This window comes from Humulus lupulus, chromosome 3 (genome assembly GCF_963169125.1).
Source record: "Humulus lupulus chromosome 3, drHumLupu1.1, whole genome shotgun sequence".
NCBI lineage: Eukaryota > Viridiplantae > Streptophyta > Magnoliopsida > Rosales > Cannabaceae > Humulus > Humulus lupulus.
The window spans coordinates 266,250,614-266,322,008 of NC_084795.1; the positions used below are offsets into that span (position 1 = coordinate 266,250,614).

General features: G+C 39.8%; 7 protein-coding genes and 5 non-coding genes across 18 annotated transcripts in view; 6 read left to right on the forward strand and 6 right to left on the reverse strand.

Moving 5' to 3' along the window:
• Positions 1-19,030: 19,030 nt before the first annotated feature.
• Positions 19,031-20,158, reverse strand: LOC133825651 (uncharacterized). Its single transcript, XM_062258566.1, has one exon. The coding sequence runs from the start codon at positions 20,156-20,158 to the stop codon at positions 19,031-19,033; it is 1,128 nt and encodes a 375-aa protein (XP_062114550.1).
• Positions 20,159-20,174: 16 nt separating this feature from the next.
• On the forward strand, positions 20,175-20,280 carry LOC133828195 (small nucleolar RNA R71). The gene has a single exon (XR_009890830.1). It is a non-coding gene; the product is annotated as a small nucleolar RNA R71 (small nucleolar RNA).
• Positions 20,281-26,385: 6,105 nt separating this feature from the next.
• On the reverse strand, positions 26,386-27,513 carry LOC133825652 (uncharacterized). The gene has a single exon (XM_062258567.1). It carries the CDS (start codon positions 27,511-27,513, stop codon positions 26,386-26,388), a length of 1,128 nt encoding a protein of 375 aa, XP_062114551.1.
• A 16-nt stretch (positions 27,514-27,529) lies between these two features.
• On the forward strand, positions 27,530-27,635 carry LOC133828196 (small nucleolar RNA R71). The gene has a single exon (XR_009890831.1). It is a non-coding gene; the product is annotated as a small nucleolar RNA R71 (small nucleolar RNA).
• Positions 27,636-33,740: 6,105 nt separating this feature from the next.
• LOC133825653 (uncharacterized) lies at positions 33,741-34,868 on the reverse strand. Its single transcript, XM_062258568.1, has one exon. It carries the CDS (start codon positions 34,866-34,868, stop codon positions 33,741-33,743), a length of 1,128 nt encoding a protein of 375 aa, XP_062114552.1.
• A 16-nt stretch (positions 34,869-34,884) lies between these two features.
• Positions 34,885-34,990, forward strand: LOC133828198 (small nucleolar RNA R71). Its single transcript, XR_009890832.1, has one exon. It is a non-coding gene; the product is annotated as a small nucleolar RNA R71 (small nucleolar RNA).
• A 5,479-nt stretch (positions 34,991-40,469) lies between these two features.
• Positions 40,470-41,058, reverse strand: LOC133825654 (uncharacterized). Its single transcript, XM_062258569.1, has 2 exons — positions 40,594-41,058; positions 40,470-40,517 (listed from the first exon to the last, which is right to left on the reverse strand). The coding sequence occupies exons 1-2, from the start codon at positions 41,056-41,058 to the stop codon at positions 40,470-40,472; spliced, it is 513 nt and encodes a 170-aa protein (XP_062114553.1).
• Positions 41,059-41,095: 37 nt separating this feature from the next.
• Positions 41,096-42,223, reverse strand: LOC133825655 (uncharacterized). Its single transcript, XM_062258570.1, has one exon. The coding sequence runs from the start codon at positions 42,221-42,223 to the stop codon at positions 41,096-41,098; it is 1,128 nt and encodes a 375-aa protein (XP_062114554.1).
• A 16-nt stretch (positions 42,224-42,239) lies between these two features.
• LOC133828199 (small nucleolar RNA R71) lies at positions 42,240-42,345 on the forward strand. Its single transcript, XR_009890833.1, has one exon. It is a non-coding gene; the product is annotated as a small nucleolar RNA R71 (small nucleolar RNA).
• Positions 42,346-48,450: 6,105 nt separating this feature from the next.
• On the reverse strand, positions 48,451-49,578 carry LOC133825656 (uncharacterized). Its single transcript, XM_062258571.1, has one exon. It carries the CDS (start codon positions 49,576-49,578, stop codon positions 48,451-48,453), a length of 1,128 nt encoding a protein of 375 aa, XP_062114555.1.
• A 16-nt stretch (positions 49,579-49,594) lies between these two features.
• LOC133828200 (small nucleolar RNA R71) lies at positions 49,595-49,700 on the forward strand. Its single transcript, XR_009890834.1, has one exon. It is a non-coding gene; the product is annotated as a small nucleolar RNA R71 (small nucleolar RNA).
• A 21,610-nt stretch (positions 49,701-71,310) lies between these two features.
• The window catches only part of LOC133824071 (L10-interacting MYB domain-containing protein-like), a 4,270-nt gene continuing 4,185 nt past the window's right edge, over positions 71,311-71,395 (forward strand). For 4 of the 7 annotated variants that reach the window (XM_062256936.1, XM_062256932.1, XM_062256938.1 and 1 more), the window contains exon 1: positions 71,311-71,387. The gene's annotated coding sequence lies outside the window, so the exon portion shown is untranslated. The remainder of the gene's footprint in view (positions 71,388-71,395) is intronic. The other 3 variants (XM_062256934.1, XM_062256935.1, XM_062256939.1) reach the window with 1 other exon arrangement.

Consider the following 71,395-nt stretch of genomic DNA (forward strand, 5'->3'; position numbering starts at 1 on the left):
ATTAAAATAAAATAAAAATTGCCTTGATCTCCATCGAGCTTCTTCACTTTACTTTCGGTCGGATATGTGTCGTTGGTCCAGAATAATAATAAGAAAATAATTTTCTAATTAACTTGATTAATTAAAACAAAACGTTTAAATAATCATAATTTTATTTTCCACTAATTAAAACAACTTTTATTTAAAAACAAAATTAAATTTAATTAAAATCTGTTCTTTTGAAAAATAAATTTTTAAACAAGATATTCAAAAAAAAATTGTTAGGATAACAAAAATATCTCATTATTTAATTATCAAATTTCTAACAAATAGGATATTTAACATTTTAAAATTTTAAAAAAAATAACAGATTAATTTCAGAAAAATAAAAAAAAAATCTGGACCAGTAAGACAGGGATACGTGGCATTGAAAAGTGTTGTCGGGGCCCACTGTACGGATCCATACGGACGAGTCTGTATGGTCCGTTCGAACGTTCGTACAACGTCCCTGGCAATGGCTCAGAGGATGGCCTCGAAGGAACGATGGCTGAATTTTGAATCCTGGGCTCCGTTTTGACTTTGTGTGATCGGAATTACACTTTTATGTGTTGACGCGGTTCTTCGCCAACAGGTAATTAAGAAAATAAGAGAAAGGGATTAGTGCTAAATAATGAACCGAAATAGATGAATGATCTTAAGATGAACGGATGACACGAATACGTTTTTAGGTGGTTCAAAGGTTAAAATCCTTCTACTCCACCAGCCAATATTATTGCTATGTTTCTGGTATTCTTTTACAGGGTATTTCGTTACACAATAAAATCCAACCCTTTGCAACTCCCAGGGTCTCCATATTTATAGGAGAGAGCACCTAGGAGTTGGTAAGGGGAGTCATCCCGTGACCTTTTTACCCATCATGTCATTTCTGTGACATTCATGATTAATTCCTAAAACCTGACAAATGAAGTGTGGTCCAATCAACAGGTAAGAGGGATAATGGGTCGTGTGATGTGGGTGCCTGAATACGCACGTTCATGCTGTGTGTCCAAGAATTCAGGAATATATCAGACACGTGATGTCTGATATATGCATGTTTACATTGCGTGATTGACTTTATAAGGAGTCACGGCTTCCCACTCCAGCTCGTACCTCGAGCTGGATGCCTTCTTGGCTTGCGGTCCTCATATCCCTGTCTCGGCCCTTAAATAATCTTGATAAACCTTTGGCTACCTCGAGCTAAAGAGGTAGGACCTGACGACAGCAGCTCCGGCCACGTGGTATCCACGTGGCTGATATGATTATGCCCGTGGAAAATTAGGGCGTACATTTGCCCCCTAAGCCTCTGCTCGTGGCACACGACGCCATCTGGGGCCACAATGGGGGCTTTTAGGCTTCTCCATGGACTCTCCATATTCCACCTATTACGCAGGCGCCGAATACGTGGAGCATCGTGGTTGGTGATGGTACGTCTTCCGAGAACCGCATTAAATGGCCTAGCCTATACCTAGCCGTCGTTTCGCCTTTCGAGTGGAGAGCCTCGGATCCCACATCAGGGCAATCCAACGGCCCTCCTCACATGGCCTTTCACGTATATAAAAGGGGTGGCCACCTTACGCATGGGGCACCCGTTTATTTGAAAATTTTCTAAATTTCCCATCTTCTTCTCTCTTCTCACCCTCAAAAAACCCTCTTTTTCTCCCGGTTACCGTTCCCAGCACTCCAGAAGATCAGGTGCAAGGAATCCTTTGAGGTCTTGGAACCAGTCATTCTGGCAAGGCCCCAACTCAGACGACCCCTTCATCTTCCCCACAGCAAAACACTTCGTAAGTTCTCTGACTGTGCATGCTTTAAATTTTCTTTTCACTGTAGCCTAGGTAAATAGTTCTTGTATCTGCATGCAATATTCTGTTGGTTTTTTGTGGGTATGAAGGGTGTAGGTTTTTATTTTAGGGCATCGATTGTAGAAGAAAACCATTTAGGAGCATGGTTCATAGGGTGCGTTTTCTGGGGAAATCTTCTGGGTAGGATTTTTGGTATGCTTGTTTAAAATATCCAGCACTTTGGGTGCAAAACCGGGTAGCTTAGGGGACATGCTTCACAGACGGTTTTGCACCCCTTGCCTACTGAAACTTTCCTTCCAAGGCAAACTTTTACCCTGACCCTCCTGACACACGAATTCCGAGTAATCTGGGATCTGTTGGGAGCACAGGCGCGTGTTCATAGAACCGCGCGGTCTCACTCTCCACAGGCTGAGATTACCTCAGCCCGTGCAAAGGAAACACTTCTCTTTAGATTCTCCCTTATGCTTAGGTCGCCCTTTATAAAATTACTTCTTTTGTTCGCTAGGCGACCAGATGGGACCCAAGAAGAACGCTCCTAAGAGGATCGCAGGCAGCTCGTCCTCCCAACAATCCAAAGGAAATGAGGTGATGACAGACTCCCCAATCCCCGTCTTCGGGCCGGCCGTGGAGCAGGAGCTCGAGGTGGCACCCGATGCTTTCTTCGAGGCCGAGAGGATCGTCTCGAAGATCACTGACCAAGGGAAAGTGAATAAAATATTCCTTTCCCACAACATCGAGCTGGGGAGGGGCACCTTGATCGCCCGACCTCCCGCAGAAGGTGAGCGAAGCTGCGCGCCGCTCGACAAGGAGTATGCGACTTGGAGTGACGAGCACTTCAAGGTTGGGGCCTTCCTCCCACTAAACCAATACTTCGCCGACTTCCTCAATTACGTGAAGTTGGCTCCTTTCCAGCTCCCCCCCAACTCCTACCGTTTGTTGGCGGGGTTGAGATATCTGTTCCTGAAACAGGAATGGGAGGTCCCCACTCTGGCGGATATCTTGTATTTTTTCTGCCTCAAGGCCAGCCCGGAGCAGCAGGGGCGAGGCGACGGGTTCTACTACTTGACCCACTTTCAAAACACGGATGCGGTCATCGAGCTGCCCAGAAACCCCAATGACTTCAAAGACCAGTTCTTTATGTCCAAGGGGTTTCGCAACTGCGAACTTCATTACGTCAACCGTCCTCGTAAGTGCCTTTTACTCTTAGCTCATAAGTTTAGTATTGATTAGCTCCCATTTATCAGTTTCTGACTTAGAACAATTCTGCAGCCATTTTCGCGAAGACAGACAAGTCTGTGATCCTTAAGAGCCAGTACGAGACACTGGCGAGTCTGCCCCCAGTGAGAAGGACTATCGCCAGCTCGTGACAGACGAGACGATGTTGGCATGCAAACTGATCTCTCCAGGCCAGACTTTGGCCCTGAGGAGACCCCGGGGGCTTCCCCTAGCTCGTGAGATGAGGCCCATCCCCGAGGAGGAGGCCGCGGGGGAAGGAGAGGATGAGGACGAGGAGGACGAGGTGCCCCTCATAAGGAGGAAGCGGGCGCTGGAGGTCGCCCAAAGAACAGACGAGGAGAGGATCCAGTCCGGAGCAGCTGTAGGTCACTCTCGGCAAGGTAATCCTTACATGTTCAAGGGCTTAGATAGGGCCACCGCCGATCCTCGGTTAGCTAGGTTTACGCCCAATCAGCTCGTCCAACGCCATCGAAACGACCCAGACCTCGACATAACCCTACTCCAGTGCGTCGACAGGCTCGTGCTGGATTACGAGAGTAGCCGCCCTAGGGGTACTGTAGTCGTAGACAACACCTTAGCCTTTAGGTCGGCCTTTTTTGAGGAGTATGGGACTAATCTCTGGTCATGGCCCTCTCTTCGGGAGGGTACTGTAGCTCCGGGTCTTAGGCAGTATGTAGAAGAGTCTAGCCCCGAGCCAGATTCGGACCCAGACCTGTTCCAGCTCGCGAGGTTATTGTCTTAGATTCCCCCGCAAGAGCTCCGGGGCCGATGGTCGTGACCATAGATTCCTCTTCTAGCTCGGGGGGTAGGATCCCTTTCAATATATATGCTTGAGTTCCGCTTTTTCCCTCTTATTTGTGTTCTTGCATAAATTCTTACTTGTATACTAATGTTGTTTTTGTTTTTTCAGAGGAGATGTCTCAGCTCGGGAACAAAGACCTGCGAGCTATGTTCACCGAAGGGAACTCTTCTGCTGGGGCCTCGGGGCCCAAAATGAAGAAGCTCCGGGTGGCGAAGAAGGCTGCTGGGACACCATCCAAGTCCCCTGCAAAGGGGAAAGACCAGACCCAAGCTGCCCAGGCCAAGGTACCTCCACCTCCTGCCACAGTGGAGAAGATGCCCCCGCCCCCTCCACGAGTTCCCGCCTTTGTTCGGGATATGGAAGCGGAGCCCGGGGTTTTGGTAGCCGCAGTCCCCGAGGTACGCATTCCAGTGGACCCCCAGGCCTTGGAGAAAAATCTGGACGTCTTTCGGGGGACGATGTATGAGATGGCGACCTACACCATCGACCACTACTACGGCGCCACCGAAAGGGACCTGCGGGCGATCGAAACAAGGAGCCCGGAAAGCGTGATGGAGTCTTCACTGGGAATGGCTCTAACGGTAAGCTGGCTTTACATTTTGTACCCTTCGGTTACCATGTATCGTACGTTCTTTCTTTCTTTTTTCTAAGGCAATTGCCTCTTTGCTTTGCAGGGTGCCTTGGCTCTTCACCGGAGCATATCCAGGTCCAAGGCTCGCCTCGAGAACATGAGGGGCGAGCATCAGGCTGTTTTCGCCACCCAGCAGACTACTTTGGCCGCCCTGAAGACTGCCCAAAAGTAGGAACAGGAGGCCAAGGATGCCTTGGTGGCCGCGCGGGCTGAGCTGGACGCGTCCCGCCCCAAGCTGGAAGAGGCCGAGGCTAACAAGGCCGCTGTAACAGTCGAACTCGAGGAGGCCAGGACTACCCGGGCCGCGCTGGACTCTGCAAAAATCGAGGCCGAGGAGGCTAAGGCCGCCTTGGAAAAGGAGAAGGCGGCTTCCAGCTCTGCCATGGAGGACATGCTATATCACTGCTGGGTCTTCAACCCGGACAGCGACTTTTCCTTCCTAGGAGCGGAAGTCTGGGAGCCCTTCCTGGAGGGGTTTAAAGCTCGTCTTCAGTAAGAGGCGCCCTCTGAGACCGGGGAGACCTCCACAACGGCCGAGCAGGAGGGCGAGACGGCGACCTCAACGGAGCAGCCCGGTGGAGCCTAGGGCCTTTCTTTTTCTTTTTTGAACACATTATTATTTTTTTTTGTAACTTTTGTATGAGGTTTTTTCACCTCGAGACAATTGGCTTTATCAATTTTTGCTTTTAATTGGTTTATATATTTTTGCCTCTATGCACTCCGATAATAGTCTTAGTTTGTTTTTTCTTTTTGTTGGTGCCATGATTCATTCTTTTATACTTTTCTAGGAAAATTTTGACCCAACTTCTAAGATAAGTCCTGGTTGCATCCCAGACATTGCATTAAAAACTTAGTTCGCGTTAACTTCTCATTGATATCTCATGCTTTTTAAGAAAAACAACAATCAATCAATTTGAATTAACTTCATAGTTTTATGACCTGGTTTCATCCAGGGCATTTATTTGAAAACTTAGTTCGTGTTAATTCTTGACTAATATCTTGTGTTTTTTAAGAAAAACATTGATTAATCAATTTGAATAAACTTCTAAGTTTTGAGACCTGGTTATGTCCAGGACATTAGTTTGAAAACTTAGTTCGTGTTAATTCTTGACTAATATCTTGTGCTTTTTAAGAAAAACACCGATTAATCAATTTGAATCAACTTCTAAGTTTTGAGACCTGGTTATGTCCAGGACATTAGTTTGAAAACTTAGTTCGTGTTAATTCTTGACTAATATCTTGTGCTTTTTAAGAAAAACACCGATTAATCAATTTGAATCAACTTCTAAGTTTTGAGCCGACCTGGTTATATCCAGGATAGGACTTAGTTCGCGTTAATCCTTTATCAATATCTCGTGTTTTTTAAGAAAAACATCGATCAATCGATTTGAATCAACTTCTAAGCCTTTAAGGCGACCTGGTTATATCCAGGCACCATATGCCCCCCAAGTAACTAGGAAAGGGTCTTTCGTGGTTACTTGAGATTACACCCACAAATATACACAATAATAAACAAAGATTTAATTCTCATTGCTTAAAAAAAAAGTGGCCTTTAAGCCTTACAAGGGTGCTACTGATAATATTTCTTCAAATGGATGGTGTTCCAAGTTCGTGGGACTGCCCCTCCATTAAGCCGAGCTATTTTATAAGTTCCTTCCTTAATGACCTCGATGATTTGATATGGCCCTTCCCAGTTCGGTCCCAATACTCCATCTTTGGGATCCTTATCGGCCAAGAAGACTCTTCTGAGGACCAGGTCGCTAATGCTAAAGGCGCATTTTGACCTTTGAGTTGAAATAACGAGTGATTTTTTGCTGGTAATGCGCGAGCTGAAGCTGTGAATCTTCTTGCCTTTCATCAATCAGGTCGAGGGAGGTGCAAAGTAGTTCGTGGTTGCGGTCTTGGTCATATGCCTAGACTCGATGCGAAGATACCTTAACCTCGACAGGGAGGATTGCCTCACTCCCAAAAGTCAGAGAGAAAGGAGTATGACCCGTAGGAGTCCGATGCGAGGTCCGGTATGCCAACAGAACCTGGGGGAGCTGTTCTGGCCAGACCCCCTTGGCCTCGTCTAGTCTCTTCTTAAGGCTCGCCTTTAGCGTCTTATTGACAGCCTTGACCTGGCCATTTTCCTGGGGATAGGCTACGAATGAGAAGCTTTTCACAATTCCGTACCTTTCACAAAATTCGGTGAAGAGGTCGCTGTCGAACTGAGTCCCATTGTCGGATACAATTTTCTTCGGCAGCCCAAACCGGTAGATAATGCTCTTGACCACGAAGTCGAGGACTTTCTTGGAAGTGATTGTTGCCAAAGGTTCTGCCTCAGCCCAATTCGTGAAGTAGTCAATAGCCACCATAGCGTAGCGGACCCCGCCCTTTCCAGTAGGGAGGGCGCCAACCAAGTCGATTCCCCAGACCGCAAATGGCCAGGGGGACGAGATCATCTTCAGCTCGACTGGGGGAGCTCGGGTAACTGTGGCGTATCGCTGACACTTGTCACATCTCTTGACATACGAGATCGAGTCCTTTGATAGAGTGGGCCAGTAATACCCTGCCTTAAGACTTTTAGGGCCAGACTTTGCCCCCCAGTGTGATCCCCGCAAAAACCTTCGTGCACTTCCTACAAGATGGCCTTTACCTCGCCTGGCAGAACACATCGTAAGAGGGGTAGGGAATGCCCACGTCGGTACAGCACCCCATCTACCATCATATACCTTGGAGCCTGGTACAGTACCCGCCGTGCATCATTACGCCCCTCGGGTAACTTTCCTTCGGTGAGGTACTCGAGGATGGGAGTCATCCAGGTCGGTTTGGCGTCGATCATCTTGACCTCCACCCCGACCTCTTCTATACTTGGTTTCTCCAGGAACTCTACCAGTAGTAACCCCAAAGCCTTTGTCTCCCCGGAGGTAGAGAGCATGGCGAGAGCGTCTGCGTTAGCGTTCTGCTTCCGAGGTATCTGCTCGATTGAGCCTCGCTCAAACGCGGACAGTTTGACTTTTACCTTGGCCAGGTAAGCAGCCATCTTGGCTCCTCGTGCTTGATATTCACCTAGCACCTGATTTACCATGAGCTGGGAGTCGCTGAAGCACTGAACGGAGCTCGCCTTCAGCTCCTGGGCTACTCTTAGCCCGGCCAGCAAAGCTTCGTATTCGGCCTCATTGTTGGAGGCCTTGAATCCAAATCTCAGCACCGAGTGGAATCTATGTCCCTCTGGGGATATCAAAATGATTCCAGCCCCTGAGCCATTCTCATTGGATGAGCCGTCCATGAAGATCTTCCAAGATGTCTAGGCCGAGGTGACCTGGGGTGAATCTTCCACAAGATCCTCCCTAAATCCTGTGCACTCTGCCACAAAATCGGCTAGGGCCTGACTTTTTATAGCAGTTCGTGGGGTGTACAAAATCTCGAACTGACTGAGCTCGATAGCCCATTTCAACAAGCGTCCCGATGCCTCAGGATTTTGCAAAACCTGCCTTAAAGGTTGATCGGTCATGACGTGTATTGAGTGGGACCGGAAATATGGCATGAGCTTTCGGGAGGCCGTAATAAGACAGAATGCCAATTTTTCCATCAACGGGTATCGGGACTCGGCCCTGAGAAGTCTCTTGCTGATGTAATAAACTGGTTTTTGAAACCGGTCTTCTTCACAGACCAATACCGCACTAGCTGCATCTTCTGTGACAACTAGGTAAAGGAAAATAGGCTCTCCTGCCTTTGGTTTGGACAATATGGGTGGCTCGGCCAGATGTGCCTTCAGGTCGAGGAACGCACGCTCGCATTCCTCTGTCCATTCGAACTTCTTATTTCCTCGGAGCAGGTTGTAGAATGGCAGGCACTTGTCGGTGGATTTTGAAATAAACCGATTAAGGGCTGCCACCCTTCCTGTCAGGCCTTGAACGTCCTTACGTGACCTAGGTCAGGGAAGTTCGAGCAATGACCTGATCTTATCAGGGTTCGCCTCAATTCCTCTAGTGTTGACAATGAAACCCAGGAATTTTCCAGACGCGACCCCGAAAGTGCACTTCTGCGGGTTAAGCCTCATGCAGTATTCTCTTAGTATCTTGAAGCATTCTTCCAGGTCGGAGACATGGTTATCGGCGGTCTTTGACTTGACCAGCATGTCATCAACGTACACTTCCATGTTCTTCCCGATCTGGTTGGCAAACATTCTATTCACTAATCTCTGGTATGTAGCACCGGCGTTCTTCAGTCCAAACGGCATGACCTTGTAACAATAAACGTTAGTTGGGGTCATGAAGCTGGTGTGCTCCTGGTCCGCCGGGTTCATGGCGATCTGATTATAGCCTGAATATGCGTCCATAAAGGACATGAGCTCGTGCCCCACCATGGCGTCCACCAATTGGTCGATCCTTGGCAAGGGAAAACAATCTTTGGGGCAAGCTTTATTCAGATCGAAGAAGTCGATGCAGGTCCGCCATTTCCCGTTAGGCTTCGGGACCAGCATAGGATTGGCGACCCAAACCGGAAACTTGGCTTCACGGATAAAGCCGCATTTCTTGAGCCGGGCTACTTCTTCTTCTAAGGCCTCAGCCCGAGTTGTTCCCAGGCGCCTCTGTTTCTGGGACTTTGCAGGAACGCTCTTATCCAAATGAAGGGTGTGCATGATGACATTTGGATTGATTCCCACCATGTCCTCGTGTGACCATGCGAACACATCCAGGTTATCCTGCAGAAATTTGATCAGCTCCGCCTTCCTCTAGCCACAGAGGTTTTTCCCGAGCTTAACCACCCGAGAGGGATTTTGCGGATCAATATTTACTTCCTCGAGCTCTTCAATAGCCTGGAGCTCGGACTTGTCCTCGCCTATTCGGGGGTCAATATCCTCACTCAGGACGATATTTTCCCCCTCAGCACTCTGAGGTTTTTCAATCTCAGGATTAGGCAAAGGCTCCTAAGATTCCTCTTTTCCACCTTGGATGGCCATTGCTAACTGCCCGGGTTTCAATTTTCCCTTCATGGAAATGTTGTAGCATTCCCTGGCAGCAAGCTGATCGCCACGGACCGTGCATATCCCCGTGGAAGAAGGGAATTTCAATGCGAGGTGGCGGACGGAGGTGATGGCTTCAAATGCTATAAGCGTAGGTCGACCCAAAATGGCATTGTATGCAGCGCGGAAGTCGATGACCACAAACTCAAGGAGTTTTGAGACTGTTCGAGGTCCCTCTCCTAAGGTGATCACCAGCTCGATCGTCCCTATAGCCGCCAATCCTTCTCCCGAGAAACCATACAGCATCATGGAGGTCGCCTTCAGCTCGGCGACAGTCAAAACCATCTTCTCCAGCGTGGACTAGAATAGAAGGTTTACCGAGCTCCCATTATCGATCAGCACTCTCCTAACCCTCTGATTAGTGAGCTGTACTGATATGACCAGAGGGTCGTTATGAGGGAACTGAGCGTGGCTAGCATCTTCTTCAGTAAAAATGATTGGTTGCCTTTCCAATTGTTGCTGCTTTGGCAGATGCTGCTCGGGGACGAACTCTACTCCATTATGAGCCTTGAGTTCATTGACGTACCTCTTTTGGGCACCCCTGCTCATGCCAACCAGATGAGGACCTCCAGAGATGGTGGATATCTCTCCTCCTATCACTGGAGGAGGGACGTCTTGATCTACTCGAGACCCGGGCTGACTGACCGGGACTTTCGGAGCAGGTCGGCTTGTTGGAACCTTGTTCAGCGCATACTGAGCCAAGGGGCCGGCTCTGATGAGAGTCTCGATCTCATCTTTCAGGTGTCTACAATCATCGGTATTGTGGCCAACGTCGTTGTGGAAACGGCAAAACTTGGAGGGGTCTCACTTCCTTCTGGTGCTTTAACGGCTCCGGCTTCTTCCAGGGGAGGCGAGCAGAGTTTTCTAGGAAGATGTTCTCCCTAGAGTGGGTGAACTCCGTATAAGTCGCGTAGACCGGCTTAAATTTTTCTACGGACTTATTCTTTTTTGTGCCATGATGGTTGCCTTCTCCGTTCCCCTTTCTCTTGCCTCCACAGAACTGGTTATTCTGTGTAACGTTCTGGGTCGCTGTAACGACCTCCGTTCCCACTCCAGCGGGCTGCTCGGGGACCTGGCTAGTTCCTGCAACTGAGGCTTGGGCCTCCTCCAAGTTGATCCACCCCTGGGCCCTATTTAGGAATTCTTTTACTGAGCTGACTCCCTTCCTTTGTATTTCATTCCAGAGTCCTCCTCCAACGAGGATTCCAGTCCTCAAAGCCATGAGCTTAGAGCTGTCATCTGCGTCTCTAGCTCGAGCAGCGACATTCGCGAACCTGCTCAGGTAAGCCTTCAGAGGCTCATCGGGTTGTTGCCTCATGTTAGCCAGGGAGTCAGCCTTGACGTGGGCAGCCTGGGAGGCTCGGAATGCTCTTTTGAAGTCAACAGAGAAAGTTTTCCAGGAGCTGATTGACTGCTTCTTGTTTTGTTGGAACCACTGTCTGGCCGGCCCAGTCAGTGTGGAGGGAAATATCAGACACCTCAGCTTGGGGCCAATGTTGTGGGCCATCATCAGGGTATTGAACATACCCAAATGATCTGACGGATCTCCGTCTCTGTTGAACTTGGACAGGTGCAGCATACAGAAACCGGGCGGGTATGCCGTTGCTGCTATGCTGGGGGCGAAGAGCTCAAGCTTGTCCCCCGAATCATATTCGTCTTTTTCTTTCTCCGACAGGAGCTTCCTCATCAGCTCCTCCATCTGAGCCAAGCGCTCAAGGGTTTTGTCCTGATCTACTTGGTTATTCCGGGGCTATTCAATAGCTCCAGATCCATTGTATACGTTTGGTGGGTTATTGCCCCTCCTATCTTGAGATAGGTTATTTGGGACATTCCTGCCGTTACGTACCTCGGATAGGTCTCCCCTTGAGCGAACATGGCTGCCACTTCCTACCGGGTCCCCCCTATGAGAGTTAAGGCGATCTCGTAGGTCACCCCTCGGGGTGGCTTGAGGACTTTGCGCCGATCTTAGGCGCTGGCTTAGGTCTCCGCCATAAAGGTCACTTCGGCGACTTCCAGTCTAGTATCTCCCGTTAGAGAAGCTTGGAGCCCGCCTCTGGGGTGAGGATCCAGGCTTCCTCTGGGCGCCCGCCACGATGGGAAGGTCTTGCGGATGGCGGGTTTCTCCTGCTGGTCCCATAAGCTGGAATATCTCGGATAGGCCGAGGAGGAGACGGATATCTTATTGGTGAAGGAGGATGTCTGACCGGGGATGCAATCCTGGTTCTGTCAGGGCGGATTAGGTTAGGTAGGGGCCTTTCGGCCCTGCCAACTTGCGGGCCTTGCGCCTGGCAATCTGGACGAGGCACAGGACGGGCTGTCACTGTGAGCCCTCCCTGGATCTCCTTCTAGAATTCCCTCGAGCCATCCTGGGCGCGCTCGAGGCTGGCTGGGAGCTGGGAGTTAAAGTTCGAACTGAGCGGCTATACTGTTGTTCGGTCCTGGGTAGTTCTTCAAAGTTTGCCTCTCGGCAGTGCGATGAGGGAGTAGAGTTGGGTGTCGGAGGTCTGATCGAGCGGCTAGGCCTGGACCGATTACCCCGGCGGGACTTATGAGTCTCACCTTGCCTCTTTCCGACGTTAGCGTCGGTTGTAAGAGGGGGTAGTCGGGCCAACACCTCCTTGATTTGTTGATTAGCTTTCGCCAGCTGACTCCTTAGCTGAGCATTCTCCATCTCTACCGCTTCCAGTGTCATCCTGGCCTATTGGTTGCTTGCCTGGCTACTGCTGAACTTCAAGGTTTTGCTCACCAAAGATGGCGGCATGATGGGCCTCCTGCCATCATGTTGTTCCGCCTCGTTACCGTGTCTTGATCGAGTGGTCACCATAGTTGGATATTTGCGATAGCACCAATCTAACAAGCTCTCAACGAAAGCACCAATCTAACAAGCTCTCAACGAAAGCACCAAACTATTGACGCGGTTCTTCGCCAATAGGTAATTAAGAAAATAAGAGAAAGGGATTAGTGCTGAATAATGAACCGAAACAGATGAATAATCTTAAAATGAACTGATGACAGGACTACGTTTTTAGGTGGTTCAAAGGTTAAAATCCTTCTACTCCACCAGCCAATATTATTGGTGTATTTCTGGTATTCTTTTACAGGGTATTTCGTTACACAATAGAATCCAACCCTTTGCAACTCCCATGGTCTCCATATTTATAGGAGAAGGCACCTGGGAGTTTGGTAAAGGGGGTCATCCTGTGACCTTCTTACCCATCATGTCACTTCTGTGACATTCATGATTAATTCCTAAAACCTGACAAATGAAGTGTGGTCTAATCAATAAGTAAGGGGGATAATGGGCCGCACGGCCCAACCCAGTCGTGGGTGCCTGAATACGCACGTTCATGCTGCGTGTCCGAGAATTCAAGGATATATCAGACACGTGATGTCTGATATATGCACGTTTACATTGTGTGATTGACTTTATAAGGAGTCACGGCTTCCCACTCCAGCTCGTACCTCGAGCTGGATGACTTCTTGGCTTGCGGTCTTCATATCCCTGTCTCGGCCCTTAAATAATCTTGATAAACCTTTGGCTACCTCGAGCTAAAGAGGTAGGACCTAACGACAGCAGCTCTGGCCACGTGGTATCCACATGGCTGATATGATTATGCCCGTGGAAAATTAGGGCGTACATTATGATTTCAAAAACCAAATAAAATTACATAAATCCTATGCCCCTTAATGGCTTACACAATGATCTAATCATAAACAAATCCTAACCCAAAAACATCATACAATTAACGATTCAACATTCCCATGCATTCAATCATATTAAGCCATCCATTCATTCATCATAAATAAATGCATAAACTAAACCCATACAAATTCAATATATATATATGTGAAGATGGCTTTGGTACCATTTGTTGGTTTTTATTGATCAAATCAGAGATTATACGCAGTGGAACAACAATAAAAATTGTTAATTTAACCCCACAAGATTTCTAGATCTACTTCTTCACATACATATATATATTGAATCAAATAGATGAATAGAAAATTACCTCAAGTCATTCCTTGTTGTTATCTTTTTGTACGGCAAAATCCTTGATATCTCACACCAAGATCTTCCAAAAATGTTCTTGGTGTGAAAATTAATATACGCAAGTATACGCAGTCACACAAGTAATACAATGATAAGTAAGATCGTCTCCACAGGGATTGCAAACAAAATACAATGTAAAATCAACTAATTACAACTTAAAATAAATGGAAAATATGAGAATGATTGAGTAATGAAGCTAAATTTAAATGACTGTAAATAAACTTGCTTAAAATGTAGCTACTATTGCTGGAAAAATAATTGCTAGAGAAGTTGTATATGTGAAAATGGACTTGAATAATTAATCCCCCCTATGCTGAATCTGCCCAGTTGATACAGCATTTCGCTCAGCAAAATTACACAGTGTTAACAGAATTCATAATATGCTCGTGAGGTTTTTCCAAAACTCACCAATTCAGTTCTACCACTTAATTCAATACATTCCTATATTAAATCAGGTTGTAAAACATCAGTTAAACACCAATTCTCAAGTTATGCAAGGTATTAAAATATTCCTATCTTGCTTACTAAGAACAACCTACACATGGTAATTCACTTGCATCATCCAAGTTAATTCCATTAGATTTAACCTTTCCAGAATCAGATCTAGCTTAGTAAAATTGTTATTCATGGCCGGTTCATAACAATTAACAACAGTGAGCTCACTTGAATGAACAAAGGTAAAATTGCTAAAATCATGCATTCAATTTAATTAATCAAAGTCATAGGGGTTCATAGCTATCCAAGCCTCAAAGAAGCTTAGCTCATGTTCAAAACAGAAAATACAATGGAAAATAAAATCTGTCTTGCCATGGAAGTTGTTTGTCTTTTACAAAATATTGAAATCCAAGTTAAAAAGAAGACAAAAGAATAGAAGAAGAATAGAAATAACAAAATTCGAGCTAGGCAGCTCGTGTTCTTCTTCTTCTCGGAATTCCACTCCTTTTTGCTTGGTTTTTTGGTGTTCTTCACGTTCTGCAACTCTCCTTTCCTTTAATGGCAGCTCCTTTCTGTTGTAATCCAAAAAAATGATGGTGGCTGGTACTTGTTTTTTTTTTCCTTAGGGTACACTTCATTTACCCTGATTAGAAAGCCCAACAACATTCTCCTTTGGCCCACGGGTTGGTCTCCTTTCTTCACAACAGCCAGCTGGCATGTTTTTAAGTGATTGCCACCTGTGCGCTGACTTGGATGAAGAAAAGCCTGCTGGTATTTTGTCCACGTCATTTCCCAGTACCCAAAAATGCTATAGCATTTTGTTCTCCAGCAATTCAGCAGCATTTCCAGCTTAGTGTTCACTTCGGCCTCGGATTCCTTTCTTTCCCTTAGCGATTCAAAAATTCCTTTCGTAAACAACAAAACAAACAGAATTAATTAATTAATTACATTTAATACTAACAACTTAAAAGACTCCTAAATTAGTACACTAACTAGAAAAGAAAGATAAAACTAATCAAACTTACAAACAACATCACATTCATTACTCTTTTCACTAAAAATCATGTTCAAAGTTAATAAAAATAACTCTATACCATAGAGTTATCACACCCCAAACTTAGTGTATTGCTCGTCCTTGAGTAATGAAAAACAAAACTAACAAGACAGTAAAAACAAACAAGACAGCAACAACACAACACTTGCAACAGAGAGGATACTACTCATTCAGACTTAGTTTAGCGAAGAAAATGCTCTCGGAATTATATGGAATGGAAATTGCACTGATGGTAGTGAATATGCCTTGAACCTATGTGTTTCAATCAAGTTTTGCATGCTATTTTTGTCCTTAATGCTTACCAAGAGTAACTCAATCACTAGAGTGTGCAAATGCTTCCCACCAACACCTTGAATTCCTATAATAACTACCCTCGATCCTCGAGTTTAAAAAGTTTGCTTCCATAAGTTGAATTAGTGCAACCCTCTCCACTAATGCAGTCTAGCTTTACACCCTAGATCAAAAGGACTTTAATAAGCTTGTAATGTGAGGCTTCGGCTAGGGTAGGATGAAAAGTAATATCTCTAAGGCTTACATCCTAACCACCTCAATTTATCAAGGACTTTTCTTTCTCTCTCAAGCTCTCACCCAAGATTTCACTCTTAACCCACAATAATGAAGTTGATACAGCTCAATTCTCTTGCTATTTTCATTTCCAAAACTGACTAGATAATGAGAAAGAAGGCCAATCTATTTTCTTGTATAGGGGGTGGTACACCCCAAACTTAGGTTCAAAACCGCCTCTTTCTCTCCTTTTTTTGTTTTTTTTTTTGTTTTTTTTTTTTTTTTTGAACAAAATATTGTAACAGTAAAGAGATATGTATATATAGCAAGAGAAATATGAATGTTTTTATGTGAGCTCATTCCCACACACCCCAAACTTAAATCCCATCATTGTCCCCAATGTGGCTAAACAAATAAAACTAGGAATAGCTCACCACATTGTTGCTAATTATACCCTCACTTTCCTAACCAATAAATTGATTTGTCCTTGATAAATTTCAGCAATTAAGTTCGGGTAATGAAGAATGAAAATTATGGGTATGGGGGTATATTAAACATTAATGGGTGTTAAGAAAAATTAGACAAATCGGCTCAAATAGGGGTGACTAAAGACAATTAATATTTATCAGGTTAGCTTGAAAGGCTCAATCGTCCAAGGATGGCCTAGATCATTTCTAAGTTGTAAAGCTAGCTAGGATTTCGCCTCAAGGGTTACACTAACCAATTCTAGAAGCTTAAACTCTCTCAAGGTGTTAGTCATTCTAAAAATTCAAAATACTGTGGGATAGCAAAAGCACACTTCTAGTGAAAGAATTACTCCTAGACTAGCATTTGGACAATAATAGCACTTAGACTCGCAATTTTAACACACAAATTCAGGGCATATCACATATGGATGAGAATGGATGCTTTCATCATTGAGCACTATGCTAAACTAGCCTAAACAAAATAATACCTCTCAGTTACAAAACAAACACAAACTTAGGTCACACAACTACAAGTAACATGTCCTAAACACACAACTAACAACACAGAATTAAACAAACACAAACAGCCACAAACAAAATTAAAATAAAATAAAACAAAACTAAGGAAAGAAAACCCCCTCTTTACTCAGACTCCTCGCCATGGGAATCCTCTGCTTCTACAATAACGTCATTCCAAGGCTCCAAAATGTGCTCCGGGAAAGTTGGGAATTGAGGACTAGATTTGGGCAGCGCCTTTTGCAGAACATTCTTCATTGCAGCATCCCGCTGTTGCTCATAACTCCAATGAGCCTGCAGTCGCTCACACATCTGTGACTGCCGCTGAAACATTTTATGTTGCATAGCTTCTTGCTTGGCCAGCCTCTCCATAAATGGGTCACTCGAAGTGGAAGCGGCTGCGGTGGTGCTTTTCGGGGCGCGAGCAGGCCCGAAGCTAATGAGGCCTTTTAATGGGACCATGCCCTCTTCTGGCCAAATGGGTACACCGGCACCTCAACACAGAGATGTGATTAAAGAAGGGAAGAAGAATTTCCCTTTTTCTCGGTGTGCACAGTCACAAATTTCTTGGGCTATTACTCTTCCAACGTCTATCTTCATTCCCTTCATGATGCAATAAAGCATCCACATTCTTTCTCTGCTCACCGTTGAGTCATGAGACGTTGGCAACAGACTGGTTTGGACGAAGCTGTAGAGACATTTAATGTCGTGTTGCAGTTTGGTCCTTTTGAAATGAAAAGCTCCATTTTCCTCTATACTCCATTCAGCCTCTGGTTTTGCAAGCTCGGGTATGATATCCATCATTAGCTCATCACTCAGATTTTCGCGAACCTTCGAAAACTCGCAGGGCACTTCTTCCAGCAAAAAGATGTCGTTTATTTCCTCGGCAGAGAATGGAACTTCCACTTCACGCACTATGAGTTCAGTTGAATATTCTTTGTCTAAGAAATTGGAATAGAATTCTTTTACCAGTTCAGGGACTGGCGGTTCAGGTGGTAAGCACAGATATTTCCACTTCCTCTTGTTGATGGTGTCGATCAGCCATTGTGGCATATCTCCAAACTCAGTTTCTTTTGCCATCATACACCTTTGGAAGGTGGCGGGAGCATTGCATAAGCCAAATGGCATCCTTCTAAAGGCAAAGTTGCCGTAGGGACAAGTGAATGTTGTCTTTTCTTGGTCTTCCGGCGCAATAGAGATTTGATTATAACCTGAATATCCGTCAAGAAAACAGTAAAATTCTTTTCCCGCCAACCGATCCAACATTTGGTCAATAAATGGCAGCGGAAAATGGTCCTTCCAAGTGGCATTATTCAACTTCCTATAGTCCATGCAAACTCGCCAACCAGTCACCGTTCGTGTGGGAATCAATTCATTATTGTCATTAGTCACCACTGTAACTCCTCCCTTTTTAGGGACACATTGAACCGGGCTGACCCATGAGCTGTCTGAAATCGGGTACACAATGCCATAATCCAACCACTTAATCACTTCTTTCCGAACTACTTCCTTCATGATGGGATTCAACCGTCGCTGCTGCTCAATAGAGTTATTACAGCCAGCTTCCATCAGTATTTTGTGCATACAAAATGTTGGGCTAATGCCTTTTATGTCAGCCATAGTCCAACCAATTGCTTTCTTATGCTCTTTCAACACCTCTAGCAACAAACTTTCAGCTTCAGCTCCCAACAATGCTGAAATAATGACTGGCAGCGTCTCATTGTCCCCCAAGTAAGCATATTTTAAGTGGCTCGGCAAAGGTTTCAACTCTAGCTTTGGTGGTTCTTGAATGGAAGGCTTTGGAGGCTTGAAATTCCCTTCCGATAGGTTTAGAGACTCATAAGGTTTGCTGAATTTCATGGCTGGTTTGCTAGACTCTACCCATGTGACTTGGGACTCCTCCTCTTTGCTAAATTCTTCATCATCTTCAAAGATATTCACCTCCAAATCAGCCTTGCGAATTTCCGTATGAAAAGTTTCAGCCACAAGTGTCTCAATTACACTCAATCTAGAGCATTCTTCGATGTCATCCGGAAACTTCATGGCTTTGAAAACACTAAAGGTCACTTGTTGATCATTCACCCTCATGGTAAGTTCTCCATTTTGCACATCAATCAAAGTCCTCCGGGTAGCAAGAAACGGCCTCCCCAAAATGATTGGTACATCTCTATCCGCTTCATAATCAAGAATAATGAAGTCGGCCAGAAAGATGAACTTGTCAACTTGCACTAGAACATCTTCAATTTTTCCTTCCGGATGAGCCATAGAACGGTCCGCCAATTGCAAAGTAACTGTGGTTGGTCGAGCTTCCCCAATGCCTAGCTTTTTGAAAATTGACATAGGCATTAGAATAATACTAGCACCTAAGTCACATAGAGCTCTTCCCACATCTCTTCCACCAATTGAACATGGAATTGTAAAGCTGCCCGGATCTTTCAATTTAGGAGGAATCTTGCTTTTTAACATTGCACTACAACCCTCCGTCAAAGCAACTGTTTCAAACTCACCAAGCCTCCTCTTTCTTGTCAAAATGTCTTTCAAAAACTTTACATAATTGGGCATTTGCTCCAAAGCTTCCACCAAGGGAATGTTGATATGGAGCTGCTTCAAAACATCCAAAAACTTCCTGAATTGGCCATCTTGCTGCTGTTTTTTTGAATCGTTGAGGAAATGGCGGAGGTGGCTTGTGTAAAGTCTTTTCTATAGTAGAATGCTGACCCGATGCTGTTTCAATTGGGGAGAATTCAACAGCTGCACTTGCTGGTTTTTTACTCGTTTCCCCTTCGGTTTGGATTGAAGTAGGCTCCTTGCTGCCCTTTGTTTTCTCCTCATTCACTTCCATATTTTTCCCACTTCGTAGATTGATTGCCTTGCATTGTTCTTTGCCATCCCTCCTTGGATTCTCGGTGTCACTTGGCAAAGAACCTTGGGGTCGATTTTTCAAGTCATTAGCTAAATGCCCCAATTGAATTTCCAAATTCCGAAGAGAAGCTGCCTGGCTTTGAATTACTACGTCATTCTTGGCCATATAATCTCTCATTAAATTCTCCAAAGAACTTGTTTGAGAGCCTTGAGGTGAGTGTGGTTGTTGAGGTCTTGGTTGTTGAGAAAATCCCGGTGGATATGACTGTTTTCCTTGTGTTGGTGCTCCACTTGAACTTGCTCCTTGACCCCCCCATGACAGATTTGGATGATGCCTCCATGATGGATTGTAAGTGTTCGAATATGGGTTGTTGTTGCGATTGGAGTTTTGATTACCCACATAGAAGACCGAAGCTAGATTTGAAGGGCAATTCTCAAAAGTATGCCCGTCCCCACAATACACACATGATACTTCTGCACTTTGAATGGCAGCAGCTGGCTGTACATTTCCTCCCATACTCATGTTCTTTAAAATGTTGGTCATTGAGGCCATTTGAGCGATTAGAGCGGTTAGAGCATCTACTTCAAGAACACCCGCTACTTTTCGGCATGTAGGAGCTCTAGTATTTGACCATTGGTAGTTGTTGCTTGCTATTCTTTCCAAAATCTCAAATGCTTCGTTATAAGTCTTGGAAAGAATGGCTCCATTGGCTGAAGCATCCAATACCATTCGAGAGGCTGCATTGAGACCATTGTAAAATGTCTCCATTTGTATGCAATGTGGGATACCATGGTGAGGACACTTTCTCAATACCACTTGAATCTTTCCCAAGCATCACTAGTAGACTCATCTTCCATTTGTTGAAAAGACATAATCTCACTTCGAAACCTTGCATTTCTAGTGGGAGGGAAGTACTTTCTTAAGAATTTTTCAGCCAAGTCGTTCCAATTTGTCACCGAATCGGGAGGAAGGGTGTTGAGCCATGATCTAGCTCGGTTCCTTAAAGAGAACGGGAATAACTTCAGTCTTAGCGCCTCTTCACTTACTCCTTGTAACTTGAAAGAATCGCTCACCTCCAAAAATGAGCGAAGATGGAGATGAGGGTCTTCCGTGGGCATCCCACTAAACTGCCCAACTGTTTGGAGCATTTGAAACATGACGGGTTTGAGCTTAAACTGAGGTGCTTGAATTTCGGGCCTCACAATGCCCGGATTGAGCTCGTTGAACATAGGGGCAGCATATTCTCTTATTACTCTAGCTCTATCATCCGCCAAGACAATAGGATTAGTCATGTTTTGCGCACCCTCTTCTTCTTCTCCAACATTTTCAGCCATGTTGCAGCGGCTTTTAGCCTTTTGTGCCTTTCTCCTTTTTCTGAAAGTACGTTCAATTTCGGGGTCAATAGGAGCAAGTTCAGATTTGTCTTGTTCGTTCATGCACTAGATTAAACCTAAGAAACGCACAACCCAAACAAGCAGAATTAGAAACAAACAGAAATAAATTGCAAAATAGTTGATAATACATAATTTTAATTTTCAATCCCCGGCAACGGCGCCAAAATCTTAGTGTGAAAATTAATATACGCAGTCACACAAGTAATACAATGATAAGTAAGATCGTCTCCACAGGGATTGCAAACAAAATACAATGTAAAATCAACTAATTACAACTTAAAATAAATGGAAAATATGAGAATGATTGAGTAATGAAGCTAAATTTAAATGACTGTAAATAAACTTGCTTAAAATGTAGCTACTATTGCTGGAAAAATAATTGCTAGAGAAGTTGTATATGTGAAAATGGACTTGAATAATTAATCCCCCCTATGCTGAATCTGCCCAGTTGATACAGCATTTCGCTCAGCAAAATTACACAGTGTTAACAGAATTCATAATATGCTCGTGAGGTTTTTCCAAAACTCACCAATTCAGTTCTACCACTTAATTCAATACATTCCTATATTAAATCAGGTTGTAAAACATCAGTTAAACACCAATTCTCAAGTTATGCAAGGTATTAAAATATTCCTATCTTGCTTACTAAGAACAACCTACACATGGTAATTCACTTGCATCATCCAAGTTAATTCCATTAGATTTAACCTTTCCAGAATCAGATCTAGCTTAGTAAAATTGTTATTCATGGCCGGTTCATAACAATTAACAACAGTGAGCTCACTTGAATGAACAAAGGTAAAATTGCTAAAATCATGCATTCAATTTAATTAATCAAAGTCATAGGGGTTCATAGCTATCCAAGCCTCAAAGAAGCTTAGCTCATGTTCAAAACAGAAAATACAATGGAAAATAAAATCTGTCTTGCCATGGAAGTTGTTTGTCTTTTACAAAATATTGAAATCCAAGTTAAAAAGAAGACAAAAGAATAGAAGAAGAATAGAAATAACAAAATTCGAGCTAGGCAGCTCGTGTTCTTCTTCTTCTCGGAATTCCACTCCTTTTTGCTTGGTTTTTTGGTGTTCTTCACGTTCTGCAACTCTCCTTTCCTTTAATGGCAGCTCCTTTCTGTTGTAATCCAAAAAAATGATGGTGGCTGGTACTTGTTTTTTTTTTCCTTAGGGTACACTTCATTTACCCTGATTAGAAAGCCCAACAACATTCTCCTTTGGCCCACGGGTTGGTCTCCTTTCTTCACAACAGCCAGCTGGCATGTTTTTAAGTGATTGCCACCTGTGCGCTGACTTGGATGAAGAAAAGCCTGCTGGTATTTTGTCCACGTCATTTCCCAGTACCCAAAAATGCTATAGCATTTTGTTCTCCAGCAATTCAGCAGCATTTCCAGCTTAGTGTTCACTTCGGCCTCGGATTCCTTTCTTTCCCTTAGCGATTCAAAAATTCCTTTCGTAAACAACAAAACAAACAGAATTAATTAATTAATTACATTTAATACTAACAACTTAAAAGACTCCTAAATTAGTACACTAACTAGAAAAGAAAGATAAAACTAATCAAACTTACAAACAACATCACATTCATTACTCTTTTCACTAAAAATCATGTTCAAAGTTAATAAAAATAACTCTATACCATAGAGTTATCACACCCCAAACTTAGTGTATTGCTCGTCCTTGAGTAATGAAAAACAAAACTAACAAGACAGTAAAAACAAACAAGACAGCAACAACACAACACTTGCAACAGAGAGGATACTACTCATTCAGACTTAGTTTAGCGAAGAAAATTCTCTCGGAATTATATGGAATGGAAATTGCACTGATGGTAGTGAATATGCCTTGAACCTATGTGTTTCAATCAAGTTTTGCATGCTATTTTTGTCCTTAATGCTTACCAAGAGTAACTCAATCACTAGAGTGTGCAAATGCTTCCCACCAACACCTTGAATTCCTATAATAACTACCCTCGATCCTCGAGTTTAAAAAGTTTGCTTCCATAAGTTGAATTAGTGCAACCCTCTCCACTAATGCAGTCTAGCTTTACACCCTAGATCAAAAGGACTTTAATAAGCTTGTAATGTGAGGCTTCGGCTAGGGTAGGATGAAAAGTAATATCTCTAAGGCTTACATCCTAACCACCTCAATTTATCAAGGACTTTTCTTTCTCTCTCAAGCTCTCACCCAAGATTTCACTCTTAACCCACAATAATGAAGTTGATACAGCTCAATTCTCTTGCTATTTTCATTTCCAAAACTGACTAGATAATGAGAAAGAAGGCCAATCTATTTTCTTGTATAGGGGGTGGTACACCCCAAACTTAGGTTCAAAACCGCCTCTTTCTCTCCTTTTTTTGTTTTTTTTTTGTTTTTTTTTTTTTTTTTTTGAACAAAATATTGTAACAGTAAAGAGATATATATATATAGCAAGAGAAATATGAATGTTTTTATGTGAGCTCATTCCCACACACCCCAAACTTAAATCCCATCATTGTCCCCAATGTGGCTAAACAAATAAAACTAGGAATAGCTCACCACATTGTTGCTAATTATACCCTCACTTTCCTAACCAATAAATTGATTTGTCCTTGATAAATTTCAGCAATTAAGTTCGGGTAATGAAGAATGAAAATTATGGGTATGGGGGTATATTAAACATTAATGGGTGTTAAGAAAAATTAGACAAATCGGCTCAAATAGGGGTGACTAAAGACAATTAATATTTATCAGGTTAGCTTGAAAGGCTCAATCGTCCAAGGATGGCCTAGATCATTTCTAAGTTGTAAAGCTAGCTAGGATTTCGCCTCAAGGGTTACACTAACCAATTCTAGAAGCTTAAACTCTCTCAAGGTGTTAGTCATTCTAAAAATTCAAAATACTGTGGGATAGCAAAAGCACACTTCTAGTGAAAGAATTACTCCTAGACTAGCATTTGGACAATAATAGCACTTAGACTCGCAATTTTAACACACAAATTCAGGGCATATCACATATGGATGAGAATGGATGCTTTCATCATTGAGCACTATGCTAAACTAGCCTAAACAAAATAATACCTCTCAGTTACAAAACAAACACAAACTTAGGTCACACAACTACAAGTAACATGTCCTAAACACACAACTAACAACACAGAATTAAACAAACACAAACAGCCACAAACAAAATTAAAATAAAATAAAACAAAACTAAGGAAAGAAAACCCCCTCTTTACTCAGACTCCTCGCCATGGGAATCCTCTGCTTCTACAATAACGTCATTCCAAGGCTCCAAAATGTGCTCCGGGAAAGTTGGGAATTGAGGACTAGATTTGGGCAGCGCCTTTTGCAGAACATTCTTCATTGCAGCATCCCGCTGTTGCTCATAACTCCAATGAGCCTGCAGTCGCTCACACATCTGTGACTGCCGCTGAAACATTTTATGTTGCATAGCTTCTTGCTTGGCCAGCCTCTCCATAAATGGGTCACTCGAAGTGGAAGCGGCTGCGGTGGTGCTTTTCGGGGCGCGAGCAGGCCCGAAGCTAATGAGGCCTTTTAATGGGACCATGCCCTCTTCTGGCCAAATGGGTACACCGGCACCTCAACACAGAGATGTGATTAAAGAAGGGAAGAAGAATTTCCCTTTTTCTCGGTGTGCACAGTCACAAATTTCTTGGGCTATTACTCTTCCAACGTCTATCTTCATTCCCTTCATGATGCAATAAAGCATCCACATTCTTTCTCTGCTCACCGTTGAGTCATGAGACGTTGGCAACAGACTGGTTTGGACGAAGCTGTAGAGACATTTAATGTCGTGTTGCAGTTTGGTCCTTTTGAAATGAAAAGCTCCATTTTCCTCTATACTCCATTCAGCCTCTGGTTTTGCAAGCTCGGGTATGATATCCATCATTAGCTCATCACTCAGATTTTCGCGAACCTTCGAAAACTCGCAGGGCACTTCTTCCAGCAAAAAGATGTCGTTTATTTCCTCGGCAGAGAATGGAACTTCCACTTCACGCACTATGAGTTCAGTTGAATATTCTTTGTCTAAGAAATTGGAATAGAATTCTTTTACCAGTTCAGGGACTGGCGGTTCAGGTGGTAAGCACAGATATTTCCACTTCCTCTTGTTGATGGTGTCGATCAGCCATTGTGGCATATCTCCAAACTCAGTTTCTTTTGCCATCATACACCTTTGGAAGGTGGCGGGAGCATTGCATAAGCCAAATGGCATCCTTCTAAAGGCAAAGTTGCCGTAGGGACAAGTGAATGTTGTCTTTTCTTGGTCTTCCGGCGCAATAGAGATTTGATTATAACCTGAATATCCGTCAAGAAAACAGTAAAATTCTTTTCCCGCCAACCGATCCAACATTTGGTCAATAAATGGCAGCGGAAAATGGTCCTTCCAAGTGGCATTATTCAACTTCCTATAGTCCATGCAAACTCGCCAACCAGTCACCGTTCGTGTGGGAATCAATTCATTATTGTCATTAGTCACCACTGTAACTCCTCCCTTTTTAGGGACACATTGAACCGGGCTGACCCATGAGCTGTCTGAAATCGGGTACACAATGCCATAATCCAACCACTTAATCACTTCTTTCCGAACTACTTCCTTCATGATGGGATTCAACCGTCGCTGCTGCTCAATAGAGTTATTACAGCCAGCTTCCATCAGTATTTTGTGCATACAAAATGTTGGGCTAATGCCTTTTATGTCAGCCATAGTCCAACCAATTGCTTTCTTATGCTCTTTCAACACCTCTAGCAACAAACTTTCAGCTTCAGCTCCCAACAATGCTGAAATAATGACTGGCAGCGTCTCATTGTCCCCCAAGTAAGCATATTTTAAGTGGCTCGGCAAAGGTTTCAACTCTAGCTTTGGTGGTTCTTGAATGGAAGGCTTTGGAGGCTTGAAATTCCCTTCCGATAGGTTTAGAGACTCATAAGGTTTGCTGAATTTCATGGCTGGTTTGCTAGACTCTACCCATGTGACTTGGGACTCCTCCTCTTTGCTAAATTCTTCATCATCTTCAAAGATATTCACCTCCAAATCAGCCTTGCGAATTTCCGTATGAAAAGTTTCAGCCACAAGTGTCTCAATTACACTCAATCTAGAGCATTCTTCGATGTCATCCGGAAACTTCATGGCTTTGAAAACACTAAAGGTCACTTGTTGATCATTCACCCTCATGGTAAGTTCTCCATTTTGCACATCAATCAAAGTCCTCCGGGTAGCAAGAAACGGCCTCCCCAAAATGATTGGTACATCTCTATCCGCTTCATAATCAAGAATAATGAAGTCGGCCAGAAAGATGAACTTGTCAACTTGCACTAGAACATCTTCAATTTTTCCTTCCGGATGAGCCATAGAACGGTCCGCCAATTGCAAAGTAACTGTGGTTGGTCGAGCTTCCCCAATGCCTAGCTTTTTGAAAATTGACATAGGCATTAGAATAATACTAGCACCTAAGTCACATAGAGCTCTTCCCACATCTCTTCCACCAATTGAACATGGAATTGTAAAGCTGCCCGGATCTTTCAATTTAGGAGGAATCTTGCTTTTTAACATTGCACTACAACCCTCCGTCAAAGCAACTGTTTCAAACTCACCAAGCCTCCTCTTTCTTGTCAAAATGTCTTTCAAAAACTTTACATAATTGGGCATTTGCTCCAAAGCTTCCACCAAGGGAATGTTGATATGGAGCTGCTTCAAAACATCCAAAAACTTCCTGAATTGGCCATCTTGCTGCTGTTTTTTTGAATCGTTGAGGAAATGGCGGAGGTGGCTTGTGTAAAGTCTTTTCTATAGTAGAATGCTGACCCGATGCTGTTTCAATTGGGGAGAATTCAACAGCTGCACTTGCTGGTTTTTTACTCGTTTCCCCTTCGGTTTGGATTGAAGTAGGCTCCTTGCTGCCCTTTGTTTTCTCCTCATTCACTTCCATATTTTTCCCACTTCGTAGATTGATTGCCTTGCATTGTTCTTTGCCATCCCTCCTTGGATTCTCGGTGTCACTTGGCAAAGAACCTTGGGGTCGATTTTTCAAGTCATTAGCTAAATGCCCCAATTGAATTTCCAAATTCCGAAGAGAAGCTGCCTGGCTTTGAATTACTACGTCATTCTTGGCCATATAATCTCTCATTAAATTCTCCAAAGAACTTGTTTGAGAGCCTTGAGGTGAGTGTGGTTGTTGAGGTCTTGGTTGTTGAGAAAATCCCGGTGGATATGACTGTTTTCCTTGTGTTGGTGCTCCACTTGAACTTGCTCCTTGACCCCCCCATGACAGATTTGGATGATGCCTCCATGATGGATTGTAAGTGTTCGAATATGGGTTGTTGTTGCGATTGGAGTTTTGATTACCCACATAGAAGACCGAAGCTAGATTTGAAGGGCAATTCTCAAAAGTATGCCCGTCCCCACAATACACACATGATACTTCTGCACTTTGAATGGCAGCAGCTGGCTGTACATTTCCTCCCATACTCATGTTCTTTAAAATGTTGGTCATTGAGGCCATTTGAGCGATTAGAGCGGTTAGAGCATCTACTTCAAGAACACCCGCTACTTTTCGGCATGTAGGAGCTCTAGTATTTGACCATTGGTAGTTGTTGCTTGCTATTCTTTCCAAAATCTCAAATGCTTCGTTATAAGTCTTGGAAAGAATGGCTCCATTGGCTGAAGCATCCAATACCATTCGAGAGGCTGCATTGAGACCATTGTAAAATGTCTCCATTTGTATGCAATGTGGGATACCATGGTGAGGACACTTTCTCAATACCACTTGAATCTTTCCCAAGCATCACTAGTAGACTCATCTTCCATTTGTTGAAAAGACATAATCTCACTTCGAAACCTTGCATTTCTAGTGGGAGGGAAGTACTTTCTTAAGAATTTTTCAGCCAAGTCGTTCCAATTTGTCACCGAATCGGGAGGAAGGGTGTTGAGCCATGATCTAGCTCGGTTCCTTAAAGAGAACGGGAATAACTTCAGTCTTAGCGCCTCTTCACTTACTCCTTGTAACTTGAAAGAATCGCTCACCTCCAAAAATGAGCGAAGATGGAGATGAGGGTCTTCCGTGGGCATCCCACTAAACTGCCCAACTGTTTGGAGCATTTGAAACATGACGGGTTTGAGCTTAAACTGAGGTGCTTGAATTTCGGGCCTCACAATGCCCGGATTGAGCTCGTTGAACATAGGGGCAGCATATTCTCTTATTACTCTAGCTCTATCATCCGCCAAGACAATAGGATTAGTCATGTTTTGCGCACCCTCTTCTTCTTCTCCAACATTTTCAGCCATGTTGCAGCGGCTTTTAGCCTTTTGTGCCTTTCTCCTTTTTCTGAAAGTACGTTCAATTTCGGGGTCAATAGGAGCAAGTTCAGATTTGTCTTGTTCGTTCATGCACTAGATTAAACCTAAGAAACGCACAACCCAAACAAGCAGAATTAGAAACAAACAGAAATAAATTGCAAAATAGTTGATAATACAGAATTTTAATTTTCAATCCCCGGCAACGGCGCCAAAATCTTAGTGTGAAAATTAATATACGCAGTCACACAAGTAATACAATGATAAGTAAGATCGTCTCCACAGGGATTGCAAACAAAATACAATGTAAAATCAACTAATTACAACTTAAAATAAATGGAAAATATGAGAATGATTGAGTAATGAAGCTAAATTTAAATGACTGTAAATAAACTTGCTTAAAATGTAGCTACTATTGCTGGAAAAATAATTGCTAGAGAAGTTGTATATGTGAAAATGGACTTGAATAATTAATCCCCCCTATGCTGAATCTGCCCAGTTGATACAGCATTTCGCTCAGCAAAATTACACAGTGTTAACAGAATTCATAATATGCTCGTGAGGTTTTTCCAAAACTCACCAATTCAGTTCTACCACTTAATTCAATACATTCCTATATTAAATCAGGTTGTAAAACATCAGTTAAACACCAATTCTCAAGTTATGCAAGGTATTAAAATATTCCTATCTTGCTTACTAAGAACAACCTACACATGGTAATTCACTTGCATCATCCAAGTTAATTCCATTAGATTTAACCTTTCCAGAATCAGATCTAGCTTAGTAAAATTGTTATTCATGGCCGGTTCATAACAATTAACAACAGTGAGCTCACTTGAATGAACAAAGGTAAAATTGCTAAAATCATGCATTCAATTTAATTAATCAAAGTCATAGGGGTTCATAGCTATCCAAGCCTCAAAGAAGCTTAGCTCATGTTCAAAACAGAAAATACAATGGAAAATAAAATCTGTCTTGCCATGGAAGTTGTTTGTCTTTTACAAAATATTGAAATCCAAGTTAAAAAGAAGACAAAAGAATAGAAGAAGAATAGAAATAACAAAATTCGAGCTAGGCAGCTCGTGTTCTTCTTCTTCTCGGAATTCCACTCCTTTTTGCTTGGTTTTTTGGTGTTCTTCACGTTCTGCAACTCTCCTTTCCTTTAATGGCAGCTCCTTTCTGTTGTAATCCAAAAAAATGATGGTGGCTGGTACTTGTTTTTTTTTTCCTTAGGGTACACTTCATTTACCCTGATTAGAAAGCCCAACAACATTCTCCTTTGGCCCACGGGTTGGTCTCCTTTCTTCACAACAGCCAGCTGGCATGTTTTTAAGTGATTGCCACCTGTGCGCTGACTTGGATGAAGAAAAGCCTGCTGGTATTTTGTCCACGTCATTTCCCAGTACCCAAAAATGCTATAGCATTTTGTTCTCCAGCAATTCAGCAGCATTTCCAGCTTAGTGTTCACTTCGGCCTCGGATTCCTTTCTTTCCCTTAGCGATTCAAAAATTCCTTTCGTAAACAACAAAACAAACAGAATTAATTAATTAATTACATTTAATACTAACAACTTAAAAGACTCCTAAATTAGTACACTAACTAGAAAAGAAAGATAAAACTAATCAAACTTACAAACAACATCACATTCATTACTCTTTTCACTAAAAATCATGTTCAAAGTTAATAAAAATAACTCTATACCATAGAGTTATCACACCCCAAACTTAGTGTATTGCTCGTCCTTGAGTAATGAAAAACAAAACTAACAAGACAGTAAAAACAAACAAGACAGCAACAACACAACACTTGCAACAGAGAGGATACTACTCATTCAGACTTAGTTTAGCGAAGAAAATTCTCTCGGAATTATATGGAATGGAAATTGCACTGATGGTAGTGAATATGCCTTGAACCTATGTGTTTCAATCAAGTTTTGCATGCTATTTTTGTCCTTAATGCTTACCAAGAGTAACTCAATCACTAGAGTGTGCAAATGCTTCCCACCAACACCTTGAAATTCCTATAATAACTACCCTCGATCCTCGAGTTTAAAAAGTTTGCTTCCATAAGTTGAATTAGTGCAACCCTCTCCACTAATGCAGTCTAGCTTTACACCCTAGATCAAAAGGACTTTAATAAGCTTGTAATGTGAGGCTTCGGCTAGGGTAGGATGAAAAGTAATATCTCTAAGGCTTACATCCTAACCACCTCAATTTATCAAGGACTTTTCTTTCTCTCTCAAGCTCTCACCCAAGATTTCACTCTTAACCCACAATAATGAAGTTGATACAGCTCAATTCTCTTGCTATTTTCATTTCCAAAACTGACTAGATAATGAGAAAGAAGGCCAATCTATTTTCTTGTATAGGGGGTGGTACACCCCAAACTTAGGTTCAAAACCGCCTCTTTCTCTCCTTTTTTTGTTTTTTTTTTGTTTTTTTTTTTTTTTTTTGAACAAAATATTGTAACAGTAAAGAGATATATATATATAGCAAGAGAAATATGAATGTTTTTATGTGAGCTCATTCCCACACACCCCAAACTTAAATCCCATCATTGTCCCCAATGTGGCTAAACAAATAAAACTAGGAATAGCTCACCACATTGTTGCTAATTATACCCTCACTTTCCTAACCAATAAATTGATTTGTCCTTGATAAATTTCAGCAATTAAGTTCGGGTAATGAAGAATGAAAATTATGGGTATGGGGGTATATTAAACATTAATGGGTGTTAAGAAAAATTAGACAAATCGGCTCAAATAGGGGTGACTAAAGACAATTAATATTTATCAGGTTAGCTTGAAAGGCTCAATCGTCCAAGGATGGCCTAGATCATTTCTAAGTTGTAAAGCTAGCTAGGATTTCGCCTCAAGGGTTACACTAACCAATTCTAGAAGCTTAAACTCTCTCAAGGTGTTAGTCATTCTAAAAATTCAAAATACTGTGGGATAGCAAAAGCACACTTCTAGTGAAAGAATTACTCCTAGACTAGCATTTGGACAATAATAGCACTTAGACTCGCAATTTTAACACACAAATTCAGGGCATATCACATATGGATGAGAATGGATGCTTTCATCATTGAGCACTATGCTAAACTAGCCTAAACAAAATAATACCTCTCAGTTACAAAACAAACACAAACTTAGGTCACACAACTACAAGTAACATGTCCTAAACACACAACTAACAACACAGAATTAAACAAACACAAACAGCCACAAACAAAATTAAAATAAAATAAAACAAAACTAAGGAAAGAAAACCCCCTCTTTACTCAGACTCCTCGCCATGGGAATCCTCTGCTTCTACAATAACGTCATTCCAAGGCTCCAAAATGTGCTCCGGGAAAGTTGGGAATTGAGGACTAGATTTGGGCAGCGCCTTTTGCAGAACATTCTTCATTGCAGCATCCCGCTGTTGCTCATAACTCCAATGAGCCTGCAGTCGCTCACACATCTGTGACTGCCGCTGAAACATTTTATGTTGCATAGCTTCTTGCTTGGCCAGCCTCTCCATAAATGGGTCACTCGAAGTGGAAGCGGCTGCGGTGGTGCTTTTCGGGGCGCGAGCAGGCCCGAAGCTAATGAGGCCTTTTAATGGGACCATGCCCTCTTCTGGCCAAATGGGTACACCGGCACCTCAACACAGAGATGTGATTAAAGAAGGGAAGAAGAATTTCCCTTTTTCTCGGTGTGCACAGTCACAAATTTCTTGGGCTATTACTCTTCCAACGTCTATCTTCATTCCCTTCATGATGCAATAAAGCATCCACATTCTTTCTCTGCTCACCGTTGAGTCATGAGACGTTGGCAACAGACTGGTTTGGACGAAGCTGTAGAGACATTTAATGTCGTGTTGCAGTTTGGTCCTTTTGAAATGAAAAGCTCCATTTTCCTCTATACTCCATTCAGCCTCTGGTTTTGCAAGCTCGGGTATGATATCCATCATTAGCTCATCACTCAGATTTTCGCGAACCTTCGAAAACTCGCAGGGCACTTCTTCCAGCAAAAAGATGTCGTTTATTTCCTCGGCAGAGAATGGAACTTCCACTTCACGCACTATGAGTTCAGTTGAATATTCTTTGTCTAAGAAATTGGAATAGAATTCTTTTACCAGTTCAGGGACTGGCGGTTCAGGTGGTAAGCACAGATATTTCCACTTCCTCTTGTTGATGGTGTCGATCAGCCATTGTGGCATATCTCCAAACTCAGTTTCTTTTGCCATCATACACCTTTGGAAGGTGGCGGGAGCATTGCATAAGCCAAATGGCATCCTTCTAAAGGCAAAGTTGCCGTAGGGACAAGTGAATGTTGTCTTTTCTTGGTCTTCCGGCGCAATAGAGATTTGATTATAACCTGAATATCCGTCAAGAAAACAGTAAAATTCTTTTCCCGCCAACCGATCCAACATTTGGTCAATAAATGGCAGCGGAAAATGGTCCTTCCAAGTGGCATTATTCAACTTCCTATAGTCCATGCAAACTCGCCAACCAGTCACCGTTCGTGTGGGAATCAATTCATTATTGTCATTAGTCACCACTGTAACTCCTCCCTTTTTAGGGACACATTGAACCGGGCTGACCCATGAGCTGTCTGAAATCGGGTACACAATGCCATAATCCAACCACTTAATCACTTCTTTCCGAACTACTTCCTTCATGATGGGATTCAACCGTCGCTGCTGCTCAATAGAGTTATTACAGCCAGCTTCCATCAGTATTTTGTGCATACAAAATGTTGGGCTAATGCCTTTTATGTCAGCCATAGTCCAACCAATTGCTTTCTTATGCTCTTTCAACACCTCTAGCAACAAACTTTCAGCTTCAGCTCCCAACAATGCTGAAATAATGACTGGCAGCGTCTCATTGTCCCCCAAGTAAGCATATTTTAAGTGGCTCGGCAAAGGTTTCAACTCTAGCTTTGGTGGTTCTTGAATGGAAGGCTTTGGAGGCTTGAAATTCCCTTCCGATAGGTTTAGAGACTCATAAGGTTTGCTGAATTTCATGGCTGGTTTGCTAGACTCTACCCATGTGACTTGGGACTCCTCCTCTTTGCTAAATTCTTCATCATCTTCAAAGATATTCACCTCCAAATCAGCCTTGCGAATTTCCGTATGAAAAGTTTCAGCCACAAGTGTCTCAATTACACTCAATCTAGAGCATTCTTCGATGTCATCCGGAAACTTCATGGCTTTGAAAACACTAAAGGTCACTTGTTGATCATTCACCCTCATGGTAAGTTCTCCATTTTGCACATCAATCAAAGTCCTCCGGGTAGCAAGAAACGGCCTCCCCAAAATGATTGGTACATCTCTATCCGCTTCATAATCAAGAATAATGAAGTCGGCCAGAAAGATGAACTTGTCAACTTGCACTAGAACATCTTCAATTTTTCCTTCCGGATGAGCCATAGAACGGTCCGCCAATTGCAAAGTAACTGTGGTTGGTCGAGCTTCCCCAATGCCTAGCTTTTTGAAAATTGACATAGGCATTAGAATAATACTAGCACCTAAGTCACATAGAGCTCTTCCCACATCTCTTCCACCAATTGAACATGGAATTGTAAAGCTGCCCGGATCTTTCAATTTAGGAGGAATCTTGCTTTTTAACATTGCACTACAACCCTCCGTCAAAGCAACTGTTTCAAACTCACCAAGCCTCCTCTTTCTTGTCAAAATGTCTTTCAAAAACTTTACATAATTGGGCATTTGCTCCAAAGCTTCCACCAAGGGAATGTTGATATGGAGCTGCTTCAAAACATCCAAAAACTTCCTGAATTGGCCATCTTGCTGCTGTTTTTTTGAATCGTTGAGGAAATGGCGGAGGTGGCTTGTGTAAAGTCTTTTCTATAGTAGAATGCTGACCCGATGCTGTTTCAATTGGGGAGAATTCAACAGCTGCACTTGCTGGTTTTTTACTCGTTTCCCCTTCGGTTTGGATTGAAGTAGGCTCCTTGCTGCCCTTTGTTTTCTCCTCATTCACTTCCATATTTTTCCCACTTCGTAGATTGATTGCCTTGCATTGTTCTTTGCCATCCCTCCTTGGATTCTCGGTGTCACTTGGCAAAGAACCTTGGGGTCGATTTTTCAAGTCATTAGCTAAATGCCCCAATTGAATTTCCAAATTCCGAAGAGAAGCTGCCTGGCTTTGAATTACTACGTCATTCTTGGCCATATAATCTCTCATTAAATTCTCCAAAGAACTTGTTTGAGAGCCTTGAGGTGAGTGTGGTTGTTGAGGTCTTGGTTGTTGAGAAAATCCCGGTGGATATGACTGTTTTCCTTGTGTTGGTGCTCCACTTGAACTTGCTCCTTGACCCCCCCATGACAGATTTGGATGATGCCTCCATGATGGATTGTAAGTGTTCGAATATGGGTTGTTGTTGCGATTGGAGTTTTGATTACCCACATAGAAGACCGAAGCTAGATTTGAAGGGCAATTCTCAAAAGTATGCCCGTCCCCACAATACACACATGATACTTCTGCACTTTGAATGGCAGCAGCTGGCTGTACATTTCCTCCCATACTCATGTTCTTTAAAATGTTGGTCATTGAGGCCATTTGAGCGATTAGAGCGGTTAGAGCATCTACTTCAAGAACACCCGCTACTTTTCGGCATGTAGGAGCTCTAGTATTTGACCATTGGTAGTTGTTGCTTGCTATTCTTTCCAAAATCTCAAATGCTTCGTTATAAGTCTTGGAAAGAATGGCTCCATTGGCTGAAGCATCCAATACCATTCGAGAGGCTGCATTGAGACCATTGTAAAATGTCTCCATTTGTATGCAATGTGGGATACCATGGTGAGGACACTTTCTCAATACCACTTGAATCTTTCCCAAGCATCACTAGTAGACTCATCTTCCATTTGTTGAAAAGACATAATCTCACTTCGAAACCTTGCATTTCTAGTGGGAGGGAAGTACTTTCTTAAGAATTTTTCAGCCAAGTCGTTCCAATTTGTCACCGAATCGGGAGGAAGGGTGTTGAGCCATGATCTAGCTCGGTTCCTTAAAGAGAACGGGAATAACTTCAGTCTTAGCGCCTCTTCACTTACTCCTTGTAACTTGAAAGAATCGCTCACCTCCAAAAATGAGCGAAGATGGAGATGAGGGTCTTCCGTGGGCATCCCACTAAACTGCCCAACTGTTTGGAGCATTTGAAACATGACGGGTTTGAGCTTAAACTGAGGTGCTTGAATTTCGGGCCTCACAATGCCCGGATTGAGCTCGTTGAACATAGGGGCAGCATATTCTCTTATTACTCTAGCTCTATCATCCGCCAAGACAATAGGATTAGTCATGTTTTGCGCACCCTCTTCTTCTTCTCCAACATTTTCAGCCATGTTGCAGCGGCTTTTAGCCTTTTGTGCCTTTCTCCTTTTTCTGAAAGTACGTTCAATTTCGGGGTCAATAGGAGCAAGTTCAGATTTGTCTTGTTCGTTCATGCACTAGATTAAACCTAAGAAACGCACAACCCAAACAAGCAGAATTAGAAACAAACAGAAATAAATTGCAAAATAGTTGATAATACATAATTTTAATTTTCAATCCCCGGCAACGGCGCCAAAATCTTAGTGTGAAAATTAATATACGCAGTCACACAAGTAATACAATGATAAGTAAGATCGTCTCCACAGGGATTGCAAACAAAATACAATGTAAAATCAACTAATTACAACTTAAAATAAATGGAAAATATGAGAATGATTGAGTAATGAAGCTAAATTTAAATGACTGTAAATAAACTTGCTTAAAATGTAGCTACTATTGCTGGAAAAATAATTGCTAGAGAAGTTGTATATGTGAAAATGGACTTGAATAATTAATCCCCCCTATGCTGAATCTGCCCAGTTGATACAGCATTTCGCTCAGCAAAATTACACAGTGTTAACAGAATTCATAATATGCTCGTGAGGTTTTTCCAAAACTCACCAATTCAGTTCTACCACTTAATTCAATACATTCCTATATTAAATCAGGTTGTAAAACATCAGTTAAACACCAATTCTCAAGTTATGCAAGGTATTAAAATATTCCTATCTTGCTTACTAAGAACAACCTACACATGGTAATTCACTTGCATCATCCAAGTTAATTCCATTAGATTTAACCTTTCCAGAATCAGATCTAGCTTAGTAAAATTGTTATTCATGGCCGGTTCATAACAATTAACAACAGTGAGCTCACTTGAATGAACAAAGGTAAAATTGCTAAAATCATGCATTCAATTTAATTAATCAAAGTCATAGGGGTTCATAGCTATCCAAGCCTCAAAGAAGCTTAGCTCATGTTCAAAACAGAAAATACAATGGAAAATAAAATCTGTCTTGCCATGGAAGTTGTTTGTCTTTTACAAAATATTGAAATCCAAGTTAAAAAGAAGACAAAAGAATAGAAGAAGAATAGAAATAACAAAATTCGAGCTAGGCAGCTCGTGTTCTTCTTCTTCTCGGAATTCCACTCCTTTTTGCTTGGTTTTTTGGTGTTCTTCACGTTCTGCAACTCTCCTTTCCTTTAATGGCAGCTCCTTTCTGTTGTAATCCAAAAAAATGATGGTGGCTGGTACTTGTTTTTTTTTTCCTTAGGGTACACTTCATTTACCCTGATTAGAAAGCCCAACAACATTCTCCTTTGGCCCACGGGTTGGTCTCCTTTCTTCACAACAGCCAGCTGGCATGTTTTTAAGTGATTGCCACCTGTGCGCTGACTTGGATGAAGAAAAGCCTGCTGGTATTTTGTCCACGTCATTTCCCAGTACCCAAAAATGCTATAGCATTTTGTTCTCCAGCAATTCAGCAGCATTTCCAGCTTAGTGTTCACTTCGGCCTCGGATTCCTTTCTTTCCCTTAGCGATTCAAAAATTCCTTTCGTAAACAACAAAACAAACAGAATTAATTAATTAATTACATTTAATACTAACAACTTAAAAGACTCCTAAATTAGTACACTAACTAGAAAAGAAAGATAAAACTAATCAAACTTACAAACAACATCACATTCATTACTCTTTTCACTAAAAATCATGTTCAAAGTTAATAAAAATAACTCTATACCATAGAGTTATCACACCCCAAACTTAGTGTATTGCTCGTCCTTGAGTAATGAAAAACAAAACTAACAAGACAGTAAAAACAAACAAGACAGCAACAACACAACACTTGCAACAGAGAGGATACTACTCATTCAGACTTAGTTTAGCGAAGAAAATTCTCTCGGAATTATATGGAATGGAAATTGCACTGATGGTAGTGAATATGCCTTGAACCTATGTGTTTCAATCAAGTTTTGCATGCTATTTTTGTCCTTAATGCTTACCAAGAGTAACTCAATCACTAGAGTGTGCAAATGCTTCCCACCAACACCTTGAATTCCTATAATAACTACCCTCGATCCTCGAGTTTAAAAAGTTTGCTTCCATAAGTTGAATTAGTGCAACCCTCTCCACTAATGCAGTCTAGCTTTACACCCTAGATCAAAAGGACTTTAATAAGCTTGTAATGTGAGGCTTCGGCTAGGGTAGGATGAAAAGTAATATCTCTAAGGCTTACATCCTAACCACCTCAATTTATCAAGGACTTTTCTTTCTCTCTCAAGCTCTCACCCAAGATTTCACTCTTAACCCACAATAATGAAGTTGATACAGCTCAATTCTCTTGCTATTTTCATTTCCAAAACTGACTAGATAATGAGAAAGAAGGCCAATCTATTTTCTTGTATAGGGGGTGGTACACCCCAAACTTAGGTTCAAAACCGCCTCTTTCTCTCCTTTTTTTGTTTTTTTTTTGTTTTTTTTTTTTTTTTTTTGAACAAAATATTGTAACAGTAAAGAGATATATATATATAGCAAGAGAAATATGAATGTTTTTATGTGAGCTCATTCCCACACACCCCAAACTTAAATCCCATCATTGTCCCCAATGTGGCTAAACAAATAAAACTAGGAATAGCTCACCACATTGTTGCTAATTATACCCTCACTTTCCTAACCAATAAATTGATTTGTCCTTGATAAATTTCAGCAATTAAGTTCGGGTAATGAAGAATGAAAATTATGGGTATGGGGGTATATTAAACATTAATGGGTGTTAAGAAAAATTAGACAAATCGGCTCAAATAGGGGTGACTAAAGACAATTAATATTTATCAGGTTAGCTTGAAAGGCTCAATCGTCCAAGGATGGCCTAGATCATTTCTAAGTTGTAAAGCTAGCTAGGATTTCGCCTCAAGGGTTACACTAACCAATTCTAGAAGCTTAAACTCTCTCAAGGTGTTAGTCATTCTAAAAATTCAAAATACTGTGGGATAGCAAAAGCACACTTCTAGTGAAAGAATTACTCCTAGACTAGCATTTGGACAATAATAGCACTTAGACTCGCAATTTTAACACACAAATTCAGGGCATATCACATATGGATGAGAATGGATGCTTTCATCATTGAGCACTATGCTAAACTAGCCTAAACAAAATAATACCTCTCAGTTACAAAACAAACACAAACTTAGGTCACACAACTACAAGTAACATGTCCTAAACACACAACTAACAACACAGAATTAAACAAACACAAACAGCCACAAACAAAATTAAAATAAAATAAAACAAAACTAAGGAAAGAAAACCCCCTCTTTACTCAGACTCCTCGCCATGGGAATCCTCTGCTTCTACAATAACGTCATTCCAAGGCTCCAAAATGTGCTCCGGGAAAGTTGGGAATTGAGGACTAGATTTGGGCAGCGCCTTTTGCAGAACATTCTTCATTGCAGCATCCCGCTGTTGCTCATAACTCCAATGAGCCTGCAGTCGCTCACACATCTGTGACTGCCGCTGAAACATTTTATGTTGCATAGCTTCTTGCTTGGCCAGCCTCTCCATAAATGGGTCACTCGAAGTGGAAGCGGCTGCGGTGGTGCTTTTCGGGGCGCGAGCAGGCCCGAAGCTAATGAGGCCTTTTAATGGGACCATGCCCTCTTCTGGCCAAATGGGTACACCGGCACCTCAACACAGAGATGTGATTAAAGAAGGGAAGAAGAATTTCCCTTTTTCTCGGTGTGCACAGTCACAAATTTCTTGGGCTATTACTCTTCCAACGTCTATCTTCATTCCCTTCATGATGCAATAAAGCATCCACATTCTTTCTCTGCTCACCGTTGAGTCATGAGACGTTGGCAACAGACTGGTTTGGACGAAGCTGTAGAGACATTTAATGTCGTGTTGCAGTTTGGTCCTTTTGAAATGAAAAGCTCCATTTTCCTCTATACTCCATTCAGCCTCTGGTTTTGCAAGCTCGGGTATGATATCCATCATTAGCTCATCACTCAGATTTTCGCGAACCTTCGAAAACTCGCAGGGCACTTCTTCCAGCAAAAAGATGTCGTTTATTTCCTCGGCAGAGAATGGAACTTCCACTTCACGCACTATGAGTTCAGTTGAATATTCTTTGTCTAAGAAATTGGAATAGAATTCTTTTACCAGTTCAGGGACTGGCGGTTCAGGTGGTAAGCACAGATATTTCCACTTCCTCTTGTTGATGGTGTCGATCAGCCATTGTGGCATATCTCCAAACTCAGTTTCTTTTGCCATCATACACCTTTGGAAGGTGGCGGGAGCATTGCATAAGCCAAATGGCATCCTTCTAAAGGCAAAGTTGCCGTAGGGACAAGTGAATGTTGTCTTTTCTTGGTCTTCCGGCGCAATAGAGATTTGATTATAACCTGAATATCCGTCAAGAAAACAGTAAAATTCTTTTCCCGCCAACCGATCCAACATTTGGTCAATAAATGGCAGCGGAAAATGGTCCTTCCAAGTGGCATTATTCAACTTCCTATAGTCCATGCAAACTCGCCAACCAGTCACCGTTCGTGTGGGAATCAATTCATTATTGTCATTAGTCACCACTGTAACTCCTCCCTTTTTAGGGACACATTGAACCGGGCTGACCCATGAGCTGTCTGAAATCGGGTACACAATGCCATAATCCAACCACTTAATCACTTCTTTCCGAACTACTTCCTTCATGATGGGATTCAACCGTCGCTGCTGCTCAATAGAGTTATTACAGCCAGCTTCCATCAGTATTTTGTGCATACAAAATGTTGGGCTAATGCCTTTTATGTCAGCCATAGTCCAACCAATTGCTTTCTTATGCTCTTTCAACACCTCTAGCAACAAACTTTCAGCTTCAGCTCCCAACAATGCTGAAATAATGACTGGCAGCGTCTCATTGTCCCCCAAGTAAGCATATTTTAAGTGGCTCGGCAAAGGTTTCAACTCTAGCTTTGGTGGTTCTTGAATGGAAGGCTTTGGAGGCTTGAAATTCCCTTCCGATAGGTTTAGAGACTCATAAGGTTTGCTGAATTTCATGGCTGGTTTGCTAGACTCTACCCATGTGACTTGGGACTCCTCCTCTTTGCTAAATTCTTCATCATCTTCAAAGATATTCACCTCCAAATCAGCCTTGCGAATTTCCGTATGAAAAGTTTCAGCCACAAGTGTCTCAATTACACTCAATCTAGAGCATTCTTCGATGTCATCCGGAAACTTCATGGCTTTGAAAACACTAAAGGTCACTTGTTGATCATTCACCCTCATGGTAAGTTCTCCATTTTGCACATCAATCAAAGTCCTCCGGGTAGCAAGAAACGGCCTCCCCAAAATGATTGGTACATCTCTATCCGCTTCATAATCAAGAATAATGAAGTCGGCCAGAAAGATGAACTTGTCAACTTGCACTAGAACATCTTCAATTTTTCCTTCCGGATGAGCCATAGAACGGTCCGCCAATTGCAAAGTAACTGTGGTTGGTCGAGCTTCCCCAATGCCTAGCTTTTTGAAAATTGACATAGGCATTAGAATAATACTAGCACCTAAGTCACATAGAGCTCTTCCCACATCTCTTCCACCAATTGAACATGGAATTGTAAAGCTGCCCGGATCTTTCAATTTAGGAGGAATCTTGCTTTTTAACATTGCACTACAACCCTCCGTCAAAGCAACTGTTTCAAACTCACCAAGCCTCCTCTTTCTTGTCAAAATGTCTTTCAAAAACTTTACATAATTGGGCATTTGCTCCAAAGCTTCCACCAAGGGAATGTTGATATGGAGCTGCTTCAAAACATCCAAAAACTTCCTGAATTGGCCATCTTGCTGCTGTTTTTTTGAATCGTTGAGGAAATGGCGGAGGTGGCTTGTGTAAAGTCTTTTCTATAGTAGAATGCTGACCCGATGCTGTTTCAATTGGGGAGAATTCAACAGCTGCACTTGCTGGTTTTTTACTCGTTTCCCCTTCGGTTTGGATTGAAGTAGGCTCCTTGCTGCCCTTTGTTTTCTCCTCATTCACTTCCATATTTTTCCCACTTCGTAGATTGATTGCCTTGCATTGTTCTTTGCCATCCCTCCTTGGATTCTCGGTGTCACTTGGCAAAGAACCTTGGGGTCGATTTTTCAAGTCATTAGCTAAATGCCCCAATTGAATTTCCAAATTCCGAAGAGAAGCTGCCTGGCTTTGAATTACTACGTCATTCTTGGCCATATAATCTCTCATTAAATTCTCCAAAGAACTTGTTTGAGAGCCTTGAGGTGAGTGTGGTTGTTGAGGTCTTGGTTGTTGAGAAAATCCCGGTGGATATGACTGTTTTCCTTGTGTTGGTGCTCCACTTGAACTTGCTCCTTGACCCCCCCATGACAGATTTGGATGATGCCTCCATGATGGATTGTAAGTGTTCGAATATGGGTTGTTGTTGCGATTGGAGTTTTGATTACCCACATAGAAGACCGAAGCTAGATTTGAAGGGCAATTCTCAAAAGTATGCCCGTCCCCACAATACACACATGATACTTCTGCACTTTGAATGGCAGCAGCTGGCTGTACATTTCCTCCCATACTCATGTTCTTTAAAATGTTGGTCATTGAGGCCATTTGAGCGATTAGAGCGGTTAGAGCATCTACTTCAAGAACACCCGCTACTTTTCGGCATGTAGGAGCTCTAGTATTTGACCATTGGTAGTTGTTGCTTGCTATTCTTTCCAAAATCTCAAATGCTTCGTTATAAGTCTTGGAAAGAATGGCTCCATTGGCTGAAGCATCCAATACCATTCGAGAGGCTGCATTGAGACCATTGTAAAATGTCTCCATTTGTATGCAATGTGGGATACCATGGTGAGGACACTTTCTCAATACCACTTGAATCTTTCCCAAGCATCACTAGTAGACTCATCTTCCATTTGTTGAAAAGACATAATCTCACTTCGAAACCTTGCATTTCTAGTGGGAGGGAAGTACTTTCTTAAGAATTTTTCAGCCAAGTCGTTCCAATTTGTCACCGAATCGGGAGGAAGGGTGTTGAGCCATGATCTAGCTCGGTTCCTTAAAGAGAACGGGAATAACTTCAGTCTTAGCGCCTCTTCACTTACTCCTTGTAACTTGAAAGAATCGCTCACCTCCAAAAATGAGCGAAGATGGAGATGAGGGTCTTCCGTGGGCATCCCACTAAACTGCCCAACTGTTTGGAGCATTTGAAACATGACGGGTTTGAGCTTAAACTGAGGTGCTTGAATTTCGGGCCTCACAATGCCCGGATTGAGCTCGTTGAACATAGGGGCAGCATATTCTCTTATTACTCTAGCTCTATCATCCGCCAAGACAATAGGATTAGTCATGTTTTGCGCACCCTCTTCTTCTTCTCCAACATTTTCAGCCATGTTGCAGCGGCTTTTAGCCTTTTGTGCCTTTCTCCTTTTTCTGAAAGTACGTTCAATTTCGGGGTCAATAGGAGCAAGTTCAGATTTGTCTTGTTCGTTCATGCACTAGATTAAACCTAAGAAACGCACAACCCAAACAAGCAGAATTAGAAACAAACAGAAATAAATTGCAAAATAGTTGATAATACAGAATTTTAATTTTCAATCCCCGGCAACGGCGCCAAAATCTTAGTGTGAAAATTAATATACGCAGTCACACAAGTAATACAATGATAAGTAAGATCGTCTCCACAGGGATTGCAAACAAAATACAATGTAAAATCAACTAATTACAACTTAAAATAAATGGAAAATATGAGAATGATTGAGTAATGAAGCTAAATTTAAATGACTGTAAATAAACTTGCTTAAAATGTAGCTACTATTGCTGGAAAAATAATTGCTAGAGAAGTTGTATATGTGAAAATGGACTTGAATAATTAATCCCCCCTATGCTGAATCTGCCCAGTTGATACAGCATTTCGCTCAGCAAAATTACACAGTGTTAACAGAATTCATAATATGCTCGTGAGGTTTTTCCAAAACTCACCAATTCAGTTCTACCACTTAATTCAATACATTCCTATATTAAATCAGGTTGTAAAACATCAGTTAAACACCAATTCTCAAGTTATGCAAGGTATTAAAATATTCCTATCTTGCTTACTAAGAACAACCTACACATGGTAATTCACTTGCATCATCCAAGTTAATTCCATTAGATTTAACCTTTCCAGAATCAGATCTAGCTTAGTAAAATTGTTATTCATGGCCGGTTCATAACAATTAACAACAGTGAGCTCACTTGAATGAACAAAGGTAAAATTGCTAAAATCATGCATTCAATTTAATTAATCAAAGTCATAGGGGTTCATAGCTATCCAAGCCTCAAAGAAGCTTAGCTCATGTTCAAAACAGAAAATACAATGGAAAATAAAATCTGTCTTGCCATGGAAGTTGTTTGTCTTTTACAAAATATTGAAATCCAAGTTAAAAAGAAGACAAAAGAATAGAAGAAGAATAGAAATAACAAAATTCGAGCTAGGCAGCTCGTGTTCTTCTTCTTCTCGGAATTCCACTCCTTTTTGCTTGGTTTTTTGGTGTTCTTCACGTTCTGCAACTCTCCTTTCCTTTAATGGCAGCTCCTTTCTGTTGTAATCCAAAAAAATGATGGTGGCTGGTACTTGTTTTTTTTTTCCTTAGGGTACACTTCATTTACCCTGATTAGAAAGCCCAACAACATTCTCCTTTGGCCCACGGGTTGGTCTCCTTTCTTCACAACAGCCAGCTGGCATGTTTTTAAGTGATTGCCACCTGTGCGCTGACTTGGATGAAGAAAAGCCTGCTGGTATTTTGTCCACGTCATTTCCCAGTACCCAAAAATGCTATAGCATTTTGTTCTCCAGCAATTCAGCAGCATTTCCAGCTTAGTGTTCACTTCGGCCTCGGATTCCTTTCTTTCCCTTAGCGATTCAAAAATTCCTTTCGTAAACAACAAAACAAACAGAATTAATTAATTAATTACATTTAATACTAACAACTTAAAAGACTCCTAAATTAGTACACTAACTAGAAAAGAAAGATAAAACTAATCAAACTTACAAACAACATCACATTCATTACTCTTTTCACTAAAAATCATGTTCAAAGTTAATAAAAATAACTCTATACCATAGAGTTATCACACCCCAAACTTAGTGTATTGCTCGTCCTTGAGTAATGAAAAACAAAACTAACAAGACAGTAAAAACAAACAAGACAGCAACAACACAACACTTGCAACAGAGAGGATACTACTCATTCAGACTTAGTTTAGCGAAGAAAATTCTCTCGGAATTATATGGAATGGAAATTGCACTGATGGTAGTGAATATGCCTTGAACCTATGTGTTTCAATCAAGTTTTGCATGCTATTTTTGTCCTTAATGCTTACCAAGAGTAACTCAATCACTAGAGTGTGCAAATGCTTCCCACCAACACCTTGAATTCCTATAATAACTACCCTCGATCCTCGAGTTTAAAAAGTTTGCTTCCATAAGTTGAATTAGTGCAACCCTCTCCACTAATGCAGTCTAGCTTTACACCCTAGATCAAAAGGACTTTAATAAGCTTGTAATGTGAGGCTTCGGCTAGGGTAGGATGAAAAGTAATATCTCTAAGGCTTACATCCTAACCACCTCAATTTATCAAGGACTTTTCTTTCTCTCTCAAGCTCTCACCCAAGATTTCACTCTTAACCCACAATAATGAAGTTGATACAGCTCAATTCTCTTGCTATTTTCATTTCCAAAACTGACTAGATAATGAGAAAGAAGGCCAATCTATTTTCTTGTATAGGGGGTGGTACACCCCAAACTTAGGTTCAAAACCGCCTCTTTCTCTCCTTTTTTTGTTTTTTTTTTGTTTTTTTTTTTTTTTTTTTGAACAAAATATTGTAACAGTAAAGAGATATATATATATAGCAAGAGAAATATGAATGTTTTTATGTGAGCTCATTCCCACACACCCCAAACTTAAATCCCATCATTGTCCCCAATGTGGCTAAACAAATAAAACTAGGAATAGCTCACCACATTGTTGCTAATTATACCCTCACTTTCCTAACCAATAAATTGATTTGTCCTTGATAAATTTCAGCAATTAAGTTCGGGTAATGAAGAATGAAAATTATGGGTATGGGGGTATATTAAACATTAATGGGTGTTAAGAAAAATTAGACAAATCGGCTCAAATAGGGGTGACTAAAGACAATTAATATTTATCAGGTTAGCTTGAAAGGCTCAATCGTCCAAGGATGGCCTAGATCATTTCTAAGTTGTAAAGCTAGCTAGGATTTCGCCTCAAGGGTTACACTAACCAATTCTAGAAGCTTAAACTCTCTCAAGGTGTTAGTCATTCTAAAAATTCAAAATACTGTGGGATAGCAAAAGCACACTTCTAGTGAAAGAATTACTCCTAGACTAGCATTTGGACAATAATAGCACTTAGACTCGCAATTTTAACACACAAATTCAGGGCATATCACATATGGATGAGAATGGATGCTTTCATCATTGAGCACTATGCTAAACTAGCCTAAACAAAATAATACCTCTCAGTTACAAAACAAACACAAACTTAGGTCACACAACTACAAGTAACATGTCCTAAACACACAACTAACAACACAGAATTAAACAAACACAAACAGCCACAAACAAAATTAAAATAAAATAAAACAAAACTAAGGAAAGAAAACCCCCTCTTTACTCAGACTCCTCGCCATGGGAATCCTCTGCTTCTACAATAACGTCATTCCAAGGCTCCAAAATGTGCTCCGGGAAAGTTGGGAATTGAGGACTAGATTTGGGCAGCGCCTTTTGCAGAACATTCTTCATTGCAGCATCCCGCTGTTGCTCATAACTCCAATGAGCCTGCAGTCGCTCACACATCTGTGACTGCCGCTGAAACATTTTATGTTGCATAGCTTCTTGCTTGGCCAGCCTCTCCATAAATGGGTCACTCGAAGTGGAAGCGGCTGCGGTGGTGCTTTTCGGGGCGCGAGCAGGCCCGAAGCTAATGAGGCCTTTTAATGGGACCATGCCCTCTTCTGGCCAAATGGGTACACCGGCACCTCAACACAGAGATGTGATTAAAGAAGGGAAGAAGAATTTCCCTTTTTCTCGGTGTGCACAGTCACAAATTTCTTGGGCTATTACTCTTCCAACGTCTATCTTCATTCCCTTCATGATGCAATAAAGCATCCACATTCTTTCTCTGCTCACCGTTGAGTCATGAGACGTTGGCAACAGACTGGTTTGGACGAAGCTGTAGAGACATTTAATGTCGTGTTGCAGTTTGGTCCTTTTGAAATGAAAAGCTCCATTTTCCTCTATACTCCATTCAGCCTCTGGTTTTGCAAGCTCGGGTATGATATCCATCATTAGCTCATCACTCAGATTTTCGCGAACCTTCGAAAACTCGCAGGGCACTTCTTCCAGCAAAAAGATGTCGTTTATTTCCTCGGCAGAGAATGGAACTTCCACTTCACGCACTATGAGTTCAGTTGAATATTCTTTGTCTAAGAAATTGGAATAGAATTCTTTTACCAGTTCAGGGACTGGCGGTTCAGGTGGTAAGCACAGATATTTCCACTTCCTCTTGTTGATGGTGTCGATCAGCCATTGTGGCATATCTCCAAACTCAGTTTCTTTTGCCATCATACACCTTTGGAAGGTGGCGGGAGCATTGCATAAGCCAAATGGCATCCTTCTAAAGGCAAAGTTGCCGTAGGGACAAGTGAATGTTGTCTTTTCTTGGTCTTCCGGCGCAATAGAGATTTGATTATAACCTGAATATCCGTCAAGAAAACAGTAAAATTCTTTTCCCGCCAACCGATCCAACATTTGGTCAATAAATGGCAGCGGAAAATGGTCCTTCCAAGTGGCATTATTCAACTTCCTATAGTCCATGCAAACTCGCCAACCAGTCACCGTTCGTGTGGGAATCAATTCATTATTGTCATTAGTCACCACTGTAACTCCTCCCTTTTTAGGGACACATTGAACCGGGCTGACCCATGAGCTGTCTGAAATCGGGTACACAATGCCATAATCCAACCACTTAATCACTTCTTTCCGAACTACTTCCTTCATGATGGGATTCAACCGTCGCTGCTGCTCAATAGAGTTATTACAGCCAGCTTCCATCAGTATTTTGTGCATACAAAATGTTGGGCTAATGCCTTTTATGTCAGCCATAGTCCAACCAATTGCTTTCTTATGCTCTTTCAACACCTCTAGCAACAAACTTTCAGCTTCAGCTCCCAACAATGCTGAAATAATGACTGGCAGCGTCTCATTGTCCCCCAAGTAAGCATATTTTAAGTGGCTCGGCAAAGGTTTCAACTCTAGCTTTGGTGGTTCTTGAATGGAAGGCTTTGGAGGCTTGAAATTCCCTTCCGATAGGTTTAGAGACTCATAAGGTTTGCTGAATTTCATGGCTGGTTTGCTAGACTCTACCCATGTGACTTGGGACTCCTCCTCTTTGCTAAATTCTTCATCATCTTCAAAGATATTCACCTCCAAATCAGCCTTGCGAATTTCCGTATGAAAAGTTTCAGCCACAAGTGTCTCAATTACACTCAATCTAGAGCATTCTTCGATGTCATCCGGAAACTTCATGGCTTTGAAAACACTAAAGGTCACTTGTTGATCATTCACCCTCATGGTAAGTTCTCCATTTTGCACATCAATCAAAGTCCTCCGGGTAGCAAGAAACGGCCTCCCCAAAATGATTGGTACATCTCTATCCGCTTCATAATCAAGAATAATGAAGTCGGCCAGAAAGATGAACTTGTCAACTTGCACTAGAACATCTTCAATTTTTCCTTCCGGATGAGCCATAGAACGGTCCGCCAATTGCAAAGTAACTGTGGTTGGTCGAGCTTCCCCAATGCCTAGCTTTTTGAAAATTGACATAGGCATTAGAATAATACTAGCACCTAAGTCACATAGAGCTCTTCCCACATCTCTTCCACCAATTGAACATGGAATTGTAAAGCTGCCCGGATCTTTCAATTTAGGAGGAATCTTGCTTTTTAACATTGCACTACAACCCTCCGTCAAAGCAACTGTTTCAAACTCACCAAGCCTCCTCTTTCTTGTCAAAATGTCTTTCAAAAACTTTACATAATTGGGCATTTGCTCCAAAGCTTCCACCAAGGGAATGTTGATATGGAGCTGCTTCAAAACATCCAAAAACTTCCTGAATTGGCCATCTTGCTGCTGTTTTTTTGAATCGTTGAGGAAATGGCGGAGGTGGCTTGTGTAAAGTCTTTTCTATAGTAGAATGCTGACCCGATGCTGTTTCAATTGGGGAGAATTCAACAGCTGCACTTGCTGGTTTTTTACTCGTTTCCCCTTCGGTTTGGATTGAAGTAGGCTCCTTGCTGCCCTTTGTTTTCTCCTCATTCACTTCCATATTTTTCCCACTTCGTAGATTGATTGCCTTGCATTGTTCTTTGCCATCCCTCCTTGGATTCTCGGTGTCACTTGGCAAAGAACCTTGGGGTCGATTTTTCAAGTCATTAGCTAAATGCCCCAATTGAATTTCCAAATTCCGAAGAGAAGCTGCCTGGCTTTGAATTACTACGTCATTCTTGGCCATATAATCTCTCATTAAATTCTCCAAAGAACTTGTTTGAGAGCCTTGAGGTGAGTGTGGTTGTTGAGGTCTTGGTTGTTGAGAAAATCCCGGTGGATATGACTGTTTTCCTTGTGTTGGTGCTCCACTTGAACTTGCTCCTTGACCCCCCCATGACAGATTTGGATGATGCCTCCATGATGGATTGTAAGTGTTCGAATATGGGTTGTTGTTGCGATTGGAGTTTTGATTACCCACATAGAAGACCGAAGCTAGATTTGAAGGGCAATTCTCAAAAGTATGCCCGTCCCCACAATACACACATGATACTTCTGCACTTTGAATGGCAGCAGCTGGCTGTACATTTCCTCCCATACTCATGTTCTTTAAAATGTTGGTCATTGAGGCCATTTGAGCGATTAGAGCGGTTAGAGCATCTACTTCAAGAACACCCGCTACTTTTCGGCATGTAGGAGCTCTAGTATTTGACCATTGGTAGTTGTTGCTTGCTATTCTTTCCAAAATCTCAAATGCTTCGTTATAAGTCTTGGAAAGAATGGCTCCATTGGCTGAAGCATCCAATACCATTCGAGAGGCTGCATTGAGACCATTGTAAAATGTCTCCATTTGTATGCAATGTGGGATACCATGGTGAGGACACTTTCTCAATACCACTTGAATCTTTCCCAAGCATCACTAGTAGACTCATCTTCCATTTGTTGAAAAGACATAATCTCACTTCGAAACCTTGCATTTCTAGTGGGAGGGAAGTACTTTCTTAAGAATTTTTCAGCCAAGTCGTTCCAATTTGTCACCGAATCGGGAGGAAGGGTGTTGAGCCATGATCTAGCTCGGTTCCTTAAAGAGAACGGGAATAACTTCAGTCTTAGCGCCTCTTCACTTACTCCTTGTAACTTGAAAGAATCGCTCACCTCCAAAAATGAGCGAAGATGGAGATGAGGGTCTTCCGTGGGCATCCCACTAAACTGCCCAACTGTTTGGAGCATTTGAAACATGACGGGTTTGAGCTTAAACTGAGGTGCTTGAATTTCGGGCCTCACAATGCCCGGATTGAGCTCGTTGAACATAGGGGCAGCATATTCTCTTATTACTCTAGCTCTATCATCCGCCAAGACAATAGGATTAGTCATGTTTTGCGCACCCTCTTCTTCTTCTCCAACATTTTCAGCCATGTTGCAGCGGCTTTTAGCCTTTTGTGCCTTTCTCCTTTTTCTGAAAGTACGTTCAATTTCGGGGTCAATAGGAGCAAGTTCAGATTTGTCTTGTTCGTTCATGCACTAGATTAAACCTAAGAAACGCACAACCCAAACAAGCAGAATTAGAAACAAACAGAAATAAATTGCAAAATAGTTGATAATACAGAATTTTAATTTTCAATCCCCGGCAACGGCGCCAAAATCTTAGTGTGAAAATTAATATACGCAGTCACACAAGTAATACAATGATAAGTAAGATCGTCTCCACAGGGATTGCAAACAAAATACAATGTAAAATCAACTAATTACAACTTAAAATAAATGGAAAATATGAGAATGATTGAGTAATGAAGCTAAATTTAAATGACTGTAAATAAACTTGCTTAAAATGTAGCTACTATTGCTGGAAAAATAATTGCTAGAGAAGTTGTATATGTGAAAATGGACTTGAATAATTAATCCCCCCTATGCTGAATCTGCCCAGTTGATACAGCATTTCGCTCAGCAAAATTACACAGTGTTAACAGAATTCATAATATGCTCGTGAGGTTTTTCCAAAACTCACCAATTCAGTTCTACCACTTAATTCAATACATTCCTATATTAAATCAGGTTGTAAAACATCAGTTAAACACCAATTCTCAAGTTATGCAAGGTATTAAAATATTCCTATCTTGCTTACTAAGAACAACCTACACATGGTAATTCACTTGCATCATCCAAGTTAATTCCATTAGATTTAACCTTTCCAGAATCAGATCTAGCTTAGTAAAATTGTTATTCATGGCCGGTTCATAACAATTAACAACAGTGAGCTCACTTGAATGAACAAAGGTAAAATTGCTAAAATCATGCATTCAATTTAATTAATCAAAGTCATAGGGGTTCATAGCTATCCAAGCCTCAAAGAAGCTTAGCTCATGTTCAAAACAGAAAATACAATGGAAAATAAAATCTGTCTTGCCATGGAAGTTGTTTGTCTTTTACAAAATATTGAAATCCAAGTTAAAAAGAAGACAAAAGAATAGAAGAAGAATAGAAATAACAAAATTCGAGCTAGGCAGCTCGTGTTCTTCTTCTTCTCGGAATTCCACTCCTTTTTGCTTGGTTTTTTGGTGTTCTTCACGTTCTGCAACTCTCCTTTCCTTTAATGGCAGCTCCTTTCTGTTGTAATCCAAAAAAATGATGGTGGCTGGTACTTGTTTTTTTTTTCCTTAGGGTACACTTCATTTACCCTGATTAGAAAGCCCAACAACATTCTCCTTTGGCCCACGGGTTGGTCTCCTTTCTTCACAACAGCCAGCTGGCATGTTTTTAAGTGATTGCCACCTGTGCGCTGACTTGGATGAAGAAAAGCCTGCTGGTATTTTGTCCACGTCATTTCCCAGTACCCAAAAATGCTATAGCATTTTGTTCTCCAGCAATTCAGCAGCATTTCCAGCTTAGTGTTCACTTCGGCCTCGGATTCCTTTCTTTCCCTTAGCGATTCAAAAATTCCTTTCGTAAACAACAAAACAAACAGAATTAATTAATTAATTACATTTAATACTAACAACTTAAAAGACTCCTAAATTAGTACACTAACTAGAAAAGAAAGATAAAACTAATCAAACTTACAAACAACATCACATTCATTACTCTTTTCACTAAAAATCATGTTCAAAGTTAATAAAAATAACTCTATACCATTGAGTTATCAGTTCTCAACACACAAAGAACGAGTGTGGGCTCGTTATACAAAATAATAGGCAAGATCTATTTATCAAATGTTCTCAACACATGAGATATGATAAATTTTGTACCTAAATTTGTGAAGAACATTGACCTATGCATGTAGCATTGTTCTATTTTTCTCAGTGAGATTTCACGATATATTTTATATCTCTGAAAAGTATCCCTCTGAAAAACTGATCTCCTATATTTAATATATCCAATATATTAAAAATAAAATAATATTAGTTATTTTAAACAATTTAAAAATAACTAATAAATTATCAGATTTTTGTTTAAATAATAATATTTTATCATATTAAAATATCTTATTATTTATTTAATATTTAAATAACTAAAATTGTTGAACCAAGATTCTTCTAGAATCTTCTTATGCGTGTAGCACAGTGTCTGTGCACTGTGCTACACGCCCAACCCATGCCAGAGAGGGCATGTGATTTTCCCAATTTTCATCATTATTTAAATACAAAAAATTTCAAAAATAAATTAATTCAAAATTAATTATATTTTTGTTAAATCAAATAATTAATTAATTCTCAATTAATTAATTACACATAATTATACAACAATTATGTTTATTGCATAGAAAAATATTTTACTTATCAAATAGGTCACTTTGCCCATTTTTGTATTTATCTTTGTCAGTGTTTGTTTGAGCCATTTCGGGGACCATAGACCTATAACATTAAGCTCCAAGAAATTAAAACTAAATAATTAAACTCTTTAATCATAATAGTTAATTTATTAATTCTGATATTTCTCCACTATAAATTCAGAATTGAACTCTTTATGTTATAGATATACTTTTATAGAAATCTTATTTTAAGTTGTCCATTGATATAACCATCTTACAATAGTTCAACCCTCTAATTAATTAGTTCATAAATTAGAATGAAAGAATTACCAGTTTACCTTTCTAATTTACTTCTTATTCCTTAAGTACCATTAATTCACTAGTGAATAATTAATCTATAATCTAATTATAGATTTGAGCTCAAAATCATTCAGTTCCAGAATTAACCCTTAAGGGAACCAATATATGATCCGTTAGGAAAGATTAGATTTCGTATTGTTGATACATGTTCCTAGCCATCCATGATATTAAATCTCCAAAACAAAAGTCACTAGCCTCAATCTATGAAGAGACCTTGACGAATGCATCAAAAGATTTAATAAACATAAATAGAAGTTCATGAACACTCAGGATTTAGGTTGATCTATAAATGATCATCAATTATGATATGAATTACAAATCCTTATTATTAAATGGTTTTTGGATAAAGACTTTTATTCATATTGGTTATTGTCATATATAATCATATTATATAAATCACCTTTACCGGGATGTCTTACCACATCAATAATCTGAATCTAGATTATTTGTATCAACATGATACTCAGTAAACCGTACTTACAGCCCTAATTAAAGAATTCCATAACTTCAATTTGTTGTTGACTATTTTTATTCATTCATGTGATCTTAATTCTCTCGTACTAATACAAGATCACATTATCAATGATGAATATGGAATTTTTCTGATATTTACAAAAAAATTATTCAAACAATAATTTAATAATCTAAATATAACAATAATAGACCATTGTATTTATTTATTCATTGAAATAATAAATGTCTTTTACATGCTTTTAGGACATACTCCTAACAATCGGGAACATAGAAAACATTAGTTAGGGTCACTTTCTTTCCATTAGTGAAGAACACATTAATGCAGCACCTTCCAAGTACCTTGGATATCTTTTCATTTCTCATTTGGACTTCAAGTCCCACCTTTGCACTTTCAAAGGTCTTGAAAAGAGTTTTATTATAAGTTCCATAAATGGTGGCACAAGTATCATACCACCATCCTTGCACCTTTCCTTGGGTTGCATTAACTTCACTGAAGGTTGCAATGATCTCAACATCAATTGCATTGACCTTAGTGTCTTTACTTAGGTTTGCAATGATCTCAACATCAAATGCATTGACATTAGTATCTTCACTTTCTTTTGCAATGATCCCATCATCAATTGCATTGACATGTTCACCCTCTCTTAAGGTTGCATTAGTCTCATCACTACATGCATGAACTATGTCAATTCTCATTAGGGTTATCATACATTCCTCATCGAATGTATTATTCTCAATTAGGGTTACGATGCACTCCTCATTAAATGCATTAAATTTAATCAAAGTCACAAAAATGTATATCAATTAGAGTGACCAAATTAAGTTCATTTAAAAGTGAAATGATTTCCACATCAATTGCCTTAACCTTAATCTTATTATTGTAAATTTTACAATTACTATATCTAACATGATGATCAATAACTTTACAAACAAAACAAGTATAACAATAACCCTTGAATTGTTTATTAACATTCATCACTGTACTCTTAATAAAAACAATAATCTCAATCTCACAAAAATATGGCAGCAAACACATTTCATTCAAATTCTTGAAATCTACACATTTAGAAATAAGGAATTTGATGATACCAATCTCCTTAAGCATGTAATCCCATTGAAATGTCTCATCCTTTGCTGATGAAGACTTTGAATCCATATTCTCATTAATGTAGAGCATTTCCAAATAAAACTTTCTTTGATCTTTCATGGTTATGTGTCCAACACAAACCAAATCTTGAACACAAGGATTTGAAAGTTGTAGAAGATTAACCAATTTCCCTCATTGTTGATTATGAAAAAACAAAAATTGGAAGTAAAAAGAAATATAGATTTTGATTGTTGGGAATATATGACTTTACACTTTGCAAATCAACAATGAATAATTAGAATAATATAGTATTCCAAACCCTAGATGTTAATCAAGATCCAAATTCAAAGTATGAATGCAATTCTTGATAATCAAATAAACATGTTCATGATATGAATGTTAATCTTGAATATAATAAACTAAATGATTAAATGATGATAAGATGAACTTAGAAATATTTAATAACATAAACACAATAGAATAACACAATACAAAGTTAGGATTAGATATATATAATCTTTGTGTTGACCTGTGAAATTGGCCAATGGTCGTATGTGCAGTATACGACACTTTTTTAACGAAATAAATAAAATAAATAATAGAGTACGATTATCTTAAATAAACACACATGAATTTGCTAGGAACGAGTTTCCTAATATGCAGCGGAAAGGTGGTGGGGTTGGCCCAGTGTACAACAAAAATTTTGTAACATATTTAAACTACCTTTAAATATGCGGATCCATTAATATACATACATTAATTATAAGCAAGTTAAGTATAGAATTCATACCTCTTGAAGCCTATCAAGTGTCATTGCTATCTTTTCGTATTTAGAACGATCTTCCTATCCAAGCCGCTCCCACGTACTCACACCAAGATCTTCCAAAGCGTTCTCTACACCTCAAGAAGTGTGTGGGCACTTAGAGAATGAAGGATAGTTTATTTGTGATTCTACTTGATGTACTCAACACATGAGATCAAGAGAATAGGCCTGAGAATTGGTTCTTTATTTTTTAGGGAGAGAAAACTATCGTTCTATTTTTCACAGAGCGAATGTTCTGAGTTGTCTCTTATCTCTGAATATTTTCTGATTAGTCATACTTAAAAAAAAATATTCAAATTTAAAAAATAAATCTGTAACCAACTTACAATTTACTTTTTAATTAATTAATTATTCTATTAATGAAAAAATCCAAAAACCAAAATTTGAATTATCCATTAATTAATTAATTAATTAATTAAATAAAAATGAAAATCATATCCTTGAAAAATAGCCCTACACGCCACACACAGTCCATGGACTGTGTGTGCACGTGTAGGATCCCTATTTTTAGGGATGTTGGTTTTTTCAATTTTTATTTAATTATTTATTCAAACTACTTTGTCGGATAAGATCTAACAACCTGATAACTAATTCAAATTTGAATTAATTATCAAATATAATTAATTATTTTAATAAATATTAATCTTTTAAATTCAAATCAAATTTGAACTTATCAGATTATTATCTCCCACTCAAATAAAGATATTTAATTAATTCTATCAATTAATTAAATCAAATATTTTTGAAAATAAATATTTGAATAAATATTAATCTTTTAAATTCAAATCAAATTTGAACTTATCAGATTATTATCTCCCACTCAAATAAAGATATTTAATTAATTCTATCAACTAATTAAATCAAATATTTTTGAAAATAAATATTTAATTTACTATAATTTAGAAAATTATAATTAATAAATTTTTTAATTAAATTTTGAAATTAATTTAATTATTTAATATAATTTCGAAAATTATACAATAATTAAATATTAATTAATTTTGTTAACTACAACTAATTTGTAATTAATTAATTAATCACTATTATCATATAATTGCATATTTGGCCTGAAGAACAAATTTCTTATTAAATATGTCTTTAAACTATTTTTCTCTTCATATCAACTCTTACCTTGAATAGTCTTGATAGAGCCGCTATGGTGACCTATGGACCTATAATTCTAAGTTCCAATAAATTTGAGATTATTAATTAAACTCATTAATTAAATAATTTTAATTTACTAATCTCATGATTATTCCACTATAAATATGAGACCGCACTCTTGTAATTATAGGCATTTCATTTACTGAGTATTTTATAATTATAAAGCGTCCATTGATGTAATAATTGCATACAACTTGACCCTCTAATAATGGTTCATAATTAATCGGCAATAAAATTATCGCTTTACCCTTTTAATTATCTCTTGTTTCCTTAAGTACCGTTGACTTTACTAGTGAAGGTTAATTCATAACTAAATTATGAATTTGAGCTCAATAACCTTTCAGTCTCAAAAGTCAACCCTTAAGAGAACCATCATTCAATCTCTTGCGAGAAGGCATAGATTCCATATCTGTATACTATGTCCCCAGCCATCTACATTAATGAGTTCCCAAAACAAAAGTTTCTAGCCCGATCATTCTGACAGACCCTAACAAGTGAATCAAAGAACTCATATAACATAAACAGGAGTTCATAGTAACTTCAAGATTAAGATCTATTTGTATATGATCATCAGTTGATATATTTAATTAATACTTCGAAACGATATTTAACTAAGTATTAATAAACATATCTGGTCCAGTTATATATATTCTCTAATATATAAAGCACCTCCACTAAAGTGTCCTACCACCCTAGTGATCCGGATCTAGATCACATGTATTTATAATACTAGTGGACCGTACTTGTGATAATTGATCTAAAGATTCCATAACTTTATTTTACTACGAACTATTCAAGTTCATTTATCTCAAACACAATCCTCCCGTACCAATACGTGTTTGAGATCACATATATGAACTTAGGAATTTTCCTGATATTTACATAATATTATCACAGAATAATATAGTCCATAAAATATATGCATAACAAATTCAATTCATTTATTTATTTCATAAAACAATGTCTACTACATATGCTTTCAGGGCACAATTCCCAACAATCTCCCACTTGCCCTACAGAAAATGATGCATCTCTCTCATTCCCATGTTTCTTACATGCTCCTTAAAAGATTTTATGGATAAAGTCTTTGTGAAAGGATCTGCAAGATTATGCTCTGAAGCTATCTTCATAACTGCAACACTCCTCGATGAACTATCTCTCTTAGCAAGTGATATTTCCTCTCAATGTGCTTTCCCCTCTTGTGACTCCGTGGTTCTTTTGAGTTAGCTGCTGCCCCACTGTTGTCACAGTATAGGACTAGTGGCTTATCCACATCTGGTACAACTTGCAGATCGGAATAGAACTTTTTGAGCCACACAGCTTCCTTAGTTGCTTCACAAGCTGCTATATACTCGGCTTCCATGGTGGAGTCTGCAATGCTGGTTTGTTTAACACTTCGCCAGACTATCGCTCCTCCTCCAAGAGTAAACACTGATCCAGAAGTCGATTTCTGACTATCTCTGTCTGATTGAAAATTAGAATCAGTGTAACCAGTGGGGTTCAAGTCTCCACCTAAATATACAAGCATATAATCTCTAGTATTTCTAAGATACTTGAGAATATTCTTTACTGCAGTCCAATGACTCAATCTGGGATTGGATTGATAACAGCTGACTATCCCTACTGCATAACAAATGTTAGGTCTTGTACACAACATGGCGTACATTAGACTGCCTACTGTGGAGGCATAGGGATATTGTTTCATGTCTTCCTCTTCCTCAGGTGTTTTAGGACACTGCTCCTTGGAAAGGAATACTCCAGAACGGGTGGCATATCACCCTTTTTGGAGTTTTGCATATTAAAGCGTTCTAGTACCTTATCAATATAAGTTGCTTGAGACAATGCCAAAGTTTTGTTCTGTCTATCTCTAAGAATCTTAATGCCCAGAACATACTTGGCTTCTCCCAAATCTTTCATTTGGAATTGTTTAGCTAACCAATTCTTTACTTTTGATAATGATGTTATGTCATTTCCAATCAGTAATATATCATCAACATAAAGAATGAGGAATACTACTACACCATCTTTGATTTGTTTATAGACACAAGGTTCATCAACGTTTCGTTCAAAACCAAACGTTTTAATTGTCATCAAATCTAAGATTCCAAGATCTAGAAGCTTGTTTGAGTCCATAAATGGACCTAAGAAGCTTGCAACCCGTTTGCTCTTGACCTTTTAACTCGAACCCTTATGGTTGAGACATGTAAATGGTTTCGTCAAGGTAGCCATTTAGAAAAGCTGTTTTGACATCCATTTGCCAAATCTCATAATCCATGCACGCAGCTATGGACAAGAGTATACGAATGGATTTTAGTATGGCTACAGGAGAAAAAGTTTCTTCATAGTCAACCCCTTATTTCTGTGTGTAACCTTTGGCTACAAGCCTTGCTTTGAAAGTCTCTACTTTCCCATCCGCTCCTATTTTCTTCTTAAATATCCACTTGCAACCAATGGGTTTGATATTCTCAGGTGGATCTTCAAGAACCCAGACAGAATTGGAATACATCGATTCCATTTCTTGGTTCATGGCTTCTTGCCATTTGTCCTTGTCAGAATCATTCATTGCATCTTTAAATTTCAATGGATCGTCTTTGTTTGTGTCAGACACAAGCATTTGAACTTTGTGTTCATAGAATTTGGGTTGCTTACTAACCCTCCCACTACTACGAGGTTCACTACTATTCTGACTAGAACTAGCAGTTTCCTTTTGTTGTTTTTCATTGGTTGTTGCTGGTGACTTTGCATCTTCATTCGAGACCATCTCCTCCATAACAACCTTACTGCGAGGTTTGTGGTTATTCACATAGTCATGTTCAAGAAAAGTTGCATTTGTCAATACAAATGTTTTATTTTCTTTTGGACTATAGAATATTCCACCTCTGGTCTCTTTGGAATAACCCACAAGCATGCATACTTCAGAGCGTGATTCCAACTTCCCAGTCTTTCCTTTAAGCACGTGTGTAGGACACCCTCAAATTCGAAAATGGTGTAAACAAGGTTTACAACCATTCCATAATTCTATGGGTATCTTTTGGATAGACTTAGATGGAACAACATTTAATATGTATAGAGCACATTGAATCGCATAGCCCCAGAATGACAGTGGTAATGATGAGAAACTCATCATTGATCTAACCATATCTAATAACGTTTTATTCCGTCTTTTCGAAACACCATTTTGATGTGGCATTCCAGGTGCTGTGAGTTGGGATTGAATGCCATGCTCACACAAATGGTCCTTGAATTCAAAATCCAAGTACTCTCCTCCTCGATCAGATCGAAGAGCTTTTAGTGACTTACCTAAGTGCTTTTCAGCTTCTGCTTGAAATTATTTGAACATTCCAAAAGTTTCATATTTTCTTTGCATTAAGTATAGGTAACCATATCTTGAATAATCATCAATAAAAGTGACGAAGTATTCATAACCTCCTCTTGCTTGTACATTAAGTGGACTGCAAACATCCGCATGTACTAGCTGAAGTGGTTCTGTGGCTCTTGAACCTTTGGCAGAGAAAGGTCTCTTGGTCATTTTGCCTTCTAGACAGAATTCATAAATAGAGAGAGATCCAATAGATAGTTCTCTTAAAGGACCATCCTTTACAAGCCCATTTATTCTGTCTAGACCAATATGGCCCAATCTCAAGTGCCACAGATATGTATCACTATCAGAATTAGTCTTTTGTCGTTTAATAGATCTAGGATTAGCTGTTTTAAATAATTCAGAATTATTAACAGATTTCTCTTTAGCTTGTAGTTTATAAAGCCCATCGATAGATTTTGCAGAACATATCTTAAAACCATATCTTGAAATAACAATCGAATTATTATTAAAAGAGATTTTAAAATTTTGTTCATGCAACATAGAAACAGAAATTAAGTTTATAGAAAATCCAGGAATATAGTAAACGTTCTCTAAAACAAGAAATTTATTATTCTCAAATTCCAAATGGGTTGTTCCAACTGCTGCTGCAGAGACAATCTAACCACTGCCTACCCTCATAGTCACTTCTCCATCAGCAAGCTTCCTCGTTGAACTAAGAATCGGAAGAGAAAAACAGACATGGTTAGTGGCTCTTGAATCTACTATCCATGATGAGGAATTATCTTCCACTAAACAAGCTTCTAACACAAGTAAATCAAATTTACCTATCTTTTTCTCTTTGAGGTCAGCGAGATACTTTGGACAGTTTCTCATCCAGTGACCATTTTCTCCACAATGAAAGCAAGTCCCTTTTGGGGTCTTCCTTTTGGAGGTTTTAGTGTTCTTGTTCTTTTTGCTTTTTGATGACTTTTTAGGCTTTTCACATGTTAATACAATGTTCAAGTTTGATTTCCATTTCATGTAGGTTTCACCAGTCAACTTTTCATTAGCAAGTAAAGAAGATACAGGATTTGAGCTAGACATAATTGCTGGAAATAAATAAATAAACAAAATGAATTTATGCATATAATAAATATCCGTTATTTTCGGAATAGTAAACGTGATGCATGAATGCAACAGTTGAAGAACACATAAAAAATAATTACTAATTCCACGATTAATTAATTTGAACATTAATGGACCGGCCTTAGTGTAACGCCCTGGTTTCCCCAGAACAGTTACGGTGAACCGAAAATTTGACTCGCTACCCGAGTCCTTTGGTTTAAAACGTGCTTCTAGGTGTTATTAACAGGTTAAGGTGAAAAACCAATAAAAATGAAAGGATATATTTTATTTAATACATAAAGCTGTTCATGGGCCCATAAAATCTTTTACAAGTTATTTACAACTCAAAATGCTCATTACTATTTCAAATTTACAAACCCGCCGTCCTAAGCGGCAAAAATAGGGTAAACCCCCTAGTTCCTCTGAGAACTCCTTGGCCGTGGTGGTCAAGCGGCCGCATATGTACACATCACCATCTAAGCTCTCCACTCAAGGCTGGGTGAGCTTTTCTTTCCCTTTACCTGCACCACATAGCACCCATGAGCCAAGGCCCAACAAGAAAACACAATATAACATATAGATATTAACAACTTATTATTATTATAATCACACAGAGCTTATAGCTCTTAAACAGATGATTGATTCAACACTTGAGGTTCTGGTAAACCATACTGAGTGACTGACAAGCGAGTCACTAATTTAAGCAGATGAGTGACTACTGGGTAAGTCACTAGCTTAAACAGATGAGTGACTGCTGGGTAAGTCACTAGCTTAAACAGTTGAGTGACTGCTGGGTAAGTCACTAGCTTAAACAGATGAGAGACTAATGGGTAAGTCTCTAACTTAACAGATGAGTAACTGATGGGTAAGTCACACAAGTGCTTTTAGTTTTCATCGAACTTGAGGTCGGTTCGACATTAACGCTCTTCTGAGTCATTTAATGCAGATGTCGATTAGATCTAACCTTTATTGGCTTGCGTTGAACACACTAAGGTCATCCTGACTTATAAGTCAGCACTATGTGACCAGTGCCCAGTACCACTGCCAAACTTGACTAATAAGTCCCAACTTCACAGTTGATACTGACACCTTTGCCAAATCTGACTAATTAGTCAGTACCATGCACAAGTGAGTAAGATTTGTTAAGCATTCAGTAATCAATCCATGTCCACATTTAAACATTCAACATGCCTCATGAATAACCATGCATGTCACATATGGGGTGCAGTTTTCTTACCTCTGGTTCGAGCGAGAATTAATATAAGAACGACCATTGAGAATGATCAACCTTTAGATTCCATAGTGGTTACCTAATCTTAACCAATTATAACCCATTAATAAAGTAAATCAATGAATGGTTCACAATCTAAACCACACTCCCGGGATCAATCCCTCAACCTCGGGACTCCCAATCTACTCAAAAGGGGTAAAGGAACCAACCCCCGAGCCTTAAAAACCATCCCGAGCCCTAAAAATAACATTCCCTGAAACTGACTTAGCGCCTAGGCGCTGCCAACTAGCGCTGGGGCGCTACCCCAGAAACAGAGAAGGCTATTCTCTGCCCTGCATAGCGCTGGGGCACCAGCTTCAGACCAGCAACACCTCTAATTTTCCCTCCTTGCGATTCCCCTTGAAACCAACCTTCCAAACCAATCCCAAACCTTACCAAAACATCCAATTCAACCCCAAATATTTATCTACATCATACCCTCATCAAAACCCAATCAATCTTACACAAAAACTCCCATTAATTCCAACTATCCACATCAAAATCTATAGGCTGAAAACTAAAAGAAAAATAGAGTATAACTTAAAATTCATGGACAATTTCTTACCTCAAGCTGGTTTTGAATCCTCCTCAATAGATGAACTAAGTCTATAACCTCCAAGCTTTGATTTCCTAGCTTGATACTTCAATTTGGGACCAAAAGCTTCAAAGGAGAAAGGAGAGAAAATGATGAACGTGAGGGAGGAGGTGAGGCTCTATTTTGTTATGTTCTTCTACGGGTTAACAAAGTCATATATATCTCAAGTCAAATGACCTTAATGCCCCTAGGTCAAATAAAATCTTCTAAAGTCACCCAAGGGTAAAATCGTCCTTTCCAACCTATTTCGTTAATCATAATTAATGCCCTATAATTCCTGCTATTATTGATATTCCTAAATACCAATAATTCAAATCCCATTACCCTTTTATTCTCGGCAACGCTCTAATCATTAAAACATCTCGAGACTCATCCCGAGCCTTGAACTTAATCCTGTTATGACTAAACCACTACTTAATATTCAAAGATCGTCTCATGCCGAATAGCTCGAACAAATCCACATTATAATGTGGCATCAACATTACATCATCGACATGCATACAAATATACAATTACGCCCTCAACAGGCCAAATTACCAAAATACCCCTGTCATGAAATGTGGACCCACATGCATGCATTTAACATCATATTATAATATAATTCACATAAACATGCATATATTCATTTAATGGCATAATTAAACAGTTATGGCCATCCCGACCTACTAATCCAGCCATTAAACCGCATTAGGGATTTCAGGGCATTACACTTAGGGTAGGTCAGACTAATTCCAAATTAATTTTGAGACAAATTCTCAAATTTATAAGTTAAAACTTAAATCAATATTTCTCTTTTGACTTATAAACAACCGCTTGTTTGGTCAAGAATACACTAGTCCGCTCGAAAGTCTAATGTACCTTGTGAGTGTAACCCATTATTTTAGATCAATGACTTGACCAAGAGTGTGCCTTAGGATCAGTCAAACTTGAAATACATCATTAAATCTTATTCTTGAAAAAAAGTTAGCCTTGAGAATAATACAGTCGGAAGCCTTCCTTAGGGGGACACAAGCAATGGTGCCGCGAGGCCCTCTCCATGTTACCTCGGTGCTAACTAATAATGGAGACCATGAGACTTATTGTCATAACTCCATTTCTCACTCACTATTTTAGAATATGTGTTTTATAATAACATCCTATGCTTTTTAATTGGTTGTAAAAATAAAATGATCTATTTTTACCAAATGATATTCTAATAATTACTAATCAAATTAAGCAAAAATAAAATTATAGAACTATGTCCTAATTAATTCAATTTTATTTTGCTATAATTACTAAGAATATCATTTATAATTTAATAAAACAATTTTATTAAATAGTAGAAATTAAACAACTTTTAAAATCTATTTTCGCTCTTGAACTAGTTAAAAACTAGATTTATTATTATATGGACCAGCATATAATCACATAGGACAATCCTAAGGCATGTTTCTACTCATATGAGATGCTTGCACAATTTTAAATACTGTGTGGGTTATACGTATGGCATGTCAAAAAATGCATGATAAAGTATTAAACAAGTTAATCACATTCAAACATTTAAATAAATAAATACTAACTAAATAAATGAATAAATGTGGGCCGGGTGTCTTGGGTATTTCTAGAAAAATTACAACACTTGCAAAAATATACATAAAAAATGTACGAAACTAAATAAGACCTAAAGAGATCTTTATCTTTAACTTTGGGTCTTCACAAGTAGTCTTGATCCATGAAGCCACTTATCCATTTAATTTTGAATTAAAATAACTTTTAATTATCTTAAATAAATTTTAAGAATAATTAACTTGGGCTTCAATGCCCGATAAGTTATTAGGCCCAGTTTTGAATTTTGGGCTCATACAATTAATTCAAAATAAAACAATTTTAATTATGGATTAACTTAATTAAACCCATAATTTAAATAGATAATTTTTGGATGCAAACCCTAGGGTTTAACACCCTAGGGGCGGCTGCATAGGATGGCTCGGCATGGGGCACGGCTGGGTCGCACGGTGGCTGCTGGGTGCGGCATACAGGGGCGCGCGGCTGGGTGCAACAGCAGCAGGCGCAGGGGCGTTCACATGTGCGGCTGGGCGAGGCGCAGGGGCATGCAGGCGAGGTGCACAGGGGGTGCGGCCACTCGGCTGGGCGTGGTGCACATGGCGCGCTGGGCAGGCAGCACGCAGGGGCTAGGGGTGCATGTGGCTGGGTGAGGCTCGGGCTTCGGGGCTCGGGCCTTACATAATTTTTCAAATAATTTTAACGCAGAAAATTAAAATTACAAAAATTCCTATGCCCCAAAATGGCTTACATTTTCATCTAGAATTTTAAGAACATTTCCTAAACCCAAAACACCATATAATTAACGACCCTTAAGAATTAACTATTATCATACATACATCCATCCATTCACATATATTACAATAACATAAGAATGCATATTATGCCCACACAGTAGTTAATGTATGCAAAGATTAATGACCGTTCTGGTACCAATTGTTAGGAACGAGTTTCCTAATACGCAGCGGAAAGGTGGTGGGGTTGGCCCAGTGTACAACAAAAATTTTGTAACATATTTAAACTACCTTTAAATATACGGATCCATTAATATACATACATTAATTATAAGCAAGTTAAGTATAGAATTCATACCTCTTGAAGCCTATCAAGTGTCATTGCTATCTTTTCGTATTTAGAACGATCTTCCTATCCAAGCCGCTCCCACGTACTCACACCAAGATCTTCCAAAGCGTTCTCTACACCTCAAGAAGTGTGTGGGCACTTAGAGAATGAAGGATAGTTTATTTGTGATTCTACTTGATGTACTCAACACATGAGATCAAGAGAATAGGCCTGAGAATTGGTTCTTTATTTTTTAGGGAGAGAAAACTATCGTTCTATTTTTCACAGAGCGAATGTTCTGAGTTGTCTCTTATCTCTGAATATTTTCTGATTAGTCATACTTAAAAAAAAATATTCAAATTTAAAAAATAAATCTGTAACCAACTTACAATTTACTTTTTAATTAATTAATTATTCTATTAATGAAAAAATCCAAAAACCAAAATTTGAATTATCCATTAATTAATTAATTAATTAAATAAAAATGAAAATCATATCCTTGAAAAATAGCCCTACATGCCACACACAGTCCATGGACTGTGTGTGCACGTGTAGGATCCCTATTTTTAGGGATGTTGGTTTTTTCAATTTTTATTTAATTATTTATTCAAACTACTTTGTCAGATAAGATCTAACAACCTGATAACTAATTCAAATTTGAATTAATTATCAAATATAATTAATTATTTTAATAAATATTAATCTTTTAAATTCAAATCAAATTTGAACTTATCAGATTATTATCTCCCACTCAAATAAAGATATTTAATTAATTCTATCAATTAATTAAATCAAATATTTTTGAAAATAAATATTTAATTTACTATAATTTAGAAAATTATAATTAATAAATTTTTTAATTAAATTTTGAAATTAATTTAATTATTTAATATAATTTCAAAAATTATACAATAATTAAATATTAATTAATTTTGTTAACTACAACTAATTTGTAATTAATTAATTAATCATAATTAATTAATTAATCACTATTATCATATAATTGCATATTTGGCCTGAAGAACAAATTTCTTATTAAATATGTCTTTAAACTATTTTTCTCTTCATATCAACTCTTACCTTGAATAGTCTTGATAGAGCCGCTATGGAGACCTATGGACCTATAATTCTAAGCTTCAATAAATTTGAGATTATTAATTAAACTCTTTAATTAAATAATTTTAATTTATTAATCTCATGATTATTCCACTATAAATATGAGACCGCACTCTTGTAATTATAGACATTTCATTTACTGAGTATTTTATAATTATAAAGCGTCCATTGATGTAATAATTGCATACAACTTGACCCTCTAATAATGGTTCATAATTAATCGGCAATAAAATTACCGCTTTACCCTTTTAATTATCTCTTGTTTCCTTAAGTACCGTTGACTTTACTAGTGAAGGTTAATTCATAACTAAATTATGAATTTGAGCTCGATAACCTTTCAGTCTCAAAAGTCAACCCTTAAGAGAACCATCATTCAATCTCTTGCGAGAAGGCATAGATTCCATATCTGTATACTATGTCCCCAGCCATCTACATTAATGAGTTCCCAAAACAAAAGTTTCTAGCCCGATCATTCTGACAGACCCTAACAAGTGAATCAAAGAACTCATATAACATAAACAAGAGTTCATAGTAACTTCAGGATTAAGATCTATTTGTATATGATCATCAGTTGATATATTTAATTAATACTTCGAAACGGTATTTAACTAAGTATTAATAAACATATCTGGTCCAGTTCTATATATTCTCTAATATATAAAGCACATCCACTAAAGTGTCCTACCACACTAGTGATCCGGATCTAGATCACATGTATTCATAATACTAGTGGACCGTACTTGCAATAATTAATCTAAAGATTCCATAACTTTATTTACTGCGAACTATTCAAGTTCATTTATCTCAAACACAATCATCTTGTACCAATACGTGTTTGAGATCACATATATGAACTTGGGAATTTTCCTGATATTTACATAATATTATCACAGAATAATATAGTCCATAAAATATATGCATAACAAATTCAATTCATTTATTTATTTCATAAAACAATGTCTACTACATATGCTTTCAGGGCACAATTCCCAACAGAATTTTATAGTGGTTCAACCCTGTTCATTTTGATGAACAGTAATAACCTAATCCACTTCGTCTTTAGTATTGAATTACTCGACAATTACAAGCACAAATTGATGAGTTCACTCGTCATTCAGATTTTTCTCCCAAAATTTCAGGAAAAGAGAGAAGATCCCCTTTATGAAGCCCTGAGTCCTTTATTTATAGTACCCAAGGGTTGTTACATGACCAGTAATACTGGGATCGTGGTTTGGCACACGATTATTAGGTAGTGGAGATACGTGTCCTCCTTCCCATAATTATGAGATCGTGGGTCTTCTCGTTGTTCTCTCTGGATCGTGGTTGATAATGCACGATAGAAACCTCCAGGAAGATGTTAAGTCTCTGTTGGTTTATGAGACTTAGGTGTTAGGCCTGACGACCAAAGCTTGGATGTTGGACCTGTGACCTTCTGGGTGCTGGACCTGTTGATCCTTGGGGTGCTAGGTCTACTGATCTCAATTTGAACGAGAGTGATTATTTCTCAATGAAGTATACTTGGGGGTTAAGGCCGACCACCCCATGAAAGATAGGGTGGGCCGACCATCCAAGTGACTCTTGGGCCTACTTAGGCCGACCACCCTAGGGGTTGAGGTTAGGCTGACCGCCCCTAGGGGTCCTTGGGCAGATTGGGGCCGACTACCCTAGTGGTTGGGGTTAGGCCGACCACCCCTAGGGGCCTTGTGCATGCTGGGGCCGACCACCTCCGGGGTAGGGGGTCAGGCTGACTACTCCTAGGCCCTTGGGCCTGCTTAGGCCGACCACCCCTAGGGGTGGGTGTAACGACCCAAATTTACTAATAAGGCTTAAGGGCCTTGATTAGTGTTCGGGAGGGCATAATCGGAATATATGTCATTTAATGATTAAAGGCATGTTGTATGGCTATTTGAATATTTTAGATGCATGTCTATGTGTATTCGTATGCATGTAGGCCTTGATTAGTTTAGAAATGGCATAATTATAATTTTGGCCCGTTGAGGGCATAACTGTATATATATGCAATAACTGTTGAGACCACATTATTATGTGGATATATCTATGATCTGTGATTCGAGACGATCCTAGTGAGCAGATTAGCGAAAAAGTCACGGCGGGGATTTATGCTCGACTCGGGGTGAGCCTGGGGGTATAAATGGGAACTTAGTGAATATATTGGGGTCTATTTTGACATCGAGGAATATAATTGGTGATTAATTAGGTGTCGGGAAGTAAGCGGGAAATATTAGAGACACATGAGGAATTAGCGGGAATTGAGTAAAATGACCAAAATGGCCCTAAGTGGATTAAAAGACTTAGGATTAAAGGGGAGGGAATTATGGTCATTTGGCTTTTAAGAGATAGGTATTGATGAGGCTTTATGTTTAGTGGAAGTTGTAGAATAAGGTAGAAGTCTGAGAATAGAAAGAAAAAGAAAGGGAAGAAAGCAGGGCATTTTTCCAAGGGTCGGTTTGTGCTTACCTTCATCATTTTCTTGGGCTTTCTTGGAGCAAAGCTCAGAGGGGAGTTAGGTTAGGCTGAGCAACAAGAATTCTGAGCTAGGCTTGAAGGATTGGCAAAGGCTTAGCAAGAACACACCATCACTTAAGGTAAGACTTTGGAATTTTCAGTTTCTGGTTTGGATTGTTTGAACCATGGTGTCTAAGCTGAGTTGATGGGAACTTTAGGGGAATTCAAGCCAAGGATTGAGGAAGAACAAGATAAGGAGGTCTAGAAGCTAACTCAAAGTCGAATTTCCATTAAAGGTATAAAATTCTAAGCTTTAAACTTTGAAGTTTTGATGGTTTCTGCTGAGTTTCTGAGTCTAGGATCAGCTATGGTGAATTTTGAGATTTGGGATGCATGTGCTTGGGTTTTGAGTATTTGGGATGCTTGGGATGAGTGGAGTATGTTAATAAGCTTGTTTTTGAGTTTGGTTGGGGATTGGAAGAGTTTTGGTAAGGGTTGGCTCGAGGAAAGTGCAGTAGTGGCTGTTTGTGACTAGCGCTATAGCGCTAGCCTTTGGGCGCTGTAGCGCTAGGCCAAGCATTCTGAGGGTGTTTTGGTTCTGCTTGTAGCGCTGTAGCGCCCTCCTTAGAGTGTTGTAGCGCTACCCTGTTTCCAGAAAGGGGTTCTTGAGTTATTTTCAAGGGTTTTTGCCCGGGGGTTCGGGGTTCAATTCCACTACCCCATTTGGTGGAATTGGAGCTTCCCGAGGGCTCGGGATTGGTCTGGGGCTAGGGTTCGGACTTGAGGTTTGGTGAAGATTTTGATCTATGGTTATGACTAGGTGTGCGCTGGGGCTCAAGGATCACAGTGAACAAAGCTAGCAAATCCCAAAGGTAAGAAAACTGCACTCGGTTATATGTTTGTGATGGGACTAAGAGCTCCCGATAACTGTATAATGTCAATGATGGTATTATGCCATGAGACATGTGATAGTGGCCTAAGGGTGCCGTACACAATGTTTGCGCACAGGGCGCAGCTTGGCCACTGGTAGCCAAGGACAGCTTTACATTCACTAAGCTCGGTTTAAGCGGGCCAGAGTCAGTGGGATAACGGAGGGTGCGGCCTGAGGGCGCTAACCCTAGTTATCATTTGTGAATTGGTGTATGATATGAGTTGATATGTTTAGTATGCTGAATACTTGGTTATCCTGAATGTTTATATGGTTGAGAACATGTTTATGCAATATGAGATATTGGATTGTCTGTTGATTGCTTGTGCTCTGTTATTGTGTTTTCTTGCTGGGTCTTGGCTCACGGGTGCTACGTGGTGCAGGTAAAGGCAAAGGCAAGTTAGACCAGTCCTGAGCTGGAGAGCTGTGGGGCTGAATGTACATAGCTAGCTGTTCGGTCGCCTTGTCCGAGGAGTGGATCAGGACAGGGATCGCTGAACTGTCTATTTTGCCTTAGTATGGCTAATATTGTATTTAAATCGTGAATCTTTTGTAAATGGTTTTTAATTCTATTGTTTTTGGGATCCCGTGGAAACAGGAAACGATAATTAAAAAGAAATGCGACTTGGAAGACCAAAATCTTTTAACCCTAGCTCCATTATAGTTTCAGTAACACGTTTTTAATTAAATGACTTGATTAGCAAGTCTAGCACTTTTATAAACATACAGTGTAATGGTCTTGGCTATCCAGGGCGTTACAGTAGGGGTTAGGCCGACCACACCTAGGGGTTTTAGGCTTGGTCGACTTCCCTAGGTCCTGGACCTATCTTTTTTTCTTGTCGGTCTTTTCTCAATACTTTGTCATTTTTCCCTGATTTGTGATGTCACATGTCACATTCTCATTCGCCACATCATCCTCGTATTTTTTAGGGATAACACTTTGATTTTGAGTAACTTGAATCTTCAAACTTGGGGAAATTATAAGGCTTATACACAATAAGAATATTGTTGTCCAAAATATATATTCCAATCATTCCCTTATTGCTTGAAATTTCAACTAAGTAGGATGAGATTTGAGATTTAATAAGCCTTGAAATTCATGCAAATCAAGCAATGCTTGATGAGTTTCTGGAGAAAACTAGTAATCTTAAGAGCAAGAGAAAGAGAGAGGGTTTTATAAAGAGAGAGAGAGAGAGAGGTGAGTGATCAATCCACCAATTAACTCGCATGAACCCTTTAAATAGTATAGGACCTTCATTAGACTCAACCAATGAGATTATAACATTTAAATTTAAGTTTTGGAGCTATTTTAGGGGCTGGTTGGTAAAGGATCCGAATTAGATTTTATCATTTTTGAATCTTAAAATATGTGGGTCCCACGTAAATAGCTGATTGGCAGCTTATTTTTCAAAACAAAATTACAATCTGTTTCCAATTTCTCAGTTGTAAAATAGAAAACGCAATATTGATGTTTTCTTCATTTTGTGATTTTTATTCCAAAAACCCTAAAACCACTCTCCACATTCGTATCATTTTGTAGCTTCTGACCATACCACAGCCACACCACCACACCATTGTTGCATCTCTCTGCAGAATCTCAGGTGAGCCA

What these genes read in the sequence shown, in the direction of transcription:
- LOC133825656 (XM_062258571.1), bottom strand. Translation starts at nt 49,578, where the DNA reads ATGGAGACATTTTACAATGGTCTCAATGCAGCCTCTCGAATGGTATTG.
- LOC133825655 (XM_062258570.1), bottom strand. Translation starts at nt 42,223, where the DNA reads ATGGAGACATTTTACAATGGTCTCAATGCAGCCTCTCGAATGGTATTG.
- LOC133825652 (XM_062258567.1), bottom strand. Translation starts at nt 27,513, where the DNA reads ATGGAGACATTTTACAATGGTCTCAATGCAGCCTCTCGAATGGTATTG.
- LOC133825651 (XM_062258566.1), bottom strand. Translation starts at nt 20,158, where the DNA reads ATGGAGACATTTTACAATGGTCTCAATGCAGCCTCTCGAATGGTATTG.
- LOC133825654 (XM_062258569.1), bottom strand. Translation starts at nt 41,058, where the DNA reads ATGTTAAAAAGCAAGATTCCTCCTAAATTGAAAGATCCGGGCAGCTTT. An exon ending in AAGAATGCTCTAGATTGAGT is followed by an intron (nt 40,518 to 40,593) that starts GTAATTGAGACA and finishes ATATCTTTGAAG; the next exon opens with ATGATGAAGAATTTAGCAAA.
- LOC133825653 (XM_062258568.1), bottom strand. Translation starts at nt 34,868, where the DNA reads ATGGAGACATTTTACAATGGTCTCAATGCAGCCTCTCGAATGGTATTG.